Consider the following 72,089-nt stretch of genomic DNA (forward strand, 5'->3'; position numbering starts at 1 on the left):
TTTCATGACCGTGCAATTGTCAGTTAAAGTAATGCAGCACAGTAACGCAAAAAATGGCCTGGTCAGGAAGGGGAGTAAATCCTCAGGAGGGCAAGTGGTCAAAAAAGTCCAGAGTTGAGATCTAATTTAAAACCTTAGTTCTTGACTTATGTCATATCACTGTTTTTTTTTTTAGAGATAACAGAACTGAAGCTGTTCACTTTTGGATTCTCTTGCTGGCTATATCACTATACAGCACTCAATGAACAGCTTGAGCTATTGAGCTGAGTAAACAACATGTTTTTTTCAATGCTTCTGCATTGCCATTAAATTTGAAGCGATGTGACACCATTAGTGACACCACAGCACTTCCTGGTAGCATGAAGAGTTTGGCAGGGCTAAGGTAGCCATTACATGCCAGCAGTAGATTAAAAATGATCTGTTGCTGTACAGCTGCATGAAGAGGTCTTAATAAGGTGTCCATTGTCCAGACTCAAATCCCCATGATGAAGACAAATTGCATTTGTCAATCCCTACCATCCTCGGGTCCAGCATCATTTTTGCATTGACAAATAACTTATATGTAATTAAAATCTCTGTATTAGTTTTCAAGAAAATTTGTCTGATACTAATTGCTCTCTGGAGTTTAGGTTTTATCTATAAATAATGTGTAATTCATATTACACATCACGCAACACACGATTATCACCAGAATTTATTGTATCTTTCTTTGACTGTTGTTGTGTTGTAGCTATGCAGCACTGCCATGTCAAAAGAAAACAGACAAATACTCTGATATCATGTGATTTGTATTTTTTGTAAAATTACCCAACTAAGAAAGATGTGTCTGTTTTTATTTCTGTGGGTGTCCCTGCTATGGAGATCCATCCCTCTCAGTTTATCCTGGTGAACACTGTCATGGAGACTGAAAGTGAGAGGGAATCAAAAATGTTAAGTTGGCACCAGAAGAGGAGGTAAGGGGAAATCTTCCAGCTTGAGAAGGAAAAATTTCCCTCACTTTTGAAAAAGAAAGATTTACAAAACATTTTCAGGGTGAAAGGAAATCTTCCCAACTGAACACTGATGGCATAAAAAAAAATTCTTCCCTACTCTATTCAAAGTGAAAAAATGGCTTTATACGCAGGAGAACAAATAAATAGCTCTTTTCCCACTTCTGGACCAACTGTTCACCATTGAGGATTTCCAGCTATTTTCCTGATTCTGGACCAGCTGTCCACCATTAGTCATTCCAAGATCTTTACCCGAATCTGGACCAGCCATTCACCATTTGTCATTCCAAGTTCTTTTCCCGTTTTTGGATCAGCTGTTTACCAATGGTCATTCCAAGGTCTTTAAGGAGAATGCTAATCAGTTCACATTGACATACGGCACAGAGGAGCTTTCTGTATGATTTTGGCATCACCATCACCACCACATTTATTATTATTGTTCCACACTGGAATAGGTCTGACATGTTATGCATGTAAGTGGCTAAAAGGCTGCAGGGGATCTACAACACTTGGAAGTAAAGGATAGAAAACAGTATTTTTTTTTTAAAAATAAGGACCCAAAGCCCTGCAGTTGTTCATGACACACAGAGCTGTAGCAAATTAAATATCATCCAAATACAGTTTACATGATTAAGACAGAACAATTGTTTTTGGGGGGTTTTGGAAAATGGTTAGTAAGGGGAAGAAAACCAGACTTAAAAATGACTTAAGGATCTTTGTGGATTCTATCTGTGATCAAAGATATGATTAAATGTTGAGGTTTTTTTTACTTTAGCCAGTTCACTCCAAGGAGTCATTTTTATGCTGTAAAATGCCATATTTTAACATTTCCTCTGCAAATGATTGTACTGTATATTTGTCCTCAACACAAACTCACTATGCTAAGAGTCTTGTGCCACAGATAACAAAGGTTTGTTAAAATGATCAATTTTAATATTAGTTTTCTTTTAATTTTTTTGCAGACTTCTAAAATGGACCCCATGAACAGGACATTTATCACTGAAGTCATACTCTTGGGATTTTCCACCGATCTTAAAATTAATATTGTGCTATTTGTTCTTTTTTTGGGGATCTACGTGATAACAGTTGTAGGAAATTGTCTTATAATATGCATAATCATTTTTAGCCATGATTTGCACACCCCAATGTATTTTTTCCTTTGTATTTTGTCCTTTGTTGACTTATGTAACTCATGCTCAGTTGTACCACGTTTGCTTTCTGACCTATTCAATGTTCGGAGAGCAGTCCCACTCAGTGCATGTGTGTTGCAGGTCTACGTGGCTCTCCTCATGGGAGGTACGGAGTGTCTTCTCCTCGCTATTATGGCTTATGACAGGTTTGTTGCCATTTGCCTACCCCTCCACTATTTGGTTATTATGAGATGGAGTATTTGCCACGGACTCACAGTCCTTCTGTGGGTGATGAGTTTTCTAGTGTTTGTTTTTCCTTCACTTGTTAAACCCTTGGCCTTGTGCAGTCCAAACGAGATCAACCACTTTATGTGTGAGCTTTTAGCTGTCATGAAGTTGACTTGCGAACATGTTTATTCAAACGAACTCTTAGTATTGATCATATGTTTTACCGCTCTCCTTCTCCCTTTCTTGTTTATTATAGGGACATATATGAGCATCATAAATTCTGTCTTAAAGCTTCACTCAGGACAAAGATTTAAGGCGTTTGCCACATGTTCCTCTCACATTACCGTGGTGGTTTTATTCTATGGGACGGCAATCGTCATGAACTTTGGAGCCTCATCACAGTACTCAACAAGTCAAGGAAAATATTTCTCTGTGTTTTATAATGTTATTTGTCCAATGTTAAACCCAATCATATACAGTCTGAATAATACAGAAGTGAAGAAAAAATTTAAAAAAATCCTGGTCTGTGGGGCAGGGTAGTGGAATAACTACAGATACCTAAAATGTTTCCATTGACAACTGCATAGTGTTGTATAGGATAATTATAAACAACAATAGCATGATACAGTAAGACATGAAACCAGGGCCATCTTTAATGCGGGGCAAAAGGGGCAGCTGCCTAGGGCTCAGTCATTGTTGTGGGGCCCAAAGCAGCTGCCCGCCAGGGTTTTTTTCTCAGCCTTAATTCTGCCACTTCTGGCACTGCTCACTTCTGTCACTGCTTCTGTATTTACACCTGACAGTGCTCCTCTCCCAGCGGCCACTCTCAGAACTCTCCCTGCTTTACACATTGATCTCTATAGGAGAGGGAGGGGGTAGGGAATCCACACAGGCAGAAGCTCCTCCCCACTGGCAGCCTGCACAGACACGCTGTAAGTACTCCTCTGCAGCCCCACTCTGAAAATTTCTAGGTGGTGGGAGAGGAACTGGAGCAGGAGGAAAGCTCTCTACTGGAAGGTGTGTGGGTGGGTGGCTGTGTGTGTGTGAGGGGGTTGGTGGGTGAGCTCTACCCTGCTCTCCGTACAAAGTGCACCCCTCAATCCTGCACTTTGTACAAAGCGCACCCCTCAATCCTGCACTTTGTACATAGCGCACTCCTCAACCCTGCACTGCATACACAGCACACCCCTGAACTCTGTACACAATGCACACCTCAAATCTGCACTCCGTACACAGCACACCCCTCAAACCTGCACTCTATACACAAGACATCCTTCAACCCTGTACTTCATACAAAGCACATCCCTCAACCCTGCAGTCTGTACGTAGTGCACCCTTCAACCCTGCACTCTTTATGTACCCTGGCAGCCCATCCTCGGAGATGCTGCTCACATTGGGCTCTGTTCCTTCCTGCACTCATTCAACTTTCATAGTTGTGTGTCCTCTGCCCTGCTCATTGCTAATAACAAGTTCTAGAATTTTCTGTCTTTTAATGGGTCTTGTCCCCTCTGCAGACTGTGGAGTGCAGGCAGTGAGGAGATTGCGTGATCTAACCTCTAGCAACCAATTAGTAAACAGTAATAATGTGCTATAACCTCTAGCAACCAATCAGTGAACAGTAATGATCTGTTGTAGTCTCTAGTAACCAATCAGTGAGCAATAATAATGTGCAGTAACCTCTTGCAACCAATCAGTTAGCAGTAATGATGTGCAGTAACCTCTAGCAACCAATCAGTGAGTGGTAATGATGTGCAGTAACCTCTAAGAACCAATGGGTGAGCAGTAAGGATGTGCAGTACCCTCTAGCAATTAATCAGTGAGCAATAATGATGTGCAGTAACCTCTAACAAACAATCAGCAAGGAGAAATGATATGTTGTAAGCTCTAGCAACTGATCAGTGAGCCGAAATGCGTGCTGTAACCTCTAGCAACCAGTCAGTGAGCAGTATTGATATGCTGTAAACTCTGGAAACCAAGCGCTGCCTGATCTGCTGCAGTAAACTGATTTTGAGTCTAGCTGCTAATCATTGTATGTCTCAGAATAGGGGGCTGGGGGGGGGGGCAACGGTTAGGGGTGTCCAAAAATGTTTGCCCAGGGTCCAATCAATATTAAAGATGGCCCTGCATGAAATACTGCCCATATGAGCTAACAATCTAGATGTAGAAATTAATAAGAACAAGGGAATAGGATAGATCACACCTCACAAAGGCACAGCACACAGTCAAAAAATTAACATGGTAATCAGCCTAAGCATACACTGAGTACATACAGCTAGAGCCTACTAATATTCTACACTATTTACTTATTACTTGTTATTACTCAATAAAGGTGAACTAGGCACACTTTGCTAGTATATAAAATACAAACTTAAAGGCTAAGTTCGTCTTCTGTTCTCCAGACCTGCCCTCTGCACACCCCTATCCCCCTTCTCCCTGTGACAGCAGGTAGGGGATCCTCAGTCACTGTCACTATTCAAAACAGCATGGCTGTGTGGTGCTCTCCCCGCACAGCCACATCATTCATTCACAGCAATCTATGAATGAATGAATGAACTACAAGTCCAGTCTGCCATTGCAGCAGATGGCTTGTAGTTCTGAAGGAACTGCGAGGGTACTGGTAAGCGTGCTCATAGGACTTCAGTAAGAGTCTGCAGGAGCCTGGTATTCCACCTGCAATCTGCTGATCGTGGGTGCAGTGCTCTGCAGGCTCCAAAGAAAAAAAGATGCATTTTTAAAAAGTGAAATTAGCCTTTAGTTCTGTTATCTTTATTTTTTTTAGAACAACGCTACAATTATGTTTTTGGTATAAAATGTAGTTGAGTCATTTAAAGATAAAATAAAGGTTGTTTTATTTTTTTTTCACATGATTCTAGAAAAAAGACAACATTTACAAGAAAAAAAATATATATACTGTAAATTAAAAAAAATAAAGCTGACTTGAAGGACCACTTGGTCTTTTTCTGCTGTCACTCTTCTATGTTTCTTAATATCAGGGCTTTTTTCCAAGGGGAACTTGGGGGAATGCATTTCTGGAACCTCCAGCACTGAATGTATGTAACAGCAAGGGGTGGTGGGGTGTGCTGGAGGATGTATTGTTGCTGGAGGATCTAATGTAGCAGGGGGATCTGTTGTTGCTGATGATGGTCTATCCTTGCTGGTGGGAGATCTATTGTTGTTGGAGGGATGTCTTCTATTGCTAGGGGTCAATTGTTGCTGGGAGGGAACTACTGTTAAGGGAGGGGTCTTTTATTGCTGGGGGATATATTGCTGATGGGGGGAAGGGGGGTATTGTTACTAAGGGGGATCTATTGATGCCAGTGGTCTATTGTTTGTGGCTGCAGGGGATCTATTTTACTGCTTTTATTATGATTAACAAATTCTACAGAAATTGCTTAGCCCAAGAAAATGATACTCTGTATTCTCCAAGAGAAGCTGTACTGGTAAGTGGAACTAAGGGATGGTGCTCAGAAGTGGGTAGGGAGTGGAATCAAGGGGGTGACTCTGAAGAAGGGAGTGTCTGCACCTATTGTCTGAGAAAAAACCCCCCTGCTAAATAGTAAATTAAAATACAATCGGGAAAATATATATCAGCCCCCTTCTGCCCTTGCAGAATAGGTGCAAGTGGGAAGCCCCACTGAAAACAATGGGAGGCTGACAGCCCTCACAGCCATTCAAAGACAATATGAGGATAACAGTTCCCACAGCTGTTCAAAGGCAATAGGATGTGACAGCTCCCACAGCTATTCAAAAACAACAATAGACTGTCAGCTCCTGCAGCTACTCATGGAGTGATTACCTGTCAATGATCATCCCTGGACAGAAAGGGGTTTATTTACTAAAGCTGGAGAGTCCAAAATCAGACTCCCTTCTGCATAGAAACCAATCAGCTTCCAGGTTTCATTGCCAAAGCTTCATTGAACAAGCTGAGGTTAGAAGCTGATTGGTTTCTATGCAGAAGGGAGTCTGATTTTGGACTCTCCAGCTTTAGTAAATAAACCCCAAACTGTCTGCATCCAGGGCCGATCATTCACAGGTCATTCATTCTCCATGATCATTCTCCATGAGCCTTTATATGCAAACAGTCTTTAAAATCTGTAGGAGCTGTCAGCTTCCCATTGATCTCAATGGGGCTTCCCAACTACACCTATTCACAGGGAACCCTCTCTATGTCTACCGCGTATAATCAATGGCCCCATTCACAATTGTGTAACCTTTGTAACACACAGTTACAGTAATTATTGAATTATGAGATGATGTCAGGGTGTCCTACATATGGGGATGGGACCTTGGTCATTAAACTGGTAGGAGGAGGGGGCATTATAGAGTATAATAGGTTCTAGCACCCCCTTTTCATAGGTTGAGGGTAAACACAACTCTATCCAAAGCTTTTTTACTTTTAAATTAATTTGGAAAGATTTATAGTCCCCTCACTTATTCTTCTGTTAAGAGGTAATGGGAAGTTAAAAGAAATCTCCCCAAAAAAACCTAACAAAGGAGTTAATTCCCCTCTGCTCATGCAAGAAAAAAAAATATTTCTATGTCCACCCTTATTGGGTAGATTTCTTCAGTTTTTTTATATTAATGCATTGTAATCATCTTAGTATACGTTACCCAGTGCATAATTTGCTGATATGTTGGCATAAACACTCACATTTATTTACTATGCTCATATTCACAGTACCATATCTCCTAAGTTTGTGTGAGGGAGCCGGAATTCATAACATTTTGATTCTAAATCTCTGAACTATATGTGCCATTAGTCTTTTCACATGTATGCATGTGTGCCCCTGCATTTATTCAGTTTTCTGGACCTGCAGGTGCTACCTACCAGCGTGCACAGGAAACTTGAACTGTGCCCACAAGGAACACTATCTTCTCCTTGTCTAAGGGATGTTATTGAAAAACTTTGATTCTGCTGTCAGTCACTTCTCTTGGAGGAGGAGCAGAGGAGTGTTACATAGTTACATAGTTAGTCTGGCTGAAAAAAAGACAAAAGTCCATCAAGTTCAACCATTAAAAAAAAAAAGTTATAATCCTATACCCACAGTTGATCCAGAGGAAGGAAAAAAAACCAGCAAAGCATGATCCAATTTGCTCCTGCAGGGAAAAAAATTCCTTCCTGATCCCCCGAGAGGCAATTGGATATTCCTTGGATCAACTTTACCTATAAATGTTAGTATCCAGTTATATTTTGGTATCCAAGAAAGAATCCAGACCTTTCTTAAAGCAATCCACTGAGCTGGCCAGAACTAACTCTTGAGGGAGTCTATTCCACATTTTCACAGCTCTTACTGTGAAGAAACCTTTCTGTGTTAGGAGATTAAATTTCTTTTTCTCCAGACGTAAAGAGTGCCCCCTTGTCCTCTGTGATGACCTCAGGGTGAATAGCTCTACACCAAGTTCACTATATGAACCACTGATGTATTTATACATGTTGATCATATCCCCCCTTATGTATTATACATGTTGATCATATCCGCCCTTAATCTCCTCTTCTCAAGAGAGAATACACTCAGTTCCCTTCTCTGTACTTTCTCCAGTTCCCCAATGTTCTTTTTGTGAATTGGTTCCCAAAACTGAACTGCATATTCCAGATGAGGTCTTACTGATGATTTGTACCGGGGTAATATGATATCTCTCTCTCTGGAGTCTATACCTCTTTTAATACAAGAGAGGATTTTGCTCACTTTAGAAACCGCAGCTTGGCATTGCATGCCATTATTAAGCTTGTGATCTACCAGAACCCCCAGATCCTTCTCCACCATTGATTCCCCCAGTTGTACTAAATTGTTACCGAGGTCATTCTTTTAGGATTCTCCACCAATCAAAAGATAAACATTGTACTTTTTGTTCTATTTTTCATCATTTATTTGGTAACTTTTTTTGGCAATGTTCTTATATGCATTATTCTCTTTTACCATAGGTTACATACTCCAATGTACTTTTTCCTCTCTATCTTATCCTTTGTGGACTTTTCTCCACAGTGGTGCCTTGTCTTTTGGCTGACCTTTTCTCTGTTCAAAGGTCAATCTCCATCAGTGCCTGTGCCATCCCGTTCTACATTATTCTTTTCATGGGAGGATCAGAGAGTCTTCTCTTGGCCATAATGGCTTATGACCGATATATAGCCATCTGCCGTCCTCTTCATTATCACGTTATGATGAGATGGAGCATTTGTTACCAGCTGATGGCCTTTTTCTGGATAACTAGCTTCTTGGTATTTGTTTTGCCAACTTTTATATCTCCTGTGCCGTTGTGTAACCCAAACCAGATCAACCTTTTTATGTGTGAAATTCTGGCCATCATGACATTGTCATGCTATATTGTTTATTCAAATGAGCTTATGATACTAGTTATATGTTTTATTTGCCTGCTCCTGCCCTTTGTGTTTATTCTGGGGACATATATTTCTATCATTGCCTCTGTGTTAAAGATTCGCACGGCAAGAAGGTCTAAGACTTTTTCCACATGTACTTCCCATATTACCGTGGTGGGTTTTTTCTATGGGTCTGCATTGGTCATGAATTTTGGTGCCACTTCACCCTACTCAAAAAACCAAGGCAAATATATTTCCTTATTTTATCTTATTTTTTGTCCAATGTTAGACCCTCTCATTTATAGCCTGAACGCCACTGCCCAGTCCATATCAGTATAGATATCCAGCATTATATTTTTCTCCATTGAGATCTGATGTGTTTTCAAAGTGTTCCTTTAATTTTTTTGAGCAGTGTATATATATATATAGTGTATATATATATATATATATATATATATATATATATTGTGACAGTAGGCAGGTGAAATCACCTGGTTGCGTCCTGGATGGACGATATATTTGTCCAAGGTTCAGGCTTTATGGGGATTTGTACCACTAGAGGGAAGTGCTGAGTCCTTCAGCACTGAGGTAATGAGCCCAGCTGAAGGTAGTGGGCTCATTAAACACCTCTATAAAACCTCCCAGAGTGCTTAGGGAGTTGCTCCACCCTGGAACCAGATCTGTGCCTGAATTGTCTAGGGAGCTGACCTGTTACCTGTGTGCAGAGAGACCAAAGCCTGTGTGGCTAGCCTCCAAGTACTAGCAACTAGGTATAGCAGCAGGCTGTACCTAGTGGGTAGCTAGGGAGAAGCTGTTGTTGCAGTAAGTAGCCAAGTTGGCCAGGATTTATTTTGATGTTTCTTTTTGTTTATCATTTTTTCTGTAAATATTGTAAATAAATTGCACCTGTTTGTTTTCACCTCCACTATTGTTGTGCTGTGCCTATTTTTTTTTGTGTTGTGCACCCATCCAGGGGGTCACACACACCCGCTGCCGAGCTAACCCTGTTACAATATATATATATATATATATATATATATACACACACACTCAACGGCCACTTTATTAGGTACACCTGTTTTGCTTGGTAACACAGATTGCCAACTCAGTGCATTTAGGCATGTAGACGTTGTGAAGATGACTTGCTGAAGTTCAAACCGAGCATCAGAATGGGGGGAAGAATTGGGAATTGGGATTTTGAAAGTGGCATGGTTGTTGGTGTGAGACAGACTGGTCTGAGTTTTTTTAAAAACTGCTGATCTACTGGGATTTCCACACACAACCTTCTCTATGATTTACAGAAAATGGTCTGAAAAAGAAAAAATATCCCATGTTGATGTCAGAGGACAATGGGCAGATTGGTTGCTGCAACATTCAGATGGTAGGGTCAGAATTTGGCGTGAACAACATGAAAGTATGGATCCATCCTGCCTTCTATCAATGGTTCAGGCTGGTGTTGGTGTAATGGTGTGTGGGATATTTTTTTGGTACTAGCATGGTGTACCTAGGAAAAGGCCATTCAAAAGTGTTGGGGACTTTCACAAGGAGTGGACTGAGGCTGGAGTCAGTGCACCAAGAGCCACCACACACAAATGGATCCTGGACATGGGTTTCAAATGTCGTATTCCTCTTGTCAAGCCGCTTCTGAACAACAAACAACGTCAGAAGCGTCTTACCTGGGCTAAAGAAAAACAGACCTGGTCTGTTGCTCAGTGGTCCAAAGTCCACTTTTCTGATGAGAGCAACTTTTGCATCTCATTTGGAAACCAAGGACCCAGAGTATGGAGGAAGAATGGAGAGGCACACACTGCAAGATACTTGGAGTCCAGTGTGAAGTTTCCACAGTCTGTGTTGATTTGGGGAGCCATGTCATCTGCTGGTGTTGGTCCACTGTGCTTCATTAGGCCAGGGTCAACGCAGCTGTCTACCAGGAGATTTTGGAGCACTTCATGCTTCCTTCCGCAGACAAGCTTTATTGGAATGCTGACTTAATTTTCCAGCAGGACTTGGCACCTGCCCACACTGCCAAAAGCATCAAAACCTGGTTAAATGACCGTGGGATTACTGTGCTTGATTGGCCAGCAAACTCGCCTGACCTGAACCCCATAGAGAATCTATGGGGCATTGCCAAGAGAAAGAGGAGACACATGAGACTGAACAATGCAGAAGAGCTGATGGCCACTATTGAAGCATCCTGGTCTTCCATAACACCTCAGCAGTGCCACAGGCTGATAGCTTCCATGCAACGCCGCATTGAGGCAGTAATTTCTGCAAAAGGGGCCCAAACCAAGTACTGAGTACATATGCATGCTTATACTTTTCAGAGGTCCGATATTGTTCTATGTACAATTCTTGTTTTATTGATTGCATGTAATATTCTAATTTTCTGAGATTGTGGATTTGGGGTTTTCATGAGCTGTAAGCCATAATCATCACAATTATGACAAATCACGGCTTGAACTATCTTGCTTTGCATGTAATGAGTCTATCTCATATATTAGTTTCACCTTATATTTTATCTCTAAATATCACCCAAACCGTACACTCCGCTCCTATCAAGACCTCCTACCCTCTAGCTCCCTTATCTCCTCCTCCCATGCTCGTCTCCAAGACTTCTCCAGGGTGTCACCCATCCTCTGGAACTCCCTACCCCATTCTATCAGACTATCACCTACTCTACTTACCTTTAGGCGATCATTGAAAACCTATCTCTTCAGGGAAGCCTATCCCGCTCTCTGCTAATACTGGTATCCTCTACGCTTCCAAACAATCCATCCCCCACAGTTTAACTTATTGTACCACTCACCCCTCCCTCCTAGATTGTAAGCTCCAAGGAGCAGGGCCCTCAACTTCCTCTTGTATTGAACTGTATTGTTGCTGTATTGTCTCCCACTATAATGCAAAGCACTGAGCAAACTGTTGGTGCTAAATAAATCCTGTATAATAATAATAATAATATTTGGAACTGTTCATAATTCCCTCTCTCTTGACTAAGGCCCCAGTTCCAGATGAAGAAAAATAGCCCCAAAGCATGATGCTGCCACCACCATGCTTCACTGTGGGTATGGTGTTCTTTTGGTGATGTGCAGTGTTATGTATGCACCAAACACATCCTTTGGAATTATAGCCAAAAAGTTCAAGCTTGGTTTCATCAGACCATTTTCCCACATGCTTTTGGGAGACTTCAGATGTGTTTTTGCAAAATTTAGCCGGGCTTTGATGTTTTTCTTCGTAGGAAAAGGCTTCCATCTTTCCACTCTACCCCATAGCCCAGACATATGAAGAATATGGGAGATTGTTGTCACATGTACCACACAGCCAGTACTTGCCAGATTTTCCTGCAGCTCCTTTAATGTTGCTGTAGGCCTCTTGGCAGCCTCCCAGACCAGTTTTCTTCTTGTCTTTTCATCAATTTCGGAGGGACGTCCAGTTCTTGGTAATGATACTGTTGCATCATATTTTCTCCACTTGATGATGACTGACTTCACTGTGTTCCATGGTATATCTAATGCCTTGGAAATTCTTTTGTACCCTTCTCCTGACTGATACCTTTTAACAGTGAGATCCCTCTGATGCTTTGGAAGCTCTCTGCGGACCATGGCTTTTGCTGTAGGATGCGACTAAGAAAATGTCAGGAAAGACCTACTAGAACAGCTGAACTTTACTTGAGGTTAATCAGAGGCACTTTAAATGATGGCAGGTGTGTACTGACTCCTATTTAACATGATTTTGAATGTGATTGCCTAATTCTAAACACAGCCTTATCCTCAGTTATAAGAGGGTGTGCACACTTACGCAAGCACATTATTTTAGGTTTTTATTTTTTCTTCCCCCCCAAAAAGATTTCAGTTTGTTTTTCAATTGAGTTGTACAGTTTATAGGTCACATTAAACGTATAAAAAGTTCTGAAATGATTTATCTTTGTCTCATTTTAGGACATTGCAGAAATATGACACTTTATCAGGGGTCTGTAGCCTTTTTACAGACACAAAGGCTGTGCATGGTACCAGGTAAGCAGGTAGCAATATTTCCCCAATATGGGCAAGGCCAGTTGGTTGCTACCTGAAATGAAGGAAAGGAACACCGTGACCAAGGAGAGTGGCACAGTTATTATTTGCTTAAGTAAAAGCATCAAATAACAAGTAGAGAACATCTGCAAGGTGTTTGCTTAATGGTCTAAAAGCAATTTGGTGTCAGCGCCTCACTGGCACAGGCATCGCAGGTGCAAGAACTTTCACCTTAATTAATAAGGTCACCTCAATGTGTCGCCTTAATAAGGCTTACATTTCTGGAGCAGGATCTGCTTAGAGAGGGATGGCTGTTAGGTGGTGTAGTGGTCTAAATGGCACTTGGCAGACTGATGACTAAATTCTTGTCACAGCTCCAGAAATGGCGGAGCCAGCAGAGGTGTCCCTATTCTATCCCTCCTTGTCAGGAACTTTTCCCTAGGACTAGATGTGCTCTCCCTAAGCAGTGTGGATCCTGCCCCTACTCTATCCACTTTGCTAGTGAGGCAGTGCTATTTGTTAGTATTGTCCTCGCCAAAATGGCTGCTGAGATCATCCAGAGATGCAGTGTCCAATTGGATCACTACTCTCCTGGTGACGACTACGGAGGCTTCAGAGGAACAAAGTACCTCTCATCCTCCATTCCCTCTATACAGCAGTCAGCAAGACAGAGCCATCTACACAAGGGAGGGTAAATCGCACTTGCCTCCATCCAGACTATGAGATCTGTTTGCATAACATTCTAAAGTATGGAAAGCTGTGCATACATTGAAGCTTCTCTGTATTTAATTTTATTGTGGAACTACAAGGAATATTGAATTGAGTTAACACAGCTGTTGGCATTGCTGTGCTGTGATAGACTGTGTTTAATTTCAGCTCTGTCTAAACACCTGACTTTCTGCATAACCTGTGGTTGCGCACAGGCACAGTCACGCTGCACACATTTGCAGTAACTAATCTCAGTAAAGATCTGAGTACTCACTAGACATAGACCTTCAAAATGAAGCTGCTTTGCAATGTGTAGAGATATCTGCTAGACCTAAATGCACAGTTAGGCCTTCACTGAAGCTTAAATAGAATTATGAAACAAACAGTGCAGACGTGTTTAAATGAGAAGTACAGCCAAAGCACTTTTGGCTGTACTTCTGTGGATCACAGGAGTGCGGAAGCTCGCTGTCAGTTGATGTCACTCAGCCAGCCCAGGCTGGAGAAAGATTCCAACTTCAACATCGGCAACACCCCAGAGTCTGTAGCGGCACCTGGCTTAGCCTCTCATCTATTTTTACATATTTTGTTGTTTTTTAGTCCTTGGTGATCAAATTTACAAGGACATTAAATTTGAATTAGAATCCCATGTTGTTAATTATGATGCAGAATATATTTTTTTTTACTTTGCCATAATTGCTTGCTGTAGCTCAGGCAATATGAATAAATTCTAGGAGTTGTTTTATAGGTTTGCAGATTGTAGAGGAAAAGGTGATGCACAGCTTTGCCATATTTTGTTTTTTGTTCTATATTCAGTAATTATATAGCGTATTGCAGCTGTTCTATACTGAATGTGCATGCAGTGGAAGAAATACATAGTAAGTATGCCTTTGCTTTTTTTGTGGAGTTTTATAGTTTTTCACAATCTTCTGAAAGATGTATACTTCAGCTGTACTTGTATTTGAAAACTTTCAAAAGAATACCTTTTTTGGGTTCTATTTGGCCCATAATGCAACAGTCACTATACTAAAAAAAACAAAACACTCACATGCATACATTTCATAACAAGGTTATATATAACAAATGCTAACAAAAGCATTGATCTTTTTTCTGTGTCTGCGTATTTTCTGGACTCATACAACAATTAGATGTTTGACATTTGTGTTACAATAACTGTCACTGTAAGAGGAGGTAGGCAATATACTTGTAACTGATAATTTCTTATATGAAATAACTGAACTAAAAGTAAGCTGAAAATTAAACAAATCCCAACCTCGCCTTGCCCTCCATTTACATATGCACCACCACCACCCCATTTTGCATAGTATGCATTATATTTTGTGTATTTTACTTGCATGTTCTGTGTTATCGGAAGGGATTTTGGTTTTAAAACTGTATTTGGTTTGTGAGCTTAAAAACAAAGCATTGACATGAGGAGAGAAGTGCGAAGTTACAGATTGATAGGTCTACGTTTTTGTGGGTTTCTTTGACATGCGAATTTAGTAAAATTCCTGATTATTGGGGATATTATGTTTAAAATCAACTGTATATAAGGAAGCAGAAGACTATACAGATGGGGATTTTGAAGGTGCCAGAATCAATACTTCACAAAACCAATTTTATATAAAAATATAACAATTTTATTATGTAACAAAACATTAAAAAACACATAATCCAAGTGGTATTTTTACAAATCATCACATCAAATCAATGCAGCTTGAACATTAATGCAGTAACTTCATATTTCACCAGAATATGGCTTCTTCAGGAGTATTACAAATACTGCATAAGATATCTTTATGAATAAAGTACACAATTCATATTAAGCCATATTCTGGTGAAACGTTGAGCCAAAGGCCAGGTGCAATGCTTTGGCCAATCACAGCACATGATGACATCACAAGGGGACGGGGGTAACATCATCACAGTGTTTAAGAACTGTCATCCCGGCGCAGCTGTCAGATGGCTGGAATGGAGCAATTTTTGTTTTCTTTTTTTGGGTCGGTGGTGGCGGGCATTGTGATTGATGTTGAATCTACTTCAGGAGACACTTTTTTAATTTCTGTCTTTAATAAAGGACTTGTCAAAACTGTCTCCTGTCATGTTTTACTACACTTTTTTTGTGAATGAGTAGCATACTCATTTGCATGGTGGGGGATCTGGGGGCCAGGGTAGTGGGGAAGAGACCCTTGTCCCCATCAACATGGGGACAAGGTTCGTTGGGTTGACCCCACCCCCAAAGCACTCCCCACGTTGAGGACACGTGGCCTTGTATCGTTCGGGGTCTGGGAGCACTCGCTAGTTCCCCCCACTCTTTCCTGACCTGCCGGGCTGTATGCTCGGATAAGGGTCTGGTATAGATTTTGGGGGGACCTCCATGCCATTTTTTAAAAATGTTTGCCGTGGAGGTTCCCCTCAAAATCCATACCAGACCCGAAGGGCTTGGTAGGGATGGGAGGGGGAAGCCCATGCTGTTTTTTAAAAAATGTTTTAATAGTCGGTCAATGTCGACAATTCTTTTGACATTCAGCTGTCAGCGGGGAACCAGCCAGTAGAGCCTATAAAGATAAATTAATATTCTTCATGGGCAATCCCTTCGCCCACCTACTTATACTCACCTTTGCAAGTACATTCCCACGCTGGTCTAGTTGTCTGTAGGAGCATTAAGAAATCCTTGATACCGTAGTTTAGAATATGAAGGAGCGTATTACCTTTTCCTACTCCCAGGATCCGACTCCTGAACATGAGCCGTCAATTAACAGGAACAAACACTGTTATATAAGGACGAGAAAATTGTCATTAACCCTGTCTAACCTCCAATCCTAACAGACAGGAATATTGCACAGAGTTTGGACTCAGCATCCCATGTGACTGCTATGTGGTCATGTAGCTTTCAGAGTGTGGATAGGAGTGACAGTGAGCTTTGGATGTTCTTTACTTTAGGGTATGGTCTAGTACTGAGAGGAAGTGGGAGCTATGAGTAAGATCCCATAAAGGATAGGTCCAAAGAGTGCACCAATATTCAGAGGCATAACTAGCATGCAATGTATTGCTCAAAGATAACTTTGACCAACACAGCCTGCTATCCTTGTACTACACCCAGAGTTGAAATACCATTACAAGGGGTGGGGATTACCATGTTGACCAGTTAAACAGCTATTAATGCCATTGTGGCTTTTTTTCCAGAAAGCAAACAGACTGTGAACCTAACCTTTTTACTTTTACAAGCAACATTTAGCCTGTAGGGACAGCTCTAGCCATGAACTTTTTTCACCAGTCACTGTGAGACCAGTTTTCCTACTTAGCCTACTTAAGATAAGAACTTAAGATAAGAACTGTGGCCTTTATGGAACTGCAGTCCCTAAGTGCAAAGACAAGCAAAAGGTAGTGTGAACATTTTTATTCAGCTTGAGAGTACCACAGGTAGCCAATCAGAGGCTCTAACATTTTTATGGAGTGCTAGATTTAAAAAAATATATCAATGTTTGGGCTGTCAGGGCAACAACATTCATAAGATCCTCAAAGAGAAGTCACCAAGGTGTAGATGGGCGGGCCTCAACATTTTGCTATGAGGCCCCATGCTTTGTAAGTATGCCTCTGTATATGATAGACTTTTAGAATATTAAAAATAAGTATCACTTTCTAGGTATATTAACTGTTAAACACCTCTAACAATTTAAGAAAGTATACATATACAACATTTCTAATCAAAAAATATGTATTTGCTTAGCAAGGAAAAACACAGGAATGACATCTGACTTCAAATTCCAAAAATATTCTGAAACCCAACAAATACAATGTTTTTAAACAAAAAATTTTGAGATCATTTTATTTTTAATACATATATTAATTAGATGTAGAAGTATTCAATGTCATGGAGCGAAACAATGACACAATTCTCAAAGAGATAATTCTTCTTGGATTTTCGATGGATCCAAGAGTAAACATTTCACTTTTTGTTCTATTTTTTCTAATTTACTCCATAACTTTAATTGGAAATGTTCTTATAATATGCATAATTGTTGCCAACCTTCAACTTCACACCCCGATGTATTTTTTTCTCTGCATTTTATCCTTTGTAGACTTGTGCAATTCATCATCAATTGTACCACGTCTATTGCACGATTTACTGTCTCTTCAAAGAACAATTTCACTCGGAGCTTGTGCTGTACAGTTATACGTTGTCCTTCTTATGGGAGGTTCAGAATGTCTACTCCTGGCCATTATGGCTTATGACCGATTTGTTGCGATCTGCCGACCACTCCATTATCCTGTTATGATGAGGTGGAGTGTTTGCTATCGACTTACAGCCTTTTTGTGGATAACCAGCTTCTTGATGTTTGTCTTCCCACCACTTGTATCTCCCCTGCCACTGTGTAATCCAAACCAGATCAACCATTTTATGTGCGAGATTGTGGCTCTCATGAAAATAACATGTTCTCATATCCACGCACATGAGATTATTATGTTTGTGATTTGTTTTATTAGTATTCTTATACCCTTTGTGTTTATTATAGGGACGTATATTTGTATCATATCTTCTGTACTAAAGATTCGCTCAGCACAAAGGTCTAAGGCCTTTTCCACCTGTACCTCACATGTCACAGTGGTGGTTTTATTTTATGGGTCAGCAATGATAATGAACTTTGGTGGCTTCTCCTCCAACTCCAATAACCAAGGGAAGTATATCCCTGTTTTTTATAATATTATTTGCCCGATGTTAAACCCCATTATTTATAGTCTGAATAATAATGAAGTGAAGGAGAAATTGAGAAAGCCAAAATCTTTTTTGCTCCAAAGTTATGATAAATAAAATATTATGCACAGTATTCTTCCTTATCCAATACGATACCCTGCTTCTACAACAATAAATGAAAGCAAAGATCGTCAGCCCATATATATATATAGTTTCAGAATCTTTCCTATTTTTAGAACTTTAGCCATGTTGTAAAAATGTTATGTGACACTATTGAAAAGATTTTTTTCTATTCTCTCTGACTTCCATCAACTGCAGGAAAGTGAGGGGAGATCTATCTCATTGGGATTCAGACAGAAATATATGAAATGCAGAATATGGACAGCATGTCAGGAGACAAGCTTCAAACATTTCTTAAGTTCCATGTAACAGAAAATCACATTTCATAGCGGATTGATATTTTTTTTACTACATGAGATATAAGTCAATCTTGAAACATGAATTGCAGTGTGTAGGCTATTTTCTACATTTCAATTTGAAAATGGTACCACAGTCTTATAAATTAGGAATGCTTTCAAAAATAGAAGTGTTAATAGTTTACTTTTATCAATTAACAAAATGGAAAGAAAATGAATGGAAGAAAAATCCAAATCAAATTAATATTTGGTGTGAACACCCTTTACAGTAAAAAAGTATCAATTTCTCAATTCTTCTAGGTACATTTGCACACAGTTTTCGAAGGAACTTGGCAGGTAGGCTGTTCCAAACATCTTGGAGAACTAAATACATCAGTGGTTTATATAGTGAACTCGGTGTAGAGCTACTAACCCTGAGGTCATCACAGAGGACAAGGGGGCACTCTTTACATCTGGAGGAAAAGAAATTTAATCTCCAAACACGGAAAGGTTTCTTCACAATGAGAGCTGTGAAAATGTGGAATAGACTCCCTCAAGAGTTGGTTCTGCCCAGCTCAGTGGATTGCTATAAAAAAGGCCTGGATTATTTCTTAGATACACAGAATATAACTGGATACTAACATTTATAGGTAAAGTTGATCCAGGGAATATCCAATTGTCTCTCGGGGGGATCAGGAAGGAATTTTTTCCCCTCCAGAAGGAAATTGGATCATGCTTTCCTGTTTTTTTTCCTTCCTCTGGATCAACTGTGGGTATAGGATTATAACTTTTTTTTTTTTATGGTTGAACTGGATGGATTTTTGTCTTTTTCCAGCCAGACTAACTATGTAACTATGTAACTACAGATCTTCTGTGGATGTGGGCTGTCTCAAAACCTTCTGTCTCTCTTTGGTTCTTCTGCAACGTTTGCTCAATGTGATTATCCTGAAACCCATGAACCTTCAAAATTCTGAATATAAAGTCATGGAATTAAATGGACATCTGAAGTAGGTTCCAAAAAATGTATATTACAGTGGCAGTAAATTATGTAATATTGTGCAGGTTGGTTTAATAGCTTAGTATTAGCTTAGTAAGCCAATCATGCTTGCATGATGGTACATAAACTGTCTCTGTCTATTGGCCCTAAGCAGATTTGATTCCGAATATTTGATTTGGACCAAAATTCTTATTTAGATATCCTGAGCTAAATACAAATTTTAATGTTATTGTTGGGGATTCAGTTTCCCAAATGGTGTATGCTGTTTTTACCTTATATCTGGTTTTGTTGTTGCTTGGGCCCCCTAAGCTTAGGTACCAGACTTCTATCTAAGAATCCTTAGTACCATTTTAGGGCTTTCAGGATTCAAGTACCTGCTACTGGATTTTTTTCCCCAGACGACGTCCAAACATTTGCATTTTTGGCCTTTTTGTCTAACATCTAAGAATTAATGAATTTTGCCTAACCAGTACTGAAAACAAACACCTTTGCCTTAAATTCCTCCATAAAAATAACAGTGTACTGTAAGGATACTTAAGCACCCATATTCTGTAATCTCAAAGCTTTGTATCTGCAGTGTGAGATTTTCTTTGGATACAGCTTCGAGATGAAACAAGGGGAGCCAGTGAAATCATTCCTTTAGGATTCTAAATTTAACAAGGCTTCAATACTTTCTGAATTATAGCACAGATACAGTGAAATAATATATATTAAAAATAAAAAGAGCCTTTACCAGATCAGCGTTCGATTGTAATAAAAAGCCATGCAGTTGAACTTGGTAATAGCACATGGATTTGAAAACCCATCAAATTGGCAAATCTATAAATCATAATTTTTCCTTCTTCTCAAAATATGCATGTAGATTTTTCAAGTCTGCAGAGAATAATACAATTTGTAAGTTATGACTACCTGGGTTTAATATCAAGAAACTTTAATCTGATAAACTTTCAACTATCACGGGGCTTGCAAAATCAGTATTACCTACTTTTAATTTTTCAGATTCTGTGCTTTCCAAAAATATGTCGTTTTGGGTGGTCTTTTACAAACTTTCAAAGCCAAAAAGTGAAAATTTGCAAAAATTGTCTGGCCACATGAATGCAAGACTGGGAGGTAGGGTCTGGCAGTGAAAGGGTTAAAAGTCTTAGCTGTAGTTGGGCTTCAATTTGTTTGTTACTAGTTAAAGTCCATTTATTTCTATGCATCCATCTAAGTCTACCCTGTCAGGGTCCTGTAGACTCCACAGGGTGTGAGAAGAGATCTCCCCAAAGTAAAAGAAATCCCATTTTAAGCTGTCGATAGATTAGTCTTTTTTTGCGTTCAACCAGTGGCATCAACAAAAAAAAAACTGACTCTATTCCCCTATCCACACATTTGGAGGAATCCTCCCCGGTCTCTCATTGTAATCTAAGATCGAAAGGACATTTTCCAGCTAGGTGATTCCTGCAGAAGTGGGAGTGGGTACCTGCCAGAAATACAGAAATAGGTATCCGCTATCCGCTCCCCCCTAAAAGAAAGTGCCAAATGAGGGAAAGGGGGGAGGGGTGGAGGACATAAAGCATAACTTCCCTTTATAGGTGAACTTCTGCTTTAAATCACATATACTATATAATACTTTTCCCTCGTAATCAATGAAATTAAATGAAACAGTGCCAGAAAAGGCATTTGGAGATCTCACCCAAATCTGATAATTCAGTTGAGAGTCTAAGTCCAAGCCCCACAATAGTGTATTTGAAGCCTCTATTTACAGTATACGTTTTTTTGGTCCAACACTGTAGTCACTATACTCAATGCTGACAACCTATTGCTCTACGAGAAAGGAGGCAACAAAATGGCCATTTGCAGTTGTTTCCTTTGGGTTTCCTACACCCTTCAATTTTACCCTTAAATTTAATATCTAATTTCATTCTCTTTATATTTGTTTTAAGTACATAGAATTGAATTTATGTTTAACAAGATTTAAATATTTACTGTACTAACAATGCCTTAAAAATATTTAAACCTTAACATTAAAAAAATAAAAACTTACCTAAATATTGTGTTATTTAAATCTTGTCCATAACGGTTTTCATTTATCCTTTTTATTGCACATATATTATTATAAATCTATCACATTCCACTGGGCTCACTATGTAATGTTGAAGAAGTTTGTAAAGGTTATCCAACCCACTTCTTCAATTTAATGATTTATTTAGTTAATATAACATAGTGTGTATATATATATATATATATATATATATATATAAATCTCCCCATGCAGTGGATGTTACCACAAAACAATACATTAAACATCTTCCAGAGTCCTCATTTGTTCCACAGTTCTGTTTCCTCATCAAACAAGGCTGCTTCTGGTTCTCTCATTTTCCATTCTGTACTTTCACTCTGACTCTATAGTTATTAATACTCCCAGACTCAATGCTCTATTCAAAGTCTCACGAGTCTTCAATGGTCAAACATGTCAGATTTTAGGACAGCTTTACCAGTGTCATTTACCATTGTATACGGTCTATCTATCTATCTATCTATCTATCTATCTATCTATCTATCTACTGTATTGTCAAAAGTATCGGGACGCCTGCCTTACATGCACATGAACTTTAATGGTATCCTAGTCTTAGACCGTAGAGTTCAATATTGAGTTGGCCCCACCCTTTGCAGCTATAACAGCTTCAACTCTTCTGGGAAGGCTATCCACAATGTTTAGGAGCGTGTCTATAGGAATATTCCGAAAGTGCATTTGTGAGGTCAGGCAATGATGTCGGATGAGAAGGCCTGGCTCACAGTTTCCACTCTAATTCATCCCAAAGGTGTTCTATTGGGTTGTGGTCAGGACTCCTCCATCCCAAACTCGCTCATCCATGTGTTCATGGACCTTGCTTTGTGCACTGGTGCGTAGTCATGTTGGAACATGAAGGGACCATCCCCAAACTCTTCCCACAAAGCTGGGATCATGAAATTATCCAAAATGTCTTGGTATGCTGACGCCTTAAGAATACACTCCAGAGGGCATGGTGCTCTAGAAGTTCAAAAAATGGCTAAAATTTTAAACATACGTCTGGATTTTTATGGCCCAAAAATAGTCATAAATGTATTGTTCTTTTATTGACACAAGTATTGAAAACAATCACATCATAAAAACAACTTTATCGAAGACACACATTTTTTCAATGTTCCATATTCATAGAGTCATTGTATGTAAAGAACCTTTCCTATATGACTTTCCCCTGATTAGATATTACATTACATTCTTCAGATATATCCAACATCTCCAAAAGTCCACTCACATGAATTTCTTTGAAGAAAGGGGAACAGTTTTTTTTTCTTTCACAGACTAGTTTCTTCAGGGAGATAGGAAAAGGTTAATATTATGACAAGTATTAGAAGAAAGAATTAGAGACCAACCCAGTACCTTTGAAAGAGAAAAATGAAACCGACTGGAACTAAGGGACCAAGCCCAACCCAATCAATCCCACACTATATCCCCCCTCAACCAAACTTTTCACTTGGCACAATGCAGTCAGGCAAGTACCGTTCTCCTGGCAACCACCAAACTCAGACACGTCCACCACATTGCCAGAAAGAGAAGCGTGATTGGTCACTCCAGAGAACACGTCTCCACTGCTCTAGAGTCCAGTGGTGGCATGCTTTACACCACTGTATTCAACACTTTGCATTGCACTTGGTGATGTAAGACTTGGATGCAGCTTCTTGGCCATGGAAACCCATTCCATGAAGCTCTCTACGCACTGTTGTTGTGCTAATCTGAAGGCCACATGAAGTTTGGAGGTCTTTAGCTATTGACTCTGCAGACAGTTGGCGACTTCTGCTCACTGTGCACTTCAGCATGTGATGATCCCGTTCTGTAATTTTACGTGGCCTACCACTTTGTGGTTGTGTTGTTGTTGTTCCCAGTTGCTTACTCTTTGTTATAATACCACTAACAAATGACCGTGAAATATTTAGCAAGGAAATTTCATGGATGGACTTTTAGCACAGGTTGCCACCTATCACGGTACCGCACTTGAATTCACTGAGCTCCTGAGAGCGACCCATTCTTTCACAAATGTTTGTAGAAGCAGTCTGCATGCCTATGTTCTTGATTTTCTACATCTGCGGCCATGAAGGTGATTGGAACACCTGAATCCGATGATTTGTAGGATGTCCCAATACTTTTGGCAATATAGTGTATATACACTGCTCAAAAAAATTAAAGGAACACTTTGAAAACACATCAGATCTCCATGGGGAAAAATATCATTCTGGATACCTAAACTGATATGGACTGGGTAATGTGTTAGGATTGCAAAGATGCCCCATCGTTTGATGGAAATGAAAATTATCAACCTACAGAGGACTGAATTCAAAGACACCCTGAAAATCACAGTGAAAAAATTATGCAGCAGGCTAGTCCACTTTGCTGAAATTTCATTGCAGCAACTCAAAATGGTACTTAGTAGTTTGTATGGCCCCCATGTGCTTGTATGCATGCATGACAATGTCGGGGCATGCTCCTAATGAGATGATGAATGGTGTCCTGGGGTATTTCCTCTGAGATCTGGACCAAGACATCACTGAGCTCCTGGACAGTCTGAGGAGCAACCTGGCAGCATCAGATGGACCGAAACATGATATCCCAGAGGTGGTCTATTGGATTTATGTCAGATGAGCGTGGGGGCCATTCAATGGTATCAATTCCTTTATCCTACAGTAACTGCCTGCATACTCTCACCACATGAGGGCGGGCATTGTCGTGCACCAGGAAGAACCTAGGACCCACTGCACCAGTGTAGGGTCTGACAATGTGTCCAAGGGTCTCCAGAACCTTTCACTTTTGTCACATGTGCTCAGGGTGAAGCTGCTCTCATCTGTGAAAAGCACAGGGTGCCAGTAGCGGACCTGCCAGTTCTGGTGTTCAATGGCAAATGCTAATAGAGCTCTATTGTGCCGGGCAGTGAGCACAAGGCCTGCTAGAGGACGTTGGACCCTCAGGCCACCCTCTTGAAGTTTGTTTATGATTGGTCAGAGACATTCACACCAGTGGCCTGCTGGAGGTAATTTTGTAGGCCTCTAGCAGTGCTCATCCTGTTCCTCCCTGCACAAAGGAGCAGATACCAGTCTTGCTGATGGGCTAAGGACCTTCTATGGCCTTGTCCAGTTCTCCTAGAGTAACTGTTTCCTGGAATCTCCTCCATGCTCTTGAGACTGTGCTGGGAGACACAGCAAACCTTCTGGCAATGGTACATATTGATGTGCCATCCTGGAGGAGTTGGACTTCCTGTGCAACCTCTGTAGGGTCCAGGTATCGCCTCATGCTATCAGTAGTGACACTTACCCTAGCCAAATACAAAACTATTGAAAAACAGTCAGAATCGATGAGTAGGGAAAAAATGTCAGTGCCTCCACCTGTAAAACCATTCCTGTTTTGGGGGTCATCTCATTGTTGCCCATCCAGTGTACCTGTTGTTAATTTTAACAGCTGAAACTGATTAACAACCCCCTCTGCTACTTGAATGACCAGATCAATATCCCAGGAGTTTAATTGACTTGATACTATACTCTGATTAAAAAGTGTCTCTTTAATTTTTTTGAGCAAAGTATTTGTAGATTAGCTATTGGGAGCTGACCCCCTGAGATAAAATATCTGCCATATCCAGGGTGCTTTTATTTAAACAGATCTGATTGCCTCTAGAGAGATGATTCTGTTAAATTTCCACAGTTGATTACTCAGCAAAAAAACCATACTATTAAAAGAAGAATTGATTTTTCTGCGCCTTGGTCTTCTCTGCAGCAACACTATGTTGTCTGATTTGCCATTTAAAAGGTCAACCTAAAAGTGTTAGTTTAGATACACACTCACCGTCCACTTTATTCGGTACACCTGTTCAATTGCTTGGTAACACAAATTGCTAATCAGCCAATCATATGGCAGCAACTCAATGCATTTAGGCATCTAGACGTGGTGAAGACAACTTACTGAAGCTCAAGCCAAGCAGGATCGAGAAGAAAAGGGATTTAAGTGACTTTGAACGTGGGATGGTTGTTGGTGCCAGACGGGCTGGTCTGTGTATTTCAAAAACTCCTCATCTACTGGGATTTTCACACACAACCATCTCTAGGGTTTACTGAAAATGGTCCGAAAAATAGAAAATATCTATCTAGTGAGTAGCAGTTGTGTGGACGAAAATGCATTGTTGAGAGCAGAGGTCAGATGTGAATGGGCAGACTGGTTGCTGCGACATTCAGATGGTAGGGTCAGAATTTGGTGTAAACAACATGAAAGCATGGATCCATCCTGCCTTGTATCAACGGTTCAGGCTGGCGGTGGTGGTGTAATGGTGTGGGGGAGATTTTCTTGGCACTAGCAAGGTGTACCTAATAAAGTGGCCAGTGAACTTAGGTGGAACATGGTGGACTGAGTCAACCCCTGGCTTCTTTTATGTCTAAGATACTCCTACAGAGAGATCAACATAATACCTGACTCTGTTCCTGTCCACCTGAGAGATTTGGATTCATCTGCCCACCTTTGTGTGTCCCAGCAAATTCTGTTACATCCTCCATAATATAAGATAAAGACCAGGAGGGAAGGTTGGAGCCCCTCATAATGGGCACAGCAGGTGTGCAGAGCCCAGAATTCAGTGCCCAGATTGTTGGTAGGTTTAGTTCTCCAATATCTACCAAACAGTGAAATATCAGTGCTGGGTGGACCGATCCTTTAAATGAACAATGCAACAGATGTAACATTTCTATTTCCTCATTGTTTGCCGAATTTGCAAAAGCAGAGACTGGCAGCCCCAACCACAGTGAGATTTCTAGCTAGTGGCTGCACATAATGTGAATATTTCTTTCAAACTTCATTGTAATGGAAGGAAGACCACAATTTTGAAAAAAAAAAAGATAAAATTGCTACCATGCATTTTGCAACACTAACAATTGGTAGCTGCTACACATTTCCAAACTTAAAATTCAAGTATTGCTATCTTGCAAGATGGAATCCTGGGGGCATCCAGCACTTTGTTTCACGTACCTCCACTAAAAATGTGATTCTTTGCTTTGGAATTATCTTCATTTTCCCCAGAGCTTAAATTCAAACCATAGATATCTCCTTCCATAGGCATTTATTTTTGATGAGATATTTTCTAAGACACTTGTAAATGTACAGTATTTAGTTCAAATTGAGGGAATTTTTTTTCAAGAAATGAGATTCACTTTAAAAACGTAAATGTACAATCTGAATCTCTGCATCTAAGGACTAACTGTTTTAGGAAAGTTCTTTGCTGAAGAAGTTTTTTGTTGGGGAAGGGACCTGGTAATTTCAAGGAATTATTTTTTGAGGGTCGGTGAATTGGTGTGGAAGGGATTTACTAAAGTATTGTCACAATTGCCTGATTGTTGCCCATATATTGGCACATTTACCCATTTGTTTCCCGTATAAAATTCTAAGTGCTTGTAAATGTTTTAGGGGAAATAGCTTTGTTAGGAGAGGGGGTAGGGTTTTTTCTGGGGGTGTGGAGGAATTTTTATTTAGGGAAGGGAAAGGGGCAGAATTTGTAAATGGGAAGTTAACAACAAATTATCATAATTGCCTGTCTGTTGCCCACTTATTGTCACATTTGCCCATTTATAATAGAATTGAATAGGTTACTATAGTTGTGAAAATTCTCGTAAAACAGAATACAACTTGGGAAGTAAAGTAATGCATTGTGTTGTAATACTGTATATGTGTCTGAAGATCAAAAACAATCAACCCATATCAAATCTGATACAGTAGCCCATAAATGTTGCTATATGACAAAACTATATGAACAATATGAAATGTGCAATCATAAATAGTAGTGACTCAATTAATAGTCCAAATAAATGAAGAGGAAGTCTTTAATCCAATATCTTTCAGTGCAAAAGAGTGCCCAGTGGCATAAAAAGCTACAGCACCCACAATTAGTATGAAACGTAATCCTAGATAGAGCGAGTGACATCCCAATGTGGAAATAAGACATTCACGAAATCCTTCACCACTATGCACTCACCAGAACTTAAATAAAACAGGCTTGTAATAAAAATCCCCTCCTTAAAGGGCTGGCATGTAATCTTCCAGTGATGTGTCCTAAAAAGGAGAGCTCACCACACAGAGGCCAAGATGACCCAAGATGGAGGTATATAGTGTCTCCTGGTGCGTCCGGCAGCCCTTCTGCTGCAGGACGTGGGAGACGCCATGGTGGTGCAGGCTCATCTGCACCTGTGTTGCAGCAGTCGAGGGACTGCATCTGCGGGCCGCACAGGGCTGCCCGGGTGGATTTCAGAGTGGAGAATGGGTCGCGAGGTGATTACGTCACAGCCATGTACCGTAGTCGTGATGGTGGTTGGAGTCCTCAGGGTGTTCATCGTGCTGGGCGGAGGGGAGTGTCTGTGGTGCCCAGAGCTAGCGGAAGGTCTTCAGCCAGCAGAGTGCCAGGGGTTCGCAAGCACATGGAGGTCTGCTCTGAGGGAGAAGCTAGCAGCTCTGAGGAGGGGATCTGGAAGTGGGGACCCTGGAGGCAGTGGGGGAGGCTGGACCAGCAACTGGGAGGCTCCTTGCCCAGAGCAGACTGGTGAATGTGCATCCTCTTTACTGTCTTTCCTTTCTCCTGTAGTGTCTGTGGGGTCTGGGGGAGGGGGTCAGGGGTCGCTAGGGGCCATTGGTGGGTCCGGTAGCTCTGGTACGGTGCAAATGGGTAGCAACTTTTGGTCTTCACTGCATCACTTACTGTGCAGGTTGGAGGTAGAGATGCCGCAGGACTCCCCGCCGGTAACTACATGAGCTCCCCTGGGGGGCCGGGAGGCGGCGACGGAGGATGTTTCCTCCTTTCATGGCCCTCCTTTAATGTCCGTCACGAATACACAAACTGAAGAAGACATGCCAGGATCCCTGGCGACCACCGCTGGGAATCCGAAGGAGGGGGACAAGGATGCTGAATGGGTGCGACTAGTGGACTTGGTTAGGTGTGAGGTGTATGTGTGCTTCGAGGGGTCTCGGTGCTCATCTTAAGGTGGAAGTGCGTGAGAAGATATGGAAAGGTGAGTATGTGGAAATTTTTTCCTTGCTCCCACTGGAAAAATTTAATTTCGATAGGGTGAAGCCAGTTGAAAGCAGGAGAGAAGAGGAAGAGAAGAGGAGGTATCGGCTCATTCCCAGACGTTTGCCAATTGGTTGCAGGCATTCGTGATTCTGGCTAGTGTTATTGGGGAAAAGGCTCCAGAGCATTGTTTGGCCCTTTTATGCTATTTGGATGCCATTAGTGAGGCTCACAGGGTCTGTGGCGGGCTGGCTTGGCTCCACTATGACGAGCAATTTAGACAGCGTAAGGCTATTCGCCCCTCCATACGCTGGGATCACAGGGATATCAGCTTATGGATGAAGTTGATGACTTCATCCATATTCAGGTCTAGGGGTCAGTTTTTTCCTGTTGGGGGGGGCGGGGGGGCTGGCGGTACTTCCACCTCAGTATCGCCGGCCAAAAGAAAGAAGGGGTTTTGTTAGCTGTTCAATGACGTCACGTGTCGGTTTGGTAGCGCCTGCCGCTTTAAGCATGAATGCTCTGGTTGCAGAGGCAGCCATTCTCTTAGTTGGTGTTTTAAACAAGGAAAGAGACGTGCAGGTGATGTTGCTGGTAATGGGGAGGATGCCAGTACATTAGAAAAGTATAATTCCTTTCCTAAATAGGTATCCGGATCAGGTGGCTGCTCGTATCCTGGAATTGGGGTTTAGGGAGGGTTTTCGCATCCCGAGTCTGTTACAGGTGATTCCCCCGGTTTCCAAAAATGTATGTTCTTCGCTCCTTCACCCAGAGGCTGTGTCAAAGAAGCTTCACAGGGAGGTGGCTTTGGATCGCATGAGTGGCTTGTTCCCATCTCCGCTTATTCCGGGAATGGTGGTATCCCCGCTAGGTGTGGTTCCAAAGTTCAGGATGATTCACCATCTCTCATATCCGACTGGTGGCTCGGTGAATGATGGTATTGACCCACAGGATTGTGCGGTTACCTATACATCATTCGATTCCTCTGTTTCCTGGGTACATAAATGTGGTCAGGGAGCACTCATGGCTAAAGCTGATGTTGAATCAACGTTCCGTCTCCTTCCGGTCCATTTGTTGGGATGTCTTTGTCAAGGTTCTTACTTTCTTGATCGTTGCTTGCCAATGGGCTGTTCCATCTCGTGTGCCTTATTTGAGAAGTTTAGTTCATTTATCGAATGGGCAGTCAGGGATGTCTTCAGTCTTAACTCGGTTATCCACTATCTGAATTATTTTTTGTGTATTGGCCCGTTAGGGACAAGGGCTTGTGAGATTCTGCTGGGTACGCTGCAACATCTGGTGGACTATTTCAGCATTCCTTTGGATAAAACAGAGGTCCCGACTACGGAACAGTTTTTTTTTTGGGTATTACCATTGATTCCATGAACATGGAATGCAGATTGCCCATGGATAAACTGATGGCTCTTAGGATGGAAGTTGGACTTGTATGTGGTGGTCGGAGGATCTGATTGCGTGAACTACAGTCTCTGGTTGATAAATTGAATTTCACCTGCAGGATTATTCCCATTTTCAGTATTTTCTGTAGGCAGTTGGTGGCTGCTACGTTGGGGGTCCAGGCCCCCAGCCATTACTTCAGGCTGTTCAGTGAGCTTCGGGCTGATCTTCGTATTTGGGACATTTCTCTTGGATCTTTCAATGGCTGTTCTCTGTGGATGGATGGTCCATTCAGCAATGCTGATCTGGTTCTGTTCACAGACGTAGCTGGTTTGGCTGGCTACGGCGCGTATTTTCAGGGCTGCTGGAGTGCGGAAACATAGCCAGCTGAATGGCAAGACACTGTTATTTTGAGGAACCTGGTGCTCCTTGAACTCTTTACCATAGTTTTGGCAATAAAGATTTGGGGGGAGGCTTTTCAGAACAAGAGAGTGCGCTTCCACTGTGACAACATGGGGGTGGTATTGGCAATTAACATAGCTTATTCCCCTCCTGGCAGATGTTTTGTCTCATTTTCAGTGAGACAAGTTTTGCGTGTTGGCACTGGAAATGGAGCAACAGGGGTGTCAAGGTGGGGTCTGGCTGAGGGAGTGGTTAAGAAAATTGGCAGGTGGGAATCCAAGCAGTATAGAATATATGTCAGACCCCAATTTTTATAGTAAATGGGTGTGTTGTATTTCTTTCTGTCTGTATGTCTTCTGTTTTTTTTTTTATGTAGTTGGTTGCCGTATTGTACGGTCCAGTTAGTGCACAGATGTCCCCTGTTTTCTTTACAGATCCTCCCCGATCTCTCATCTGGATACTGGGGCATTCTTATGTATTCTTGGGGTCTAAGAGGGTGGAAGTCAGGCCCAATGGCAGGCAGCTGGGTGTCCCCATAGACCAGGGCAGGGTTAGATGGATTGGGGTTCTGGGTATGCTTTGCAGTGGGTAGTGCCCGAGGTGCATCGATTTGTCCTTCTGGATAGTCCTCCGGACATTCTGGTCTTACATGCAGGGGGCAATGATTTGGGTTTACGGTTCATGAGAGAGCATATTAGGGATGTGAAATTTGTTTTCCTGTGGCTTCGGTCGTACTTTCCAGGAATGATCATTGTGTGGTTGGACATTGTGGCCCGCATTTCCTGGTGTTTGACCAGGTCTGTGGAGCTGTTAAATAAGACCCCTATAAAGGTGAATAAGGAGGTGGGCAGATTCGTGACTAGGAATGGTGGCCCTGTGGTTCGGCATGTGGAGTTGGAGAAGAATTTGGGGCTGTACCTTAGAAGGGATGGAGTGCATCTTAACACTGTAGGCACAGATTTGTGGTTCTTAGGATTGCAAGATGGTATTTAGCGGGCTTTTCAGGTTTTGCAGTGGGCACAAGTGTAAGGTGTCACACTTGTGCCGTGGTGGCGGTTGGGATCCTTGACGGGTGTTTAAAACTTAGTATATTGGTAAAACGGTGGGACCCATCTCAGGTATGGAGTCCTCCGGTTGGTCTGGTTCAGTTTAGACTGACCGGGGGTTAAGGTTGGTAGGGGTCTGTAGTCAGTTAGGATAGTCCTAAGGCGGTGTTTGGTGGCTGGGGATAGAATCTAGTTTAATGGTCCCATGGACTCCAAAATGGTGTGAGGAGATGTCATCAAGGATCCACAAATGTTCTTGGAGCTGGATTGTTTATAATTGTGAACGTTTTTCTTGTTATTTATGGTTTTGGTTCAATAAAAGGCCGATTCTGCCATTTACTCCATTTTGGGTGTTGCTTTTATTTAACCACTTCCTGTCCGGACACTTTTACCCCTTCCTGTCCAGCGCAATTTTCAGCTTTCAGCGCTATCACATTTTGAATTACAATTGCGCGGTCATGCAACACTGTACCCATATGAATTTTTTACCATTTTTTTGAGACAGATAAAGCTTTATTTTGGTGGTATTTATTCACTGCTGGGATTTTTATTTTTTTTGCTATGTAAATGAAAAAGTCCAAAAATTTTGAAAAAAAGTGTTTTTCTTATAACATTTTGCAAATAAATAATCTTTCATCATAAATCTTGGTCAAAATGTATTCCGTTATCTTTTTAGCAAAAAAAATCCAAATTAGTTTATAACCAAAAATTATAATTTTTAAACATTTTTATTTTATTTTTTTACATTATTATTTATGTTTTTTTTTTTTTTTTACATACTGTCACCCTAGCAGTACAGTGTCACCATGGTGACACTGTACTACTTGTGGGGGGTGATGAAGATTTTTATTTTTTTTTACTACAGTGATTGCTTTTACATCCATATAGGATGTAAAATCAATCATTTCTCTTTCTCTCTGTCTGCACTCTTGCAGCCATTGAGAACTACTGAGTGAGCTGTGATTGGTCACAGCTTGTCACATGGTACAAGGCTGTTGTGAATAGCCTTGTACCATGTGACCTCTGTGATCATTCACAGATTTCACACGTAGTAAGCAATGATGTCACAAGTGACATCTTGCTTACTACTCTGCATGTGATCACTGATTGGCCTATCAGTGATCACATGATCGGGACCTCGTACAGAGGTCCCGTCCGACGATCGGTGTTTCACTGTGTCCGGTGGACACAGCGGGCACTGGATTGCGGTACTGCGCGCTGCAAAGGAGCGCGCACAGCTCGAAATGGCGGGTGCCATTTATGAACGGCAACCCGACCCGGAGTACCACCGTCCTGCCGTTTATAAACAGCAGGCGGACGGCAAGCGGTTAAGGAAATAGGGGGTGGAAATGGGGGGCAGTTTTCTAGTGGGCAGAGTCAACAGGTGTATCCGAACTACTCTAGTCAAGTATATGTAAAATGCAAAGATATACATAAGATGTAAGTATGCGTAAAAGGGATTGTAAAAGGCTTGGGTCCGGTTAAGGTAGAATTGTATGTAACAGTGTTGGATACTACTCTTCAGCAGTAAAGTCTAAACAAAAATTATATTAAAACATTGACAACTTATGAATGACTCCAAATCAAATCAAATCATAACAAATGGGCAAAAGTGTACGTCATCTCTGCACTCTACATCCATTGACAGTATCATGGATCACACACACACTGTTCCAGGGCTGGTGTTTTGGGGTTTTCATTTCTTTTGTGTGTTTGTTTTTTTTAAAGTTTTTATGCAATAGCAAGAGGTTCTGGGGTGTGCTGGTGGGTCTATTGATGCTGGCAGCTGGGGTATCTATTGCTGCTGGATCTAATCTATTGTTACTGGGGGATCTATTGTTGCGTGGAGATCAATTGTTGCTGGAGGCAATCTATTGTTGCTGGTGGGTGATTTATTGTTGCTAGGAGGTCTTATGTTTCTGGGGGGGGGTCATTTGTTGCTGGGAGGGATATGGGATCTATAGTTGAGGAAGTGGTATATTATTGCTGGCTGCTGGGAGATCTGTTGTTGCTTCCGAGGGTCTGTTGTTGCTGGGTGGATCTATTGTTGCTGGGGGGTCTATTGGTGTTGTTGTTGTTCCTGGCTACAGGGAATCTATTTTACTTCTTTTCTTCCCATATATTTGAAATACTACAATTATGGCCATATTCAATATATTTCAAAATATATTTCAATAAAGTGATATATATATATATATATATATATATATATATATATATATATATATATGTTGTATATATTTCACTTTATGAAATATATTTTGAAATATATGCAATATGGCCAAAATTGTAGTATTTCAACTATATGTCAATATTTTTGGGAAGAATAATATAAAATATATTTGAAATATGTTTTTCTTCCTTGTGGGTTGTTATCATTAATAATATCCATACAAATGACTTAGCAACACAAAATGATACTTGGCTCTGTATTATATTAAAGGGGCGATATGGGGTGGTGGGTAAAGTTTGGAACCAAGGGGCGGTACTCAGAGGTGAGTACAGGGCTCAAGCATTTTCTGCCATTTACATTGTCAGAAAGCTGCTGCAGAGTAATGATTTGCAGCCTTTGCTAGAGAGAATGCATGTAGACAGGAAGTCGATGAAAGAGGTTGGAGGAGATAAGCATCACTAAGATGCAAAAAAATGAAAGATTAAAAAAAAAAGACAGTATTTTGTGAAAAATATTGTATTATAAAATACAAAGTACTTTAGCAAACTAAATACTTCCAGTTGGGGTTTTAAAGAACAAAAACAACTACTGTACATTGTTTAAAAACTGATAAGAAAATATTGGTTTAAACAAATCAAGTCTTAAGTGCTTCTAAACCCAAGAATAAAATTTGTATATATTGCAGCTTACTAGTTCTTAGATGTGGTGGTTGCTTTTATTTTTACTTGTTTTCTTTTTTTTCACTCTACAAAAAATATACCTCCTATCCTAGGGTGACAAGTCTCACTTATTTTATTGTATCTATAACGGAAATCATAATTGTCACCCAGGCTGGACTTGAAAATGTCCTCCTTTCTTCATCTCCATTACATGCAAGATAGGGAATTTAGTAGTTTACAGAAGAAAGATAACATTGTCTGTGTTTTTAGCTCATGGGAATGGACAAGGACATTGCAGATCAAAGGACATTTTTTGTATTTGCTGAAAATGTACTTAGCTTGAAAAAAAAATCAAATGAATGCAGCCACCATATATAAGGACGGGTAAACATATGTTCTTGGCTTTGGATGGCATTTAGCCACATGGGTACCACTTGCTGTTTTAAAATGGCATATGGATGGCGGCTATTTGTTCCAGTGCCATTTTAAAATGACACCAAGTATCAATGTTCCCAGTTGGGGTTCAGACTAGAACATCCCAGCACTAAGCTCAGGAGCTGAAACAATTATCTCCAGGGCTTTTATTCTTGCTCTGTAGCAGATCGATGTACAGGTAACTCTTCTGCATTGTTTATATGTTGAAAGTGAAGTGATATCAGGTGTGACATCATAGCATTGTTTGGCATGGGGTAGCACTTACAGCTCTGTCCAGCATCTCTCTCTGGCAGTAGATCTCTCCTAAAGTAATATACTGTAACTAGCAAAAGATCACAGTTCTAGGTGATCTATAGCCTCCACTGACCAAATCCAGATCCCGATGAAGAAAAACCAAAAAGGAACCTGGAGGCCACTTTTTTGAACCATCAGTGAGTATTGCCCTTCAAATCAGCTGGAAATGAGTTGTGGTTATATGCCAACTAATGAAATTAGCCCAAGATATCTGCATTGGCCCAAGCTTGTGGTATTCTCTATTGTCAGTGAAGGTGCAAAAAAGAGTTTCATACTGGACAATTACCCTGCTATTTATTATTATTACAGGTACTTATATAGAGCCATCAATTTTACACAGCACTTTACATATATATTGTACATTCACATCAGTTCCTAACCCTCAAGGGGTGTACAATCTAAGGTCCCTAACTCACATTCATACATACACATACTAGGGCCAATTTAGACAGGAGCCAATTAACCTACCAGCATGTCTTTTGGTGTGTGGGATGAAACCGGAGTACCCGGAGGAAACCCACGCAGTCACAGAGAGAACATGCAAACTCCAGGCAGGTGGTGCCATGGTTGGGATTTCATTCATTTGAATTAACTCTATTGATTGGTGGGTATCCATAAAAGTTTATATATCAATAGGAGTATCCTATGGATTATCAGCATCGTTCAGAAATGCACTATGCATGCACAGTGATAACAGGTTCTCATGTGATATCCCAGTTGTACAAAATACTATTATTATTATAATCCTGTTGAAAACAGGTTTAGTGTTTTTATCCTTGGTGGTTAAATTATATAGACATTCAGTTCACATTAGAAACCCTTGTTTGTAATTATGATTTAGAATGCCTTGTGCAATAATTTCCCACTGGAGCTCAGGCATTATGAATAAATTCTAGGAGATTGTTTGGAGGTTTACAGATTGCAGAAGAAGAAATTATGAAGAAAGTTGGGTATGTCCAGCTTCCACATATTTTGTATTTTGTGCTATAGTCAGCAATTATATAGAGCATTGCAGCAGTTTTATACTGAATGTCCATGCAGTGGAAGGAATTTCAATATGTCTTTTACTTTTTTGTTTTTGTTATGTTTCCACTTTTGACAAACCTTCCAAAAGCTGTAGACTCCACGTGTACCTGTATTTCAAAGGAAGAACTTTTTTGGTTTCCATTTGGCCGACTACACAGTTATCACTAAAGACAATAAAACATATACTGATATTTCATAAGAAGGTTATATAAAAATGTTAACAAATAATTCCCCTCTTTTTGCAAAATAACTCATATCTGCAGAAAATCTGAGATGCTCGAAGTTTTTGTTTCAATTCCCTCAGCATTGTAACTGTAATAGTTTCTTGTATGAAATTACTGCACTGAAAGTTAGACGTACATTGAGAAGAATGTTATTCCTACACATTCAAACACACGCAAAACCACCACCGCCCCATAATGCATACCGTTTGAAATGAATTCTAGATAATTGGGGATTTTATGTTCAAAATCAACTGTATAAAACATGCTTGTTATGCTTTCGCCACAGTCAATGCCCTTTTCTGGTTGACCGACAGCTGCTTTGACCACCTAGTAGCTGAGACTGGGACTCCCTGTTAGTTTTTCTAGACAGCCTGGCCTGTTACTAAGTTATAAAATAATGAATATAGTGGGAGGATAAACAAGTAAATGGGAAACTGTGTTACAGGGGGAAAAACAAAAACTGTTGTTTTAATGCTAGGGACAAAGCTGTTCTTATAGTATATCCATTTTTATTATGCCCACAGTTCAAATTCATATTCTAATTTTCATTAAAAAAAAGATAAAATGTTAGTGGTAACCAAGTCATTTTTTTCATTTTAATGCTATTAAAACAATTTTTCCAATTTAATCTGTAGCCACCATGACATTCACATAACACTTATTGGAAATATGGAATCCTGGATGCATTTTAAACACTGATTATATATAGAACTCAGCTGCAAATCTTTTTTTTTCTTTCAAAATTGCCTTACTTCTTGTCTTAGTAGACTGAACAGAGCTTGAAATCAAATTACAGGAATCCTTTACAACCAAAATCTCATTTTGGTGAGATATATTTTTATGGTTTCCTAAGTTGTAAAGTTGTAATTGGTGTTTATTGTAGCTTTTCAGCACTAAGACTGCCCAGGTGGTAAGTATAAAGGTAGAGGACATTCACTTGACTCATTCCATTACATATCTAAAAAATTAAGATGCCAATTCCTTATTTCAAGACTGCACAGAGCTTGAAATCAAATTACAGGAATCCTTTACAACCAAAATCTCATTTTGGTGAGATATATTTTTAAGGTTTCCTAAGTTGTAAAGTTGTAAATGGTGTTTATTGTAGCTTTTCAGCACTAAGACTGCCCAGGTGGTAAGTATAAAGGTAGAGGACATTCACTTGACTCATTCCATTACATATCTAAAAAATTAAGATGCCAATTCCTTATTTCAAGACAAAATATGTATTCAGGACCTGTATGCAGTTCGGATATCAATGCTTCTATAATATTAGGCTGGATCTGCACTATACACCAACAGTTCTGGATGTACAGTGTACTATGTTAGGAAAAAAGGAATGATTTACATAGCCCCATACACTGTCCTAAAATGAAAAATAATCCTCTTATTTTTGGGGGTTATGTGATAGAATGAGACATGTAAATACCTTCTCTTTAAAAAAAGTACAACCCCTCTACTGTGAAACACTTTGGTTCAGTCGGTGGGCTTTTTGGTTCATTTTAATCCCGTCTCACCATAACCTTCATGGTTATACCTTCTCAGTTTGCAAATGTACATGGTAACTAAGGATTAGATCACTTTCCTCAACAACAATAAAAAAATCTGTTGGCCTGTTACCATTTTGTCTGTCATGGTGATCCTGCTTAACAACAATATAGGGAGTTGTCATTAGCCTCCATCTTGTGTGAGTGTTTGTTTCCAATGGATTTAAACTCCAGTATTTGGTTGGACGCATTTTATGGATCATGGGAACCCTATAATATGTCTGGGATAGTTCCAGATAGTCTCACCCCTCCATTTTCTTATTCTGGAGGTATTCCTGGTGCTCACTCTGTCTGTCCACCGTGAGGTTCATTGACAACTTACAAACACATAATTTTTATCCTTAGCTGATTTTCTTCTGTATCTTGTTAGCTTGCAAAAAACTAACACTCATATTTCCCTGATGAAGATTCTCTTGAGATTGAAACATGTTGGACCCACATGTAACAACTGGTCCAAGTTTGATTGGTTGTAAAGAATATAAAACCATATTTTGAGACGTGTGTTGATGTGTTCTAATCAGCCTTGTGGATTTTATAGAATTTTCAATAACATTTAATTGTTTTATTTTTCTGTCTTTTTGTGATTCTTTTTTTTTTTTTTTTACTTTCGTTTGGTTGTATTTGACATAATGGAAAAAAACAATGATACAATTGTCAAAGAGATAATTCTTCTAGGATTTTCGACAGATCCAAGGATAAACATAACACTTTTTGTTCTTTTTTTACTAGTCTACGCAATAACTTTTATTGGAAATGTTCTTATAATATGCATTATTGTTGCCAACGTTCGACTTCGCACTCCAATGTATTTTTTTCTCTGCATTTTATCTTTTGTAGACTTGTGCAATTCATCTTTGATTGTACCACGACTGTTGCATGATTTATTATCCGTACAAAGAGCAATTTCACTTGGGGCTTGTGCTGTTCAATTATACATTGTCCTTCTTATGGGAGGTTCAGAGTGTCTACTCCTGGCCATTATGGCTTATGACCGATTCCTTGCCATCTGCCGACCACTCCATTATCCTGTTATGATGAGGTGGAGTGTTTGCTGTCGACTTACAGCCCTTTTGTGGATAACCAGCTTCTTCATGTTTGTATTGCCACCACTTGTATTCTCTGTACCTCTGTGTAATCCAAACCAGATCAATCATTTTATGTGCGAGATTGTAGCTATCATGAAAAAGACATGTTATCATATCTACTCCCATGAGATTATTATACTTGTGATTTGTTTTGTTAGTATTCTTTTACCCTTTGTGTTTATTATAGGGACGTATATTTGTATCATATCTTCTGTATTAAAGATTCGCTCAGCTCAAAGATCGAAGGCCTTTTCCACCTGCACCTCACATATCACAGTGGTGGTTTTATTTTATGGATCGGCAATGATAATGAACTTTGGTGCCTTCTCATCATACTCCAAAAACCAAGGGAAATATATCACCGTATTTTATAATATTATCTGTCCAATGTTAAATCCCATTATTTATAGTCTCAACAATACTGATGTGAAGGAGAAATTGAGAAAGCAAAATATACTGTCCATCTTTTTGAATCAAAGTTAGAACAAATAAAATATCCATTATTGACCAAGCGGCACATCAACATAATTTCATTTTTATTTTATGTTTAGGCTTGGATAGAGTGTTGAAGATTTTTTTTGGGGGGGGGGTTTAAATGCTGTATGTAACACTGTTAAATAAATCCTTCCTGTTCTCTCCTACACCAGTCAACTGCAGAGGAAATGTGAGGATACTGTTCCCATGGGGACAAGTTTCAAACTTTACAGAAGTGCCATAGATTCACAGAGATCTGCCTCAGAAATTAAGTATATAATACATATAAATAGTATGTTCCTTGTAGTTAGAGGTGAGTGGATTGGCCTGGGTTTGGTTTGCTGGAGGTTTTGCAAATCAAGCCGGAAATTCACAGACCCCAAAACTGGTGCTTGAATCCCATTGTCATTTTTGGGAGACAAATTTTATGGTTTTTTTTTTATAAATTTCTGTAGTGCAGAAAAGGTAAAAATTCAGTTTATGATTTGTTAAAATCCTTGCAACGTTTGTTGTTCAAATTAAGGGGATTGTTTTACTTTCTTTTCTTTTAAGCAAGCTGGAGTTTCAAAAGAGTATATGTAAAATTGAAAAATATATTTAAGATGTACGTATGCTTTAAACGTATTTAATAGCTTGGGTCCTCCAAGTTAGATTTGAATGTAGCAGTCTTGGATATGACTCTTCAGCAGTAATGTCTAATAAAATTATTTTTAAAACATTGACAACTTTTGAAAGATTCCACATAAAATCAAATCATATCAAAAGGGCAAAAGGGTACCCTAATCTCTGCAGTATAAATCCATTGACAGGATCATGGATCACACACACACACATACACAGACAAACACACACTGTTCCAGGTGTGGCATTTTGGGGTTTTCACTTTTTTTTTAACCACTTCCAGACCGGACACTTTTACCCCCTTCCTGACCAGGGCAATTTTCAGCTTTCAGCGCTTTCACACTTTGAATGACAATTGCGCGGTCATGCAACACTGTACCCAAATTCATTTTTTACCATTTTTTTGACACAGATAAAGCTTTATTTTGGTGGTATTTATTTACCGCTGGGATTTTTATTTTTTTTGCTATGTAAATGAAAAAGTCCAAAAATGTTTAAAAAAAAGTGTTTTATTTAATAAAATTTGCAAATAAATAATATTTCATCATAAATCTTTGCCAAAATTTATTCCGTTATCTTTTTAGTAAAAAAAAGAAATCCAAATTAGTTTATAACCAAAAATTATAATTTTTAAACATTTTTTTTTACATTTTTATTTTATTTTTTTATATTATTATTATTTTTTTATTTTTATTTTTTACATACTGTCACCCTAGCAGTACAGTGTCACCATGGTGACACTGTACTACTTGTGGGGGGTGATGAAGATTTTTTTTTTATTTTTTTATACTGATTGCTTTTACACCCATAAAGGATGTAAAAGCAATCATTTCTCTTTCTCTCTGTCTGCATTCTTGCACTCATTGAGAAGTACTGAGTGAGCTGTGATTGGTCACAGCTTGTCACATGGTACAAGGCTGTTGTGAATAGCCTTGTACCATGTGACCTCTGTGATCATTCACAGATTTCACACATAGTAAGCAATGATGTCACAAGTGACATCTTGCTTACTACTTTGCATGTGATCACTGATTGGCCAATCAGTGATCACATGATCGGGACCTCGTACAGAGGTCCCGTCCGACGATCGGTGTTTCACTGTGTCCGGTGGACACAGCGGGCACTGGATTGCGGTGCTGCGCTGCTCCCAGGGAGCGCGCACAAGCAGGGTGCGGGGAGGCCATTTATAATTGGCCACCCAACCCTGCAGTGCCACCGTCCGGCCGTTTATATGCAACGGCCGGTCAGGAAGTGGTTAAGGAAGATGTTCTCCCCTTTGTGTTTATTCTTGGGATGTATCTTTGTATCTTGTTTTCTGTGTAATATACATTCAAGAGGTCTAAAGCTGGTCATGCATTAATTTTTTTTTGTTTAACCATCGAGTCGAACAAAAAAAAAACTGATTCCCCCATCCACACACTTCATGTTGAAGGGGAATCACTCCCCCTGTGAATTGATCAGTGTTGCTAAATATAGTCGGTGATGCTAGTAGGCTGGAAAAACTTGACAAGCTGGTTGAACAGAAGTCCATGGGTAGGCTGACTTCTGTACATCCAGGATGCCCATACTTGGATTTAAATTCAGCCAGCTCCTGCTGAACAGGTCAAATTTTTGATCCATGTGTACCCATTTTTTTTTTTACCTGTACCCCCCATGTTAATGTGCTTATTTTATTCTTTGGAACAGCAATTATTTTAAACTTTGGGGCCACCTCATCATATTCAACAAACCAAGGAAAAAAATATCTCCATAATTTATATTATTGTTTGTCCGTTGTTAAACTCCACTAATAATAGTCTCAATAATATTGAAATCAAGAAGAAACTGATAATAATGTATAAAATCTTTTTTAAGTTTTATAAGTACAACACCAACCCCACCCCCACCCTCCACCCTCGCTTTCCTGATCTAAGCTAACTTAGCCCCCCTTCCTAACATGCATACTTTCCTCAATCCTGCAATGAAAATTTTCAGTGCAAAGATAACCTGAGATAAAATGAGTCAAGCTGCAACTTTTTCCTCCACCATCCTTGCTGGAAAGATAGAAAAGAATGTCCCATGGGGCAAATAACTAACATTCGAGTTGGAACCCAGGGACTACAAGGGATATGTAAAAAAGAAATTCACATTCCACTCTGACTATTTAGGCCCATGAACAAAAATGTAATATATTGCAGCTTACAAGTCCTTAGATGTGGTGGCTGCATTCATTTTCTTTTCGCAGGTTCACTTTATCTTCCCTTGGTGGTCATGCTAGTAACACACTTCCTGGCCCATGGTGACAATGCTTACTCACCATACAGTAACTATGAAGGAGCTATGCTGTCACCTCAGGTTACTCTCAGGAGTTATATATACATATAAAAATGCAGTGCTGTAAAATGATCAAATCATGCAAATCAACACAATAATAGTCCTGAAAAGGTGCTCATTAATTCCTAGTGCCAATGGAAAGAATGCAAACTAACCAGAAGCGCATTTAAAATACGCATGTGTGTAAGAAATCCTGGAGATTCCCCTCTCTCCCTCTGGTCAGAAAATGGATATGTGCTGAAATGGATGACGGTAACGCCATCTTGTGGGAAAACGAAACCCTGCAGGTCAGGAAGCTCCCAGGATAGGATATTCCTCTTCAGTGGAACCAGGGCTGGGATTGAAATCACTCTGTGGCTGTGAAATTGGGAGAAAGACCCCTCACAGAGAACACAGTGAGATACTCATATTGTAGTATATTACTTCAATTTATTTAAAAAACCAAGTAAAACATATAATCAGGTGGCAAGTGAAAGTGACCCACTGACCCTTTTAAAATTATAGGTGGCCGCCGGGCCTCCACATGGCACCGGCAGCGTAGTGTCAACGACGTCCACAGGCTCCTTCTGACGCGTTTCGTGCGCACGCACTTCTTCTGAGGTAGAGTAAGGACCATTTTTACCTATACTCTCAGGAGTTGTATTACAATGTCTTCTAAGGTAACTTTGTTCCATCAATATGAACAGTGCAAGTCACCGTAGATAAACTCAAGCAAAGGTACAGTCTTTTGTTTTAAATGATTACTGTGTTTTGGTTACTTAAAAAGGAATGGAAAAAAAGAGATTTTATCTTTATGTAACACTTTTACTTACAATCATCAAGAGCATAGGAGTAAAACCAATGGTTATGTCTTCCTTTTTGAAAATATACCAAAATCTTTTTTTTTTTATTCCATGCATACTTTTTACAAAAAAAATGTGGGTGAGGATTTGGTTCTCCATTTTTTAGGTCCCTACCTGGGCTTCTCCCCCATATTTTGAGTAACCTTATGTTGGTTACCCCTAATGACATCCTTTACATTTGTACAAATCTATGTTAAGCATTTATGTTGTTCATGTTGGTAATTTTGCTTATATTTTGTTGTAGACAATTTTAGGCTTAAATTCCTCCATAGGAAGCGATAATAGTTGGAACACATGAAGAGCAGGGGTGTCAAATTCAATTTTGTCATAGGACCCATCAGCAGTATGGTTGCCCTCAAAGGGCCAGTTTTATCTGTAAGACTAGATGTCTAGAGCACCCCACCACCATCTGAAGTCTAGAGTCCCCCACCCTTCCTTACATCACAGTACACACCCCTTAACTTGTGCTGATGCCATAAGAACCTGGATGTGGAGGGGCGAATCAGAAAGTGCAGGGTTTGGAGGAGGACAAGAGGAGGGCTGGAGTCAGCTGCTGGGATTTGCTGAATGCTGAGACCCAGGTTGGTGGAGATGAGAGGGTAATGTGGCTGCACAGAGAGGCACAGGATCTGTAGAAGGGGTTCTGTCCTCTTCTCTGCTGTTGACTGCTGATATAAGGTGGAAGCGGAGACAAGGGGGGTCATGCAGCTGCAGTAGAGGTGTGAGGGCCACATGAAATGGCCTGATGGGCCAGATTTGACCCCCGAGCCTTATGTTTGACACGTGATGCAGAGGGTCTTTTACCCCACATCTACTTCTGTCTAGAAGCTATCTGTTGTCATTGGACATCAAAATAAATAGGGGGTGGTTTCAATTTTCCCCTACTTAAATTAAAATGATGCGCTATCTTGTTGGTCCCTATAATTAGCTAGTATGTCTAAGCTCTGACAATATTAATGGTTGTAATGTATTGCAATATTAGCTATTATAAGAAATGCAATGCTCAAAATAAGCAAATGTCTTTTTAATTTGCAAGGAAAGTAAAACACTAACATAAATATGACTAGATATTACAGAATATATATAGACACAAAAGAACAGTGATAATACATTATGTAAGTTTGTCCTCAAAGTTGAGTATCTTCTGGCTGTGCTCTGGATAGAAAAAGGACACAATCATGTGCATTTTAAAGCACTCACAGACGCAACCCACACAAACACCCTCTGCCACCCTGTGTAGTCCTCCGTCCCACGAGCGACAATGCATAACTTATAAGGGGCTGTCCTCCCTAATCACTAGGAAGTATGGTATTACCCCAACCATCCTCCAAGAAGTATGCTGCTGTCTTCCCCAAGGGGGCAGTGGCACCCTGCAATGAAAATGCCTTGACCCAGGTCAACATTCAAGTCCACATCTGGTTCCTTCTTTCTTGCTAGAAGCCATGCAATCAGTCATTTTAATCTCTGCATCACCAGGAAATCTGGGCTGAGGCTTTCTTATCTCCATGCCTCACCGCTAGGGGGTTTGCATGAACTCCCAGGACAAGGATTTTGGTATGCAATCCTTTGTTACACTTATCCTGTTGTAAATTCTTGTTTCACTGACATTCCAAGATGATATCCAACAGGCCCAGGGGCGGACTGACCATTTGGGAACTCGGGCGCTGCCCGAGGTCCTGGGGTCAGTAGGGGGCCCCATGAGATGCCCCTGGTACCTTTCATAGGCTTTTTTGGGTGTGGTTTGAATGTGGGCGAGGATACAGGGGCCCCATGATCCCCTATTGCCCGGGGGCCCCATGTGTTGTCAGTCCGCCCCTGAACAGGCCAAATGGTTCTTTGTTAACCAGGCAGTACAAATCCATAAATGTTTGATATGTTGCCTTCCAAAAGGGCAAATTAACAGGAGCCTTGTCATTTATTGTGTTATTTAATACATTTTTGTTTTGTCATTGATATGTTTTTTTTAAATATGTATGGAATAAAAAAAAACTATTTTGGTATATTTTTTTAAAAATGTGGTAATCCTCATCATTTGGGCATCAAAAAAGTCAGGAAGTAGAGGTTTGTTCTCCCTCTTTGTTTTTTTTTATGCCCATATGATCACACACCAGTGACATGTTCATGATCAAAATCTATGCTCATATAATTTATCGATAATCCAGGATGTACATGGGCATTCACACACAGGTTTTAGAGAATATACTGTGTATTGACTTTATTTACAAGGATGGTTTGCATAAAATAAACATATTTTGGGGGTCTATGGGTTTCTGAAGCACTCTTTTAAAAGCATTTTAAAAGAGTGCTTTTCAGCATTTTTAAAAGGCACACATGGAATTCAAGCACCATTTACTGTATGATATGATGAACACCAGTGCCTGGAACTCAGATTCCAATGGAAAGCATTTACACACATGGACAGTTTATAGTATAACAACATAGTGTATGGGGATTATTTTGGTATGCCTTTTAGCTTGGCATTCTGCTTGAGGTGATTGTAGCCGTATTAGTGCACTTGCGACAGAAACAGTTGAGTACTGACGTGATACTTTTTTTATTTGCACTAACATACAATTTTGAGGACAAGCTTTCGGGGAGTGTCCCCTTCTTCAAGGTCCAAGCAGTACTATTACAAAGTTTTAGCAGAATGTTAGAAGATATGTGGGGATTGAGAAAAAAAAAAGCAAAAAGAAACACAAGCCTAAAGCAGGCCATAGACGTGGGGAAAATCGGCCGTTTTTTTTTTTTAAAGTCGTAAATCGGTCGTTCAGACAGCCGACGTTGCCACTAATTAGAAAACAAGTCGGCGGGTTTTAGTCCCGTGTACGGCCGTCAATTAATATAATAGCGGTGTCCCTGCCTAGAGACCAGCTATTATATTTGACAGAAGAAATAGATTATGCAGAAGAAGAAGAGAAACAATGTTGTATCTATTTGTACTTGAATAGAAACATCTGTATCCGAAATGCATACAAATAGATACAATGTTGCAACTTTTTTTCTTCTCCGTCTTCTTCTGCAAAATCTATTTCATCTTTTCCTCTTTTCTTCTGTCCTTCTTCTTGATATTCAATTTCTTCTTCTCCTGCAAAATCAATTTTCTTCTATTTCTTCTTTTTCTTCATAGTCAATTTCTTGTCAAATCGGCCCGAAGAAAGGCCGATTTGACCATAAATTACCGCGAAAATTGGCTGATCTAACAAATTGTCCCAGGATTTTCCAGCTTGGACGATTTTCAAAATCTCTTAAAATTAAGAAAAACGTCCAACATTTTTCCCCACTAACGGTACGAATATCGGCTGATTTTTTTATCGGCCAATAATTCGGCAAGAAAATCAGAAATCTATGGCCGCCTTTAGGTTAGCCTAAAGATAAGAACAGCAAAGCAAAAAGCAAAGACTGGGGGGGGGGGGGACAGCACTCACAGAGGGAGTCATAAATATGTTGCATAATGACTGAGGAATCCCATGTCCAAATTAGGGCCGTTATCTCTTATGTCAAATAGAATTATCATTCTTAGTTCAAAAGTTTTTCTTTCCTGGATGGATTTGAAATTTCCTTTAAGAACTAAAACATTGAGGTCTTCCATAATGTGGTCCGGTTGTGCGAAATGGTGTCCCACAGGTGTGCAAAGGTCATCTTCTTTATGTTCCTTGATGGTATGTCTGTGCAGATTCATCCTTGTTTGCAACTTCTGTCCTTGGCATTCATAATTCATTGCTTAGTGAGCCAGCTTGACCTAAGAGAAAGAAGAGGAATAACAGCAACATTATAAGGAAGTTCAATCACATATCATAACCTTGCTGAAGGATGAAGAGGTTTCTTTAGAGAACCCAAAAGTTAGGAGAAGGGATGGAACTGTTTCTGTAAAAAGCATTTAATGGAAGTCTACTTAGATTACTAAGAAGCAGAAAACTAAATAACTCTTCACTGATACCTCTAGTTTTATTTTTTTTCTACCTTCTAACCCAAAAATCAAAAATATTTTTGCTGTACTCATACATTCATGTCATGCCCACCACTCTGAGTCCTCTATACTGTATAATCCTCTATAAAACCTTATTAGCCTCTCATTTGAAGAAATGTGAGGCTACTTATTTTTATTGTTTTTTTTTACTGTCATGTCCTTGCCAGCTAGAGAAATCATCAGTAGGTGATTTTTAAAGTCATTTCATAGTTCACTGCCTGCCTGGTCAACATAGATTCTGATACAATGGCTAATCAAAGCATATATAACAGTGCTACTATCATGCAGACCAGGACTTTATCATTGTGCTTATAAACAGATTTCCAAACTGGCCTGTTCTGTTTCTAACTAGATCATCAGCAAGCTCTTTTGATGTATATACTGTATCTGTGAAATCTAGGATCACTGCAAAGTTCAGACCCAATGGGGTTTATTTACTAAAGCTGGAGAGTCCAAAATCAGACTCCCTTCTGCATAGAAACCAATCAGCTTCCAGGTTTCATTGCCAAAGCTTCATTGAACAAGCTGAGGTTAGAAGCTGATTGGTTTCTATGCAGAAGGGAGTCTGATTTTGGACTCTCCAGCTTTAGTAAATAAACCCTAATAAGTCCTAATCTTCTTCAGGTCTACTACTAGTGCACACGTTATATTACATGGCACAACCAGGATACAGTCTCGTGCCCCGAGAGTAAATATCATGAATGAATAACCAGGGAAAGTTCTAATGTAGTGTTTCAGGGGGGATAAATGGAGTAGGCAAGTCAACTGCAAGATGCAAGTTAGGTTGGTAGCAGAGAAACAAACAGAGAATGATGGAGCAGGATCAGAACGTAGAGGGTGATTTAGGGCTGCAAAATGTGGTCAAATTAACAGATAGAATCCAGACAGGAACAGGAGATTTATTTCAGGTACTTATATAGTGCCATCAATTTACGCAGCGCTTTTACATATATACTGTATTTTACATTCACATCAGTTCCTAACCTTCGAGGGGTGTATAATCTAAAGTCCCTAACTCCCATTCATGCATACACAAACTAGGGCCAGTTTAGACAGGAGCCAATTAACCTGCCAGCATGTCTTTTGACTGTGGGAGGAAACCCAAGCAGGCACAGGGAGAACATGCAAACACCAGGCAGGTGGTGCTGTTGTTGGGATTCAAACCAATGACCCTAATACTGCCAGGCAGAAGTGCTAACCATTAAGCTACTGTAGGTTTAAAGCCAATCAGGGGTCAGTATTAAGAAGGCAGTATTAAGGACTGTAGGAGGAAACTGGAGTACCTGGAGGAAACCCAAGCAGGCACAGGGAGAACATGCAAACGCCAGGCAGGTGGTGCCGTGGTGGGGATTCAAACCAATGACCCTAGTACTGCCAGGCAGAAGTGCTAACCATTTAGCCACTGTAGGTTCAAAGCCAATCAGGGGTCAGTATTAAGGAGGCAGAAGTATGGTGGCCAAGAGTGGAGCCAAGGTAAAAGAAAAAATAATAAAAAAATAGAGGGAGTCAAAGTAAATCCAGATAAACAGAGAAAACCCCTTAAACCAGAACTATACACTGGTAAATTCAAACAGCATGAAACTGATGGAGTGCAGACCTTTAATATATGGGTGCTAAGTATTTGACACATTTGACACCTTGTGTTCATACAAACTCACACAGTCAATGTGTACCTACAGGATGAAAGGTAGCACACAGGACTGTTCCATTACACTTAGTGTCAGGACCTGGATTACCTGCTGATGGCACTGTGCTTCCCAGAGTGGAAAACTGTAGTTCTGGTGTTCACCAGCGGGTGTCTAACAGCATCCAGCAAATCCCGCTACTCAGCTGGGAGGGTTTTTAGCTTCTCTTCTATAAGTACCTCTTGCTCCAGTGTTTTGATTGCTGCAAGATACTGCTAGCCATTATACTGTTTCTGCTCTTTGCCTTGTACTTATAACCTGAACCCTGCTGCCTTGTTCCTATTTCCCCTGTTCCCGATCCCAGTTTCTGTTCCCCCTCCCTATATGTGCCCTTCTCCTCCAGTTTATCCTACTTGCAATCACTGGCTGCCCTGTGTTCCTGGCATCAGCATCTTCAGTGTGGGCACCTGGTTGAGACAGCTTGTGGCTTCACAGCTGGGTGTTCACTGTGCATGTGCGAGTAGCGCTGCACTTTGCGAATGGTCCCGTAGTCTTCTGGGACCTGTCACATGTCCAAGAAGGCTATGGGGAGGGAGGGGAGGAGGGCAACTTCTGTTTCCAATCACCTAGGCAAACGCAACGGAAGTGGGTACCTGTCAATTTCGGGTACCCACTCTCCCCCCGCTCTCCAAAGGTGCCAATTCTTAATGGGGAGTGGGGGACCAGTCCTTAAAGTGGAACTTCCCCTTTTGAGTGAAGCTTCGCTTTAAAAAGATCTCAGAAAATATTAAATGTATCATATTTTCCACCCCAGTGGCTCATCTGTCAACAACAGAGTGGACAAGGAGGAATTTAGGGTCCCGTATGCATACTTTTACAAAGTCATTTTATTGATCGGGGAGCATGTTCAGGCACCCATTTGGCCAAGGTTGACATAAAACCAGCTGTTCCACCTGGAATACTTTCATGTCTTAGGTTTCAAATTCCCATGGGCACCCCATCTTGCTACTATTTTGAGTTTAGCACATTTCTCGAAGGGGTAGTTCACGAGAGCAGACTCAGTATCTATGTTGCATTATCTTGATGACTTTCTTTTCACCAGTCCTTGGAATGATTCACTTTGTCAGTGTCTGTAGGCTCTTTTTCAAGAAATATGTTTGAAATTCTCAGTGCCCTTAGCAGAAGACAACACAGAAGGTCCCACTCAAAAATTATCATTCCTAGGTATTGAAATAGACATGTTTTCATGTTTTTCATTTACCACATGATAAAATAACTACTATACAGTCATTGCTTAAAGCAGTATTAAACCTAAAAGCAAACATTTATTACATTGCAGCTTACCAATTCTAAGATGTGATGGCTACATTAGTTTTCATCTGTAGGCTCTTGTTTCATTTTATGATCCAGCCAGTAAGTCTGTTGTTTTTCAAAAGAACAAGCTCTCCCCATGCAGATGTAACAGATAAAGAAATGAGACAATTCATTTACCAATGACATGGGTGTTTACAATGTTCAGCTTTTATTTATTTATGCAAAACTGTTTACTGTAAAGCTATATAAAGTGTTTGCTGGAGTTTGGCTTCAGTTTATAAGTGTACTTAAATCTGATAGTACATCTAACACTCCCCTCCCCCCAGACTGACAATGCTGTTGTACAAATGGGCCCCCTGTGCTCCTTCATCTAGCGTGGGATCACTCTAATAGAGGAAGTGTGTTACTGGCCAGATCATCAAGTGAAAACAGAGGGTAAAAGACTACTTTGAGAAAGTGCGAATTGCAAAATAACCTCAAAATTAGTCAAATCCAATCATTATTGAAGCATTTGGTCTTTGTCTGTAAAATTATCCCTATGAGCAGAGCATTTTGAGGAAGCCTAGTCTGGTCTATAAAAGGAGTAAATCCCACAACGATCACGAATAAAAATAACTAAATTTTAGCAAGATCATTTTTGGAACACTACAATAGTCAAACATGTTGGCAGCTAGAAGCAATAGCCAACTTTGTGCTTGAATTTTATACTGACCATGCGAGATCCAGTGGATATGGGGTTTATTTCAGTGGTGAATGGTCTGTAGAATGTCGTCCAGCTTCACAAGTTCAAGCAGATTTCATATGTAACTTTATACTAATAGAGCTATTTCCTATCATTGTGGCTGTAGAGCTATGGGGAGAACTTTGAAAATAACCTTAGTGCTGTGTATGTCATTAACCGTCTGACTTTTAGTTCACTGCCAGTCCTGTCCTTACTACACTTCTAAGTGTTAAGATGTCTACAGATAAATGCGTTCATGGCTAAACATGTCCTGGGTGAGGCTAATGACATTGTTGACTCCCACTCAGGGGCGGACTGACAACTCATGGGGCCCCCGGGCAATAGGGGATCATGAGGCCCCTGTGTCCTTGCCCAAACTCAAAAAAGCCTATGAAAAAGGTACCAGGGGCATCTCATGGGGCCCCCTACTGACCCCAGGCCCTCGGGAAGTGCCCGAGTTTTCAAATGGTCAGTCCGCCCCTGCTCCCACTCTTGTTTGCAGTTGAAATATTTCCAAGCGCTGGCTCCACATGCCTCGAGTCGAGGACTTTCTTGACAGATTTCCTCTGGAATATTGTTTTGACAATTACCCAAACCCCTCTGCACCTTGTTAAAGAAAGCATCAAGTACTTTTTACTGGCAGGTTTGGTATGAATGGACACCCTTACTTTTCAGTTCGAATATCAGTGACAGCTATGAGGTTAGATGTCTATCTGTTTCCAGATACAGTACGTAATGTTTTTGCAGGATAAAGGTGTTTCAAGCACAATTGTTGAAAAAAAAGCCTTTTATATTGTACTTTCTTGGCAGGATAGATTTCATGTGAGTATAACTTATTCACTGGATTGTAAATGTCTTCATTCCTTGACACAAGACACCCACTTTATATTGACTTATTGACATGCATTTTACAAATACTACCTAATACCTGTTTTTCTCCTTTTTGAATTGCTTGTTTTTCAGATGTCTTTTAGCTGGGGTTTATTTGTAACATTTGGCATAGGAAATCTACTATTCAACATCCAGGCCTCTATTGACGGTATCCAATTTAATGATGTTGCTTTTTCGAATAAGCTTGCGACAATATTACTTCATACATCCAAGACTCCAACTGGGCAAAGGAAAACAAAATACATTTATACAAATTTCGGAGCCTTTCGTTCAACAATACTCACTCTTACATCCACTGTCCCCAGTTTTCTTAGTTCAGGCCAAATCAAAATGGTTGAGCCCTTTTCAGTTAGGGTTTTTAGGTTATGCTTAGCAAAATTCAATGCAGCCACAACTGATTTCTGTAAGCATTCGTATTGGTGCAGCCACCACTGCAGCAAGTATGGGTTTCTCGGAAGATGAGCTACACTGGTTAGGTAGATGGGAATCATACTGCTATTTGTTATGTTTAAAACCTCACCTTCTTCACTTTTCTACCTTAGATTCCCAACCTATTCTGATTGGTTGTAATTGGTTGTAATCATTGGCTATTCTATTAGCCTTTGGGTGGTTTATCATACCCGAAACAGAAATTATGGAAGCAACCAAAGCATTCTTTAAGGGGTAGCCAGAATCCACTGGCAGGGTGCCAGGGTATGTGCTGGTCTCACATTTTCTCAGAATGCTTTCAGTTATAAAGATTTGTTTTTAGTACAAAAATTCTAGGTAGCCATGCTGTGCGTAATGAACTTGGGTGGTCACAAGTTGTTGATTTGATAAATACAATGAAAGATGATCTGGCAAGCTCTTATGCCCTACAGTATAGTCTGCTCCTAAATCATTCCATGTAAGGTCTGGACCCATGGTATTTCTGTCCCTCTACTCATAAACAGTAGAGGTAAATTCGCAAGTGTCAAAATGTGTCTATCGTTTGGGAGGCCGAGTTGTTATTATAAAAGAGTTGGAAGGTGATAATGGAGATATATTGAGGGCTGATGGAATATATTTGGATGATATTGTCCTAGGCATATTTAACCTGGGCCTTAGTTCTGGCAATGAACACACTCTACCATCGGTAGGGAGCTATTCATGATTGATATGCAGGTGGTGGATTGTTGCCTTGCCGGCTACAAGTAATCTGTAAAATGTTTTCTATATGTGTTTTTTATTTCTCCTACACTATCTTGTAGCCTGCCTGGGAGGAGAAGTTTGGAGGTATCAGAAGGTGGATTAAAGGTTTCATGTGGTGGAGTGGAGTTCTTGGAGACTGAAAAGAAGGGTCTAGGATCCCTAAAATACCTAAAAGGCGTTTACTTCACCAGAATCTGGTGGGTGTGGTATATGTTGGTTGGAGCACTGGTTCATAGTGGAAGCATACTTCTTTTGAACAAAGACTTCTTTTGTTTTTTCTAAAAAACTTTTTTGATATTTAATACACTTTTTTTGACACTTTATATTTTACATGATTTTCTGGAGTGGGACTATTTGTTCATTTTATTTTATTTGGTTTTATTATTTGCGCTGTTTATGACGATTTTACAATCTGTAAAATGGTTGGTGTACAGATGGTGCCAGTCCTGAACCTATGGTTAGGGCAGGCAAGAAAGCTCAATTATAGTAATTCAGTGCTAATAGCTCAGCTGTGACTGCCATGGTTTGTTTTCTTGAATATTGTTATTGATGACTTTGACCATTCATATAACATTTAAAACTGTTCATAAATAAAGTGGTGGCCCAATCAATTGTTTCAGTGCTTTTATTGAACAAGGAAGAGTAAGGTATTGACTAGGTTAAGTTTTAAATCTTTATGCCTATGCTTGTAAGCAACCAGGCCCAGTTCTCCTTTGAAAATTACAGAACATATCTCCAGATTAGGAGAGGCAGTGGTGTTCTGTAGTCCAGTTTAGGGGTGAGTAGCCTCGAGTGACAGTACTGCTCTGCTACTGGAAGAATCACTAGGTGAAAATACATTTTTAAAAAACTGAAGGAAGAAATGTCTGTGCTGTCTGTATCTTTTTTGAGGATATATACCTTTACATTCTACCACAGAGACACAACAGGAAGTTGTGGAAATCTCACTGAAATGAGAGGCAATCCACGTTAGACAGCTGTTATTACTTGACAGCAAATTTCTCTTTACCTCTTGATCCAGTGACAGCGGTACAATTTAGAATTTTTGCATTGGCTTTCTGTCCCAATGACAATTGTAACCAGAACAAACAGACAGCAATTAAAATATGATGGCAGTCCTAACCCTTCTTTATTCTATATAAATCTAGAAAAATAGTTTCACTATAAATATAGTTTAAAAACTTTATTCTATTAATGCTGACCTGTTACCCCCAGGATGAACTTATGTTAAGACAGCAAAATCAATCAATCAATTAATCAATCAATCAATCATTCATTCAATCAAGGTACATTGAATTAATTGATATTTTATAGTAATATATATATATATATATATATATATATATATATATATATATATATATATATATTACTTCTGTTTCTGAAGAGGCATCATGGTAAATGAACCCCAAACATACTCCCAAACCCAATTGAAGTTAATAGGAGTGGAACCTTGTAATTTTTTCTGACCTTTTCCAAGGCTAATTTGCAAGCTTTGATAAGAACATGTAGCTGGGCACTGCAATGGGGGACATGTACCAACGCAAAAAAAAGGGAGTGGGCCTTTTATTGAGACTTAAAAGGCCCACTCCTTGTGAACCCCCCAGGATAAAATTATGTCAAGACAGAAAAAATCAATCAATCGATCAATCAAGGTACATTGAATTAATTTATCTTCTATATTAATATGTATTTTTTTACTTTTGTTTCTGAAGGGACATCATTGTAAATTACTATATCTCTCAGGTTTCATCTTCCTCCACTTGCTTTTGAGGATGGTCATTTTTTGAACCCAACGGGAAATCTGTGAACCCCAAACATAACTCCCAAACCCTATTGAAGTTAATAGATGTGGAATCTTATATATATATATTTTTTGTTTTACCTTTTTCAAGGCTAATTTGCAAGCTTTCATTAAAAAAAAGGTAGCTGGGCACTGCCATGGGGGACATGTACCAATGCAAAGAAAAGGGAGTGGGCCTTTTATTGAGACTTAAAACGCCCACTCCCTGTGACCCCCCCCCCCCCCCAGGATAAACTTATGTCAAGACAGCAAAATAAATTAATAAATTAATAAATAAATCAATGAATAATGATAGCTGGACACTACCATGGAGGAAATGTACCAATGCAAAAAAAAGGGAGAGAACCTTTTAATGAGGCTTAAAGGGCAACATTAGAAATACACAATTCCTTTAAACATGCTTGGGAGATACCCTAATGTGACAATAAACTCAAAATTCCTGTTTGAGGGTTGCTACATTTGTTCTCCATTGTCCCACTGTATGCGAGAACATAGTCTCCCTCTCTTGCATGCTCCCAAGATGGACTAGGGACTATGGGATTTGTATTGTGTATAGAGCATTGCACATGACTGAAACTAATGTGCACAGCTCATTACAAACAAAAAGAAATGAGGGGAAAAAGGACAGGCTTGGGAGCTTCTAGAGGATGTTACATGCTGCATGCTCCGATAAGGGCTTGGGATATAGTTTGCGAGGGACTTACATAAAAAAAAAGAAAATAAGAGGTCCTCTTCAAAATACATCAGCTCAAAATAATCACCTGCAATCATTCCACAAGGGGTCCTGCCACTAAACATTTCTGTTACTTTCATCCAGAGGTATCTGCTTAACCACTTCCAGATAGGACACTTTTACCCCCTTCCTGACCAGGGCAATTTTCAGCTTTCAGTGCTATCACACTTTGAATGACAATTGCGCGGTCATGGAACACTGTACCCATATGAATTTTTTACCATTTTTTTGAGACAGATAAAGCTTTATTTTGGTGGTATTTATTCACCGCTGGGATTTTTATTTTTTTGCTATGTAAATGAAAAAGTCCAAAAATTTGGAAAAAAAATGTTTTTTTATAACATTTTGCACATAAATAATATTTCATCATAAATACCCAAATTAGTTTATAACTAAAAATTATAATTTTTAAACATTTTTTTTTACATTTTTATTTTATTTTTTTATATTATTATTTTTTATTTTTATTTTTTTTTTACACACTGTCACCCTAGCAGTACAGTGTCACCATGGTGACACTGTACTACTTGTGGGGGGTGATGAAGATTTTTCTTTTCTTTTATGGTGATTGCTTTTACACCCATATAGGATGTAAAAGCAATCATTTCTCCTTCTCTCTGTCTGCATTCTTGCACTCATTGAGAAGTACTGAGTGAGCTGTGATTGGTCACAGCTTGTCACATGGTACAAGGCTGTTATGAATAGCCTTGTACCATGTGACCTCTGTGATCATTCACAGATTTCACACGTAGTAAGCAATGATGTCACAAGTGACATCTTGCTTACTGCTTTGTATGTGATCACTGATTGGCCAATCAGTGATCACATGATCGGAACCTCATACAAAGGTCCCGTCCGACGATCGGTGTTGCACTGTGTCTGGAGGACACAGCGGGCACCGGATCGCGGTGCTGCGCGCTCCCAGGGAGCGCGCACAAGCAGGGTGCGGGGAGGCCGTTTAGAAACGGCCACCCGATCCTGCAGTGCCACCGTCCGGCCGTTTATATGCAACGGCCAGTCGGGAAGTGGTTAATAACTGTATTATAATCAGAATGGAGTGAAGTGCACAGCTACTCCAGGGCTATTGTTGAGCCTTTTTGCTGAGAACAGAGGTCCATTCAGTTCAACCTATGTGTGTGTGTATATGTGTATGTAATGTTAATTCTCTAACAATTCCCATAGTCCTGTATATTCTGCTTCCTGAAGACATCATCTAAAACTTTTTGAAGTTGTTAACACTCTCAGCTAGTAGCACTTCTGGGGGTTACTACCCTTTTAACAATATAAGGTAAATCTCCTTTCTTATAACATCAAATTATGATCCTGTGTCCTCTTCAGTAGCCTTAGTGTAATCAGTTTATCACCGTTATTGGAGTCACCTTTGTAACTGTAATCATATCCCCTCTTAAGTGCTTTAGAGTGAATAACTGGAATCCATGCAATCGATACTCATAGATGAGGTCCTCCAACCCCCTTATTCCTTATTCATCCTTATTCATTTTGTTGCCCTTCTCTGAACTCTTTCTATTTTAACAAAGGATCTGTGGATCAGTAATCAAAACCAACCTGTATATTTAAGATAAGGCCAAACCAGTATTTTGTAAAGGCGTAGAATTGGATTATCTCTGGAATGTATGTCCTTTTTAATGCATGAGAGTATTGTGCTAGCTTTGTTAGCTGCTGCTTGGCATTGCATTCTATTGCTAAGTCTGTGATCTACAAGCACCCCCATATCTTTGTTCATCACTGATTCCCCCAGGGGGAGCATCTCTTGTGTATTTTACATGTGTATTTTGGCATCCAAGTGCATAACTTTACATTTCTCAATATTGAGCCTCAGCCGCCATGTAGCTGTCCTCTATTTTATCAAGGTCTTTCTGTATTGAGGTGACATCCTGTGCCAAATATACAGTATTTCCCTGCATAATTTGATATCATCAGCAAACACTAAAAACTGATCTTTTAATTCCAACCTATATATCATTAATAAACATGCTCAACAGCTTTGGCCTCATGACAGAACCCTGGAGTACACCTCTAAAACTTTAAACTATTTACAGTCATTTATCACTACTCTCTGGACCTGTTCATGTAACCAGTTTCCTATCCATGTACTGTATATACAATGTTGTCAAATCCAACAGACCTAATTTTATAGAGTAAACATTTTTGAGATACAGTATCAGAGCCTTAGCATAATCTAGATAAAAATTGTCTACTGGACTTCTTCCATCTGATTTCTCATTTAATGTCTCATAGAATGATAACAGGTTGGTCTGACAAGAACAGTCTTTCATATATTCATTCTGATTGTCACTCTTGATACCTTTATCGCAGACACATTTTTGTTTATAGTACCTTACCGTTCCCTCAAATATTTTGCATACTAATGATGTTAGGCTGAGTGGTCTGTAGATTCCTGGTGTACATCTCGATCCTTTTTTTGTCAGTTAGTACCACATTTACTCTACAAAAATCACTTGGTACCATTCCAGTCAGTAAGGTGTCTTTAACAATTAGGAATAGCAGCTTGGCTGTAACTGAGATCAGTTTCCTAAGGACCCATGGGTGTAATCCTTCTGGACCTGGTGATTTCTTAATGTTAAAGTTATCTAGATTCCTTTGTTTCTTGTTTTCCGTCAGCCACAGAGGTATCATTGGTGAAATGTCATTAGTCATTTTTTTTATCTGTAAAAACTTAAGTAAAAAAGAAGATTTAATACATCTGCCTTTTCCATGTCATTTGTGGCCAACTTCCTGTATTTATCTGTTATGGGACCATAACCTTTTTACATTTGACATATACAGTATGAAAAAAGAGGTCTGTACCTGTTGTTGGGGTGTGAACTTCCCAATTATCCATGAATTATATTCTGCCCCTTTTTGTGGGAACTGCTGCACATGGATCCAAGAAAAAAGAAAAAAGCCCAGGTACTTAGAAACATATCCAGTAATTTGGTTGTACATGCTGATAATTCAAGAGCTGCAGGACCAGTATGTTGGCCATGAGCATTCAGTGCAGAAATGATGTGATGATGGGATGTGCAATAGCATGAATTTACTTGTTTTGCAGAGATGTTATAATAGAGAACTGGCAATATTGGGATACAGCCTGATAAGTTAGAGGAAAAGTGTCATAGGTATTGGGACTTCCTTTAGTAAATTTGCTTGTACCTTTTTCCGTACTCTTCTAGTGCTCTTTTAGTGACTGGCCCCTGATCATGTATAAGGCAAACAGCATGCAAGAAAAACCAGAAGGGATTTTCCAGAGAGTAGGGTAGGGTCGTTTTTGACAGAGTAAAGGATGACAGCTTTGTATATGCTGGATGAGCGAGGAAGACCTCAGATATGTGTGCCACAATGGCCAAGGCTTCAGTTTCACTTAAAAATATTGAAGAGTGCAATAAAGTTGTCTCCAAGCAAAATAGAAAAAAAGCATTACACACCAGAGAGTTACTTGAACTATAACCACCCAAGCATGCACTGTGGAGCCCAATGCCTCCAAACAACCGAAATGCAGAAGACGAAGTTCCAGAGACATCTTCTTTGGGAAACCTCTCTGCTTTTCCTCCAAATTCCCAGATCTTGTCTCTTCCGTGACACCATCATTAGAATCCATATCGACAAAAATTGATGACCTTAAAATCAATAAGGATTTTAATAAACAATTTTATTAACAAATATGGTTGACAATAGAATCAGATTGTTATTGTTCATAAATAAAATAGCAAAGTATTTTGTCAAAACAGGCCTTAATTTTTTTTTATCTGAAAATATGGATTTTGGTACAGGTTGTAGAAAAATAGAGAGAAAACAAAGGAATAAGCCATTGTGCTGAACAATATAAATAGGGGGAACAACTGCAAGTGGACTGGTAAGAAACAAATCTCCCTTGATGTATGCTGATGCAAAACATGCAATGCGTTTTAAATATATGCATGTGGGGTATAAACATCTTAAAAAAGGCCATCAAAATAAGAGATGAAAATACAAATAAAAATAAAAAATGACTAAAGACTCCTCAAAAAAAATAGCAAAGCAGTTCAAAACCATGGACTGACATGGTTCAAGCATCGTATTTTGTGTTTGGGTCAGAACTGTGTTGATCCAGTCAACAGAGCTAAGGGTCAAATGAACCTGATGTTTCATCAGTACTTACAAATGTTAGATGTGTGGTCATGGTATGGACATTAGACAACTAGTATTCATAAAGCATGGTAAAAATGGTCTAAAACAAGCCATCACTGACCTTGGTAGCTGTAGCAACCACTGAGTAACTCATCCTCAATGCTTTAAGAAGAAATGCTTTCTCTTTTGTTTTTTTATCATTAGCTCTAGCTAGGCCAGGTGTAGCATCCAGCCCCACTGCCTGAAACTTGTTAAAATCTATGATAGGTTGAAGTTGGACAGGACTCAATATTGTATTTGCATTTAGAACCTTATGCGTTGAGGGTTGAATGCCTGGAATGAAGAAGAACTAGACTCTAGATTTGACCTTGAATGCATAGGGCCCTAAAAGGGAGTACCACTTGATACTGAATTCAACCTCATCCAGTTGCAGCTTGCCATAGACTTTGACAGGCTGCTGACAGCAATGCTGGCAAATGCACCTGTCCCTCCTAGACAGAATAAAATACAGGAGGGACGCGCAGTACCTAGATTCCCCCATGTGCAAGGAACCTAACGTAAGCACAAAGTGGGAACACGGGAAGAGGGGTGAGAGCAGTGTACTTAGACCAAACTTGAATGACTCCATTGCTTCTCTTGAGAACTTTGAAAATATATTGCATTAAATTGCCTTAAATTGCATACATTGCATAACTTTTTTTTTTTTTTTTTTTTTTTAGTTTATTTACTCCTTGTTAAAAATATGTAGTCAAATGTCTATAGCCTGGTCTAAGTTCTAGTAAGATCTGTAAAACAACAATAGTTAACATTTTTGGGGTGGAGAAGAAATCATAGATAACTAGTAACAGAATTATAGGGCTCCGATTTAGAGGTATCTTTATTGCTTTAGCCAAGCTGGTTGTTACTTTGTTGCCATTAATAAAAAATCAAAGGGCAAATCCACACCAAATGATAGAAAGTGCACGTGGTATTGCAACATTTGTTACAGAGTGGAGAAAGAGTGGCATTGATGTAAGGCAGCCACTGGGGGAGGGGGGTATATTAGATCAAATATAACAATTTCAACTGGAAAAATGTATCCCTAGCAGATATCATCAATTTGGTATACTGGATAACCACATCCTCCCACTCCTCATTAGAAAGTGAAGGAATGTCAAGTTTCCACCTGTGAAAAAGCAATAAGGTCTTAGAACTGTGGTGAGTTATAAGGTAGGCAAAGACTGAAAAAAGGGGCCAATCAAGATCAGGGACCTTTAGGAGAGATTCTAGTGAGCTTGCTGGGGGATAGGAGGCTGGGGAAGCTGAGCCCTAATGGCATGTCTTAGTTGGAGATACCTAAAAAAGTATCAATTATAGTGGACAATTCTTTCCTTTAATAAAGTGAAGGAGTGGTGTTTTCCTATAGAGAAAATGTGACTAAGATTGTGACTACTTGCTCTACTCCAAATCAAACGGACACTGGAAAATGAGGGATAGTATGATTTTTCCAAAGAGGGGTATTTAGAGACCAGGCCACACAATCAAAGGTCCACTGAAGAACTATTATCCAAGCCCTCACAGTCGTCTTCATGGGTTGGGTATTAGCCTGACTGGAGCAAGGTCTCTTATGTACTAAGGACTGAAGCAGTTATGGGAATCTAGGTCTAGAGCAGGGTTCCTGTCAGGGAGGGTAAGCCACCAGTGTAGAGTAACCAAAGGAGATACCAAATAATAGAAATAGAGATTACACAAAGCCAGGCTGGCTTCATCTTTGGGGAACTATAATTTACCAAGAGCTAGTGAAGGTAGTTTAACCTGCTCCTAGAAAGGAGGTATGGAAGCAAAACATCTTTAAAGAGACCTAAACAGGGGACTGCCTAAACATATGTGTACATTTAGGGGAAACTATCATTTTAAATAACAGTTTCCCTGTCCAACAGGGAACGAGGGGGCAGACCAGACCTCACACTTAAATTTTGGTTCAGTTATACGGGGAGTGACTCTAAGATCCAAGACCTAGATTCAAGAAAAACATGGATGCCTATGTGGTTAATGGGCTGAACCCATTGCAGGGAGGTAGTACTAGATATTTTTTTTCTTTTTCAGATTTTTTTGCTGTTGTATAAAAAGAAAACAAAAAAATAAACACCTACGACATGTAGGTTTTGCTTTGTTCAGATTCGTTTTTCAGATGAAAATGTAATTTTTCGAAGGTTCAGATGTATACATGCAGATGATGTGATAATAGTTTGGGCCCATGGGGAAATCAATTAAATTCTCAAATTTGTTAGATAATTCAGATCTGAATAACACATGAATCCAAATTTCATTCCATTCGTTATTCTGGATGACACCAGTCGATATTGTCCAATCAGCGCCTGCCAGTTCTCTTGGTGTATTGAACTAGCATCCAAAAACATTGAATCCTTACGAATTGACAATATATAGAATATCTTGCAATTTTCCAGAAAAACTGCTATATTTTTCGAATCCACCTGAATTAACGAATATATAAAACAAATGTCAAGAAATTAATTTGAAAAGTGAATCAGTTTAACACAACAAATATGATGAAAGAACATTCTTCAATGAATGAATGCATCTGAAATTAAATGACAATTTGTGGCATGCACATGTCTAAAACACCTTTTTTTTTAATTGCAATGTTTTGTACTAGAAACATCATTTTAGTGCCATTTTAAATTGAACACATTATGAAATGTATGCTTTCAAGTAGAAGAGTTATCTCTTAGCTGCTTAGCTCAAGTTCATGGTGGCCTGTTTCTGGGAAATTCAGAGTGTTTACTCATGTCCATGGCTTATGATCGATACAATGCCATCTGTAATCCCTTTGTTTGGATCTATAGTTTTGTGATCTCTTTAGTTCTGGGACTTCTACAGCCAATGAGGGTGTGTTACCCCAACATAATCAACCATGTGTCCTGTGAAGTTCTTGCAGTAATAAAGTTGTCCTGTGACAACACAGAGAAAAATTAATTAGTCATTTTTTCCCTAAGTTTTTTTTCTCTTCTTGTGCTATTTTCATGAATTATAGTGTCATATATTTGTATTATATACTCCTTAGGGAACCTTCAAAAGTCAAAGGCTTTCTCTGTGTGCACCTCCCATGTGATCGTTGTAGCTTTGTTCTATGGGACAGCAATGATCATGTACTTTGGTCCCTCGTCTGATTATTCATCCAACAAGGGCAAATACATTTCCATTTTTTATGGACATAGACAGCTTCATGACGTCATCAAGCCCCTCCCCAAGGGTCATGACAAACAGAGTTACCAGGAGCTTGGAGCAGTGGGATTACTATATAAATACCTGGAGGTGTTACACTGGCACATTCTTTAGCATACAGCACCTAACAAGGTGCAAGGAAATGCATGAAAAAGGTGGCATACTTTGAAATGAATATTTCTCCATCAATGGAATTTCTGAGAACAACATTATTCACATTAGGCCTCCTCAAACCAGGAGCAGAAATTCCAAAAGATCCCAGAACTGAAATCCTGCAGAGTATAGTCTCCCTATGAAGAATATACAGGAGCAACAAATGTTATTTCACTACAAATATATATATATATATATATATATATATATATATATATATATATATATAAATATTTTATTATATCTTTTCATGTGACAACACTGAAGAAATGACACTTTGCTACAATGTAAAGTAGTCAGTGTACAGGTTGTATAACAGTGTAAATTTGCTGCCCCCTCAAAATAACTCAACACACAGCCATTAATGTCTAAACCACTGGAAGCAAAAGTGAGTACACCCCTAAGTGAAAATGTCCAAATTGGGCCCAAAGTGTCAATATTTTGTGTGGCCACCATTATTTTCCAGCAGTGCCTTAACCCTCTTGGGCATAGAGTTCAAAAGAGCTTCACAAGTTGCCACTGGAGTCCTCTTCCACTCCTCCATGACGACATCACGGAGCTGATGGATGTTAGAGATCTTGTGCTCCTCCACCTTCCGTTTGAGGATGCCCCACAGATGTTCAATAGGATTTAGGTCTGGAGACATGCTTGGCCAGTCCAGTCTTGGAGGTGTGTTGGGGGTCATTATCATGTTGGAATACTGCCCTGCGGCCCAGTCTCCAAAGGGAGGAAATCATGTTCTGCTTCAGTATGTCACAGTACATTTTGGCATTCATGGTTCCCTTAATGAACTGTAGCTCCCCAGTGCAGGCAGCACTCATGCAGCCCCAGACCATGACACTCCCACCTCCATGCTTGACTGTAGGCAAGGCACACTTGCCTTTGTACTCCTCACCTGGTTGCCGCCACACATGCTTGACACCATCTGAACCAAATAAGTTTATCTTGGTCTCCTCAGACCACAGGACATGGTTCCAGTAATCTGTGTCCTTAGTCTGCTTGTCTTCAGCAAACTGTTTGTGGGCTTTCTTGTGCATCATCTTTAGAAGAGGCTTCCTTCTGGGACGACAGCCATGCAGACGAATTTGATGCAGTGTGCGGTGTATGGTCTGAGCACTAACAGGCTGACCCCCCACCCCTTCAACCTCTGCAGCAATGCTGACAACCTCTGGATATGATGCTGAGCACGTGCACTCAACATCCTTGGTCTACCATGGTGAGGCCTGTTCTGAGTGGAACCTGTCCTGTTAAACCGCTGTATGGTGTTGGACATCATGCTGCAGCTCAGTTTCAGGATCTTAGCAATCTTCTTATAGCCTAGGCCATCTTTATGTAGCGCAACAATTCTTTTTTTTAAATCCTCAGAGAGTTCTTTGCCATGAGGTGCCATGTTGAACTTCCAGTGACCAGTATGAGAGAGTGAGAGTGATAACACCAAATTTAACACACCTGCTACGCATTCACACCTGAGACCGTGCAACACTAAGGAGTCACATGACACCGGGGAGGGAAAATGGTTAATTGGGCCCACTTTGGACATTTTCACTTTGGGTGTACTCACTTTTGTTGCCAACAGTTTAGACATTATTGGCTGTGTATTGAGTTATTTTGCAGGGACAGCAAATTTACACTCTTATACAAGCTGTACTCTCACTACTTTACATTGTAGCAAAGTATAATTTCTTAAGTGTTGTCACATGAAAAGATATAATAAAATATTTACAAAAATGTGAGGGTGTACTCACTTCTGTGAGATACTGTATATATTGTGGGGGTAGCTCAGGTGGGGGATCACCTTCCCTGGTAAAAAGGTAGTCCAAACAGAAGGGCTTTCGTAAAATCTGACTTGTCGTCAGTTTTATCTAAAAGGTTGCAAGCATCATAAACAAACAAAACAGAAAATAAACCCTTGTCATCCAGGCACTAACTAAACATAGGAGATTCCTCTCTCAAAGTTGAAGGGCTTCTCCCTGTCACCAACAAAATGAAACCAGCATGAAAACCTTTTCCTTTCTTGCACAATGCAAACTTTCATCCACAGCTCACTCAGATATGACACTCTGAGTACCAGGCCAAGAGCAACCACTTGCTCCAGCCCTGCCTGATTTATACCACCTGCTGGTGGTCATCAGTGGACCAAAAAATCCGGTCCGGAATCACCTCTGCGATAGTGGAACAGAAAACCCGGAGTGGACTCCACCTTAATCTCCCAGATATGATCGCATGTGAGGTGACACATAGGGGTTTATTTACTAAAGCTGGAGAGTCCAAAATCAGACTCCCTTCTGCATAGAAACCAATCAGCTTCTAATCTCAGCTTGTTCAATGAAGCTTTGGCAATGAAACCTGGAAGCTGATTGGTTTCTATGCAGAAGGGAGTCTGATTTTGGACTCTCCAGCTTTAGTAAATAAACCCCATAGCATCCATCGATCACCTCGCCTTTCATACTGTCACTATATATATATATATATATATATATATATACATATATATATATATACACTATATTGTCAAACATGTTGGGAATCCTGCCTTTACAGGCACATGAACTTTAATGGCATCCCAGTCTTATTCTGTAGGGTTCAATATTGAGTTGTCCCACCCTTTGCAGCTATAACAGCTTCAACTCTTCTGGGAAAGCTGTCCACAAGGTTTAGGAGTGTGTCTATGGGAATGTTTGACCATTCTTCCAGAAGCACATTTGTGAGGTCAGGCACTGATGTCGGGCGAGAAGGCCTGGTTTGCAGTCTCCACTCTAATTCATCCCAAAGGTGTTCTATCGGGTTGAGGTCAGGACTCTGTGCAGGCCAATCAAATTCCTCCATCCAAAACTCGCTCATCCATGTCTTTATGGACCTTGCTTTGTGCTCTGGTGTGCAGTCATGTTGAAACAGGAAGGGGCCCAAACTGTTCCCACAAAATTGGAAGTATGAAATTGTCCAAAATGTCTTGGTATGCTGATGCCTTAAGAGTTCCCTTCACTGGAACTAAGGGGCCAAGCCCATCACCCTAATCCCCCATCCACCAAACTTTACACTTGGCACAATGCAGTCAGGCAAGTACCGTTCTCCTGGCAACCACCAAACCCAGAAACGTCCATCAGATTGCCAGACAGAGAAGCATGATTTGTCACTCCAGAGAACATGTCTCCACTGCTCTAGAGTTCAGTGGTGGCGTGCTTTACACAAATGCATCCGACACTTTGCATTGTACTTGGTGATGTAAGGCTTGGATGCAGCTGCTTGGCCATGGAGACCCATTCCATAAAGCTTTCTACACACTGTCATTGTGCTAAGCTGAAGGCCACACAAAGTTTGGAAGTCTTTAGCTATTGACTTTGCAGACAGTTGGGCCCTGATTCACTATTGGGCGTGGGCGCATATTTATGGGCTTAAGCCCAATTTTCATGGGCGTCCGTCATTTTTTACCCTGCAACCTAATTCACTATTGAGCAGAGCCCATAAGCAGATGCCCAATCTAATTCACAAAGAGACACACGCCCGAAATCAGACTCACAAAACAGACTTGCTAAGAAGCAAGTCTAAAACCATGAAAAATCACTGCAGAGACATGTTCACTTAGAAATTTGCTTTGCCAAATATCAGGACTTCACTTTAAACAATATCTGCTATTTCCAAAAAAATTAAAAATGTGTTAAAAATCGTTTTTTTCAAGGAAATCGACACAGTAAAAATCTAGAAGCCCGTGCAGTGTCTTTGGCAGATACAACTGAGCATGTGCAGAACACATTTTAGACTTCTGCCATGGGCGTTTGCTTTTTAGCCACTGACTAATAGTGAATCTGATTGTGGATTCCTCTGAGAGCCGGCACTCACTCGCGACTATTGTGTTTAATAAACAGCACTCGGCATATCTTCATGTAATCTAACTAGATTTCCTTAGTTCTAGTGATTCTATTTTTGTTTCTTATCCTTTATAATTATTTCTGTAATGATTTTACTTATTTCAAAGGTCTAGATAATATATATTTTGACAGCTGAATGTAAAAATAAAGGTCCACAATAAAAAAAAAAAAAAAAAAAACAGCGTGGGTCCCCCCTCTCATCCATACCAAGCCCTTCAGGTCTGGTATGGATATTAAGGGGGAACTCCACGCTGAAATTTAAAAAAAAAAACAGCGTGGGTCCCCCTCAATATCCATACCAGACCCTTATCCGAGCATGCAGCCCGGCAGGTCAGGAAAGGGGGGGAACAAGCGAGCGCTCCCCCCCCTCCTGAACCATACCAGGCCACATGCCCTCAACATGGGGGGGTGCTTTGAGGCAGGGGGGCTCCCCCCCCCAAAGCACCTTGTCCCCATGTTGATGAGGACAAGGGCCTCTTCCCCACAACCCTGGCCGGTGGTTGTGGGGGTCTGCGGGCGGGGGGCTTATCAGAATCTGGAAGCCCCCTTTAACAAGGGGGCCCCCAGATCCCGGCCCCCCCCCTACGTGAACGAGTCTGCGGTAGATGCTCCCGCAGACTCCTTCACAAAAAAAAAAGTGTGGTGTAAAAAAAACACAGTACAGGGTCTTTGACAAGTCCTTTATTAAAACAATGTCCCCCGAAGTAGATCCAACGTCAATCACGGCGGCGGCGGCAGGGACCCGAAAAAAGAAAAAAAAAAAAAGGTTCCGCTCCCGTCGGAGGCTTCCAGCCATGTGAAGAAGAGGCTAGCTGACAGTTCTTATATAGGTATGGGGCGGGGCCAGCCGGGCACATCATCCCCGCCCCTTACCTATTTGAGAAATGTCACCCTGTCTCTCCGCTGAGGCTAACTAGCTGAATGCAGGAGACAGTCTGACATTTCTTATATAGCTATGGGGCGGGGCCAGCCGGGGACATCATCCGAGTGACCCGCCCCATGTCACATGCTTGCTGTTCCTGGCTGGCCCCGCCCCATAGCTATATAAGAAATGTCAGACTGTCTCCTGCATTCAGCTAGTTAGCCTCAGCGGAGAGACAGGGTGACATTTCTCAAATAGGTAAGGGGCGGGGATGATGTGCCCGGCTGGCCCCGCCCCATACCTATATAAGAACTGTCAGCTAGCCTCTTCTTCACAAGGCTGGGAGCCTCCGACGGGAGCGGAACCTTTTTTTTTTTTCTTTTTTCGGGTCCCTGCCGCCGCCGCCGTGATTGACGTTGGATCTACTTCGGGGGACATTGTTTTAATAAAGGACTTGTCAAAGACCCTGTACTGTGTTTTTTTTACACCACACTTAGTTTTTTTGTGAAGGAGTCTGCGGGACCATGTACCGCAGACTCGTTCACGTAGGGGGGGGGGCCGGGATCTGGGGGCCCCCTTGTTAAAGGGGGCTTCCAGATTCTGATAAGCCCCCCGCCCGCAGACCCCCACAACCACCGGCCAGGGTTGTGGGGAAGAGGCCCTTGTCCTCATCAACATGGGGACAAGGTGCTTTGGGGGGGGAGCCCCCCCTGCCCCAAAGCACCCCCCCATGTTGAGGGCATGTGGCCTGGTATGGTTCAGGAGGGGGGGAGGCGCTCGCTCGTCCCCCCCCTTTCCTGACCTGCCGGGCTGCATGCTCGGATAAGGGTCTGGTATGGATATTGAGGGGGACCCACGCTGTTTTTTTTTTAAATTTCAGCGTGGAGTTCCCCCTTAATACCCATACCAGACCTGAAGGGCTTGGTAAGGATGAGAGGGGGGACCCATGCTGTTTTTTTTATTATTTATTTAATTCACGGAAATAATTTAAAATTCAGCTGTCAGTGGGAAACCCCGATGACAGCTGAAACATTCCTTCTGTCCCTGCAGAGAGCTCCGCTATTATATTTGACATTAAAAAGTATAGAGACTGCAACATTGTATCCATTTGTATCCATTCCGGATATAGATGTTTTTATTCGGATACAAATAGATACAATGTTGCAACCTTTATACTTTTTAATGTCAAATATAATAGCGCAGCTCTCTGCAGGGACAGAAGTAATTACTTCGCTATTATATTTGCAGGCCGTAGATGGGGCGAAAATCGAACAATTTTTTTGCCATTGGTGGTAACGTCGGCCCATTGAACAACCGATTTTTTTTTTTTAACACGGTCAGTTTTCGCCCCATCTAAGGCCTGCATTTTTCTTTTTCTTATTCTTTTTTTTTATTCTTTTTCTTGCAGGCCATGGCTCATGTGCAGATTATTTATCTGTTAAAAGATCAGCCAATTTGCCGATCATTGCAGCTAAAATCGGCCGATCTGCAAAATCGGCCAATTTTTATCCAAATTTACCAATTAAAAAAAGTTGCAAAATCCCCAAAAATGGCTGACCAATTAACCCACTAACGGGCTGAAAATCAGCCGATTTTTTTTTGCGGACGATTTTAGACCCATGTAAAGCAGGCCATAGATGGGTCTAAAATCGGCCGATTTTTCTGCCGAAAAGAAAATCGAACGATTTTCGGGCCGTTAGTGGGTTAATTGGTCAGCTGTTTTTCGGGATTTTGGCACATTTTTTTTATCAGTAAATTTGGAACAAAAAATTTTCAACTTTACTGGTAAACAAAATATGCTAAAATCCCAAAAAATGGCTGACCAATTATCCCAATAACGGAAGAGGCCCTTGTCCCCATTAACATGGGGACAAGGTGCTTTGGGGGGGAGCCCCCCTTCCCCAAAGCACCCCCCCATGTTGAGGGCAGGTGGCCTGGTATAGTTCAGGAGGGGGGGCGCTCGCTCGCCCCCCCCTTTCCTGACCTGCCGGGCTGCATGCTCGGATAAGGGTCTGGTATGGATTTTGGGGGGATCCCCAAGCTGTTTTTTTTTATTTCAGCGTGGAGTTCCCCCTTAATATCCATACCAGATCCGAAGGGCTTGGTATGGATGGGAGGGGGGACCCCACGCTTTTTTTTTTTTTTTTTTACATTCAGCTGTCAGTGGGGAACCCCGCTGACAGTTGAAACATTAACACATGGCTGTCGCTCCTACAATCCCGCATGAGTTATGTTATCAACTCATGCAGCATTTTAGTAGCGAAAACCAATGCAGCGCTCATGTTTCAGCTGTCGGCGGAGTTCCCCACTGACAGTTGATGTAAAAGTATTGCAGGGAATTATAAACAATTTGTAAAAAACCCGGCGTGGGGTCCCCCCTCCCATCCATACTAAGCCCTTCGGGTCTCGTATGGATGTTAAGGGGTAACTCCACGCTGAAATTAAATAAAAAACAGCATGGGGTACCCCCCAAAATCCATAACAGATACTTATCTGAGCATGCAGCCCAGCAGGTCAGGAAAGGGGGGGGGGGACAAGCGAGCGCCTCCCCCCCTCCTGAACCATACCAGGCCACATGCCCATACCAAATTATTCAAACATTTGTAAACAGACCAATTAACTGAAATGGTTTGGCATTTGTACCCCAAATATGACGTTCCCTGAGGCATTGGTAAACCGAGGTACGCCTGTATTAGTATTGCAATCCTTTGTATTGGGATACATAGAACCATCATACATGTGAATTGGCAACATAGCACAACATTTGTGTCACATTGGAGATATCTGGTAGTTACACTGAACTTGCCCAGGGACCTAAGATTGATTCACAGCACAGAAATACAGGCTGGATTAGCAATGTAGCTCCGTGGATTAGTGGTTAGCACTACTGCCTCACAACTCTAGAGTTGTCGGTTTGAATCCCAACCACGGCAAGGAAGTAGTATGATCTCCGTGTGTGGCTGTCTTCAAATAGATGTTCTGGCAACATCTTTGCTTTCTGTCTAAGTGATCCCTAAAATGTGAATTAGAATGAGGCCTTGTCTGTTGAAACACCTTCAAAGCTGCACCTTATGTGAATGTCATACAATGGGGTAAGATAAGAGCCTGGAGCACTAATAGATTTGATAATGATGGTTTACACTCAACCCACTTTTGTGAAGGATTTGGCAAGCAAAGAGCTGACAGAGAGAGAGAAGAGCGAGCCAGTGAGATGAAGAAGAGGGAGCGAGAAAAACATACTGAAGAGTGATAAAGAGAGACATACAGAAGAGTGAGCGAGAGAGAAGAGCGAGCCAGTGAGACAAAGAAGAGTGAGCGAGAGAGAAAAGACTTGGTTGGTGAATCCACACATCAAACTTGTCACAAATACTGGTATGGATTTTTCCACCAAATGCAAAGCAGACCGCACGCCTTCAAAGATTTATTTCCTTTGTTAATTCTCCTGCTTCGTTCACACTATATGCAAATGAAAATTACTGTTTAAGTTGCCAATTTTACTGTGTTTTCTAGAGAATTACTAACTAGTTGTGTTTTCAATTGTGTGTAGCATTGCGATTTCTATTTGAGTCTAGATGTTAAATTGCTAATAAATGGCCAAAATCTTCAAATACCTTTGAACTCTCACTGCAACAAATGGCGTATGTTAATACACTCACATTCACATTCATTATATCCAATATCAGGTACCATGTCAATTCACAAATTGCACCTGAAATTGCACACCCTGGATGTGACTTGTCATGTGATTGGCATGGCCAGCAGCTTGCTCTTTGCATGGCAAATTGCACCCAATGTTACTGGGGGCCAACACCACTGTCACATCTAATCCGATGCGGCAATTGCCCAACTTACAGTGAAGTTGCACGAGTTCACAATCCAATTGGATGTGAACAGAGCCTACAGTGGCCAATAGGGTGCGACTTGGTCTACGATTTGCAAGTCGCCTGTAATGCCAATTGCATGGCAATCGCAAACAATGTTACTGGGGGCTACCCGGTCACATTAAAGCAGATTTCTAAGTGGTGTTATTGACACCACAGTCACATCATGTGACTTGCATAGAAGTTGCATGATTTCAAAGTTAGGGTACATGGTGATTTCAAGTGCAATTTGCAAGACAATCGACACCGATCTCTCAGCAAATTGCATGAAAAGTAGTGTATTCATTACTCTATTATTACTTGCGGCTCCAACCAAGTTTGAACCACAACAATATGAACGCTCCAATAGTGTGCACATTGAGTGGGACTTGGCATGTGATTTGCACAACATGCAAGTTGTAAATCGTCTGCAAAGTCGCACCCTATTGTCTGCTATTAGAGTGACCACATGGGTGCGTTTCAAACACTGATTTCTATAGTAGTACATGTACTACTTTAGTGGCAATTTGCATAGAGATCTGTGTCAGATGTCTTGAAAATTGCATTAAAATGGTCAACTTTACTGTAAGTCGCAGGATTTGTAAATCAGCTTTGCCCAGAGTGTAATGTTTGGTGATGTTTGATTTCTGGAGTGTTTTGCCAATTGATGGGAAATTCACCATACTAGTCAAATCGATTTGTCATTTTCAGTATTGCATACAAGATG

At 40.4% G+C, this 72,089-nt stretch overlaps 2 protein-coding genes across 2 annotated transcripts; both read left to right on the top strand.

Moving 5' to 3' along the window:
* The first annotated feature begins 17,249 nt into the window (after window positions 1–17,249).
* LOC149455674 (olfactory receptor 2B6-like) lies at window positions 17,250–18,188 on the top strand. Its single transcript, XM_089685975.1, has one exon. The coding sequence runs from the start codon at window positions 17,250–17,252 to the stop codon at window positions 18,186–18,188; it is 939 nt and encodes a 312-aa protein (XP_089542101.1).
* A 20,149-nt stretch (window positions 18,189–38,337) lies between these two features.
* Window positions 38,338–39,303, top strand: LOC149455675 (olfactory receptor 2B6-like). The gene has a single exon (XM_089685987.1). It carries the CDS (start codon window positions 38,338–38,340, stop codon window positions 39,274–39,276), a length of 939 nt encoding a protein of 312 aa, XP_089542113.1. The 3' UTR covers window positions 39,277–39,303.
* Window positions 39,304–72,089: the final 32,786 nt, after the last annotated feature.

Source organism: Staurois parvus, unplaced genomic scaffold, assembly GCF_062004578.1.
Source record: "Staurois parvus isolate SC_StPar_1 unplaced genomic scaffold, SC_StPar_1.0 ptg000390l, whole genome shotgun sequence".
In the NCBI taxonomy this organism is placed as follows: domain Eukaryota; kingdom Metazoa; phylum Chordata; class Amphibia; order Anura; family Ranidae; genus Staurois; species Staurois parvus.

Bases quoted from the DNA above. Each gene is read 5' to 3' on its own strand.
- LOC149455675 (XM_089685987.1), top strand. From the start codon at position 38,338: ATGGAAAAAAACAATGATACAATTGTCAAAGAGATAATTCTTCTAGGA.
- LOC149455674 (XM_089685975.1), top strand. From the start codon at position 17,250: ATGGAGCGAAACAATGACACAATTCTCAAAGAGATAATTCTTCTTGGA.